The sequence below is a fragment of the Cupressus sempervirens genome, chromosome 3 (genome assembly GCF_028749045.1).
Source record: "Cupressus sempervirens isolate cs-2001-9-10 chromosome 3, ASM2874904v1, whole genome shotgun sequence".
NCBI lineage: Eukaryota > Viridiplantae > Streptophyta > Pinopsida > Cupressales > Cupressaceae > Cupressus > Cupressus sempervirens.
The window spans coordinates 318,229,356-318,301,444 of record NC_143120.1 but is presented as its reverse complement, the minus strand read 5'-3'; positions in this window follow the sequence as shown (position 1 = coordinate 318,301,444).

Here is a 72,089-nt window from a genome sequence, read left to right as displayed (position 1 = left end):
AAAGTTGTAGCTAACAATTTGAAGTCAATTTGGAAAAAAATGATCTCCCATGAACAAAGTGGTTTCACATCAAATCACAATATTATGGATGGGATTATTGTTTCTCAACAAGTAATTCACATGGCCCAAGAAAGACAGGGTGGACAAAGAGTTTTTGCTTTCAGTTTTAAATAAATTTAGTTTTAGTAATGGTTGGGTAAGATGGATTGGTGGAATGATATCTAATTATCATGCCTCAATTTTGATTAATGGAAGACCTTAGGATTATTTTGAAACATTGTGTACTATTTTCCAAGGAGACCCCATCCCCCTCTCTTTATTTATCCTATTAGGAGAAGTTTTGGGAAGATCAATATAAAGGCTCGGATCTACCAATCAATTGAAAGAGATTAGAATATCCCGTGAAGTGGAGACAAAATTTTGCACCCAATTTGCAGACGATACTTTCTTCTTTGGAAGAGAAACAATGGAGGAGGTGAGAATCATGAAAAAAATATTGGATGATTATATTCAAGCCTTGGGCTAGACAATCAATTGACATAAATCAAAATATACTTCTTTAACATAGAAAAAGAAATGCAAAGAATCATTCTGGGTGACTTTGGAGCAAAGATTGGTTCAAACTCTATGCTAAATTTCTCAGTATGCCACTATTTAGAGGTGCATCAAAGAGTGGATTGTGGAAGGAGCTTGAGGACATCTATAATTCAAGACTAGTAGGTTAGAAGGGGTGGTGGTTAACCTTCATAGGCCACTTGCTTTTACTAAAATTTGTTATTTTGACTCTTCCTATTTATTCAGTGTCTTGTTTTAAGCTAATAAGTAGGAGATAATTTCTAGGAGATGATTTATTCAATGTCTTGTTTTAAGCTTCCAAGGAAGGTGATGCATTCTATACAACAAAGCATGTGAAAGTTTATATGGAATGGGAAATAGGAACATAGCAAGTTTTCTCTTATGGCATGGGAGAAAATTTTCAAACTAAAAGGCCAAGGGGGTGTTGGTTTATATAGAACCAGAACTTCCTCAATTTGGGTCTAGGTGCAAACCTTGTGTAGCAAATGTATACCATGTTGAATTGAAGAGATCGGTTAGGATTCTAAGATCCAAATATCTTGAATATTTGGAGGATGACTGAATCTTAACCATTGCTAGCCACCCCCATCCCCTCATGGTTTTCCTATCTAGAACTTTTTAATTGAGTGGAGAGGTTTGATCACAAATCAGCTAATGTGGCAAGTTCTAAATAGTGACAAAGTTAAGTTCTAGCTTGATTCTTGGGAAGGCCACAAGTCACTGATTGAAGATCATACCCCCCTAATATTATTGAAGTGACAAACAAAGTACAGGGGCCCTAAGGTTAGAGATGTCATGAATATGGACTCTAGCATGCATGGTGGAAGAGTCTCATGATGAGACTTGTCTATCTTGGGGCTTCAACCCATGTAATAGGAAATTTTGGAACAAAATATTTAAGGAAAGATCACTAACTAGATTAATGGAACAAGATTCTTTGAAATGGTCTAACTCTAAGAGTGGGAGATATTTTGTGATGTTAGGCTACTCTTTGTTAGTAAATACCATGATCTAATTGAATGAGAATCAAACCTATGTTGGAATATGGACTTCCTTCCCAAGGCTAGAGCTTTTACATGGTTGGTTGGGAACTCTTGCAACTTAACTAGTGAAAGGCTCAAAAGGATTGGATTTTCTGGTCCATTTGGATGTTTCCTTTGTCATCAAGAAGATAAGATTTTGAACCATTTATTTTTGGAGTGTGATTTCTCTAAGAAAGTTTGGGATTTCATTAGGTGGTGGTTGGGTTAATAGGGACCCATGGCAAACAATCTAACAGACTAGCTGAAACTGTGGCCAATCCCAAAAAAGAAATATTGTTTGGCCTTGATTTGGACTACATCTCCTTCCACAACCCTTTGGGAGATCTAGAAAGAGAAAAATAGACATTTTTGTAAGGAGAAGGGAAAGGAATTTACCCAATTTAAAGAAAGATTGGATAAAGAAATTTCTAAAGTTGTCTCTAATGCAAGCTCACACATTGATCATTCTAAAGTGGCTTTCAACCAAATTGATGCGAGAGTTCAGAAAGCATGGCCATTGATTAAATTCAGGCCTATTAATGGGCTTGTGAGAGAAAATTCTTTCATTTTCTTTGTTTGCCCACCATGGATCCCTCTGGATCCTAGTTGGATCAAAGTTTATGTTTTTTGGGGCTTCAAAAGGGAATCCTAGAACCTTGGGTATTGGAGTACTCACCAGAAATGAGGAAGGAAACATTTTGGCATTCAGTACAAAATGAACCATTGGTGACACAAACAATCAAGCAAAATGTTTGGCTGAAATAGAAGCTGCATTGATGGGGATGAAGATTGGTGCGAGGAAATTGCATTTGGATGGTGACTCTATGATTGTGATTAATAGTATTGCCAATAGATTGCTTGAATCATGGCACCTCAAAAAGTTTATCAAGAAAATCCGCATTATTGTAAAGAAGGTGTAAGAATTAAAAGTATCACAAGTTCTCAGAGGTACGAATACTATTCCAGATAGGCTTTCTAATGTAGGTTTTGGTGGTTCCCTTGAGGAGAACTTTGAAATATGGGAGGATCTTACTTAACTCAAAGGTTTAGTCTTAGAGTGTATGTCTCATTACAATTGAATCCTAATTTCAATCCTACATCCGTCAAATGGTATCGATGTAATATCTAATAATGAGGGAGTTAATTGTTTGACATGGGATTGGAGGTCACTTGTCTATGTCATAATTGAACGAACACCTTACTTAGAAGGAGTATTTTGATCTCTATGTTACTCTAAATGGATTTGACAACTAACACTCTATGTGAGCAGGATTGATATCATTCGTAGAAATGAATGCACATTACCGAGGCGTACGTGCCAAGCGGAAAATTCTCAATTCATCTTTCCCTTTAACTAGAGAGGCCGAACTTGGCATTTGCATTTGGATTTCCCGTGGAGAACCTGTGGCTGTTGGGTGCGAAACAACTGAAGGCAACTCCAAGAAATACATTGGCACTTTGAACTCTTGGAGCAACACAATATAACAATGATATCGAAGTTGAATTGATAGATCGCTAGACATTATGCAAACCATTCAAAATTGGCTATTCTGAAATGGCTTCACCACATGAAAAAAGCCTTAATTTCATTTGTATTTGTGCATTTATGGTGTGAAGAGGCAGACTGTTTTGTTTTTTTTTTTTTGGTTTTCTTGATTTTGGAACATACGTTTCGCTAGGATGTCTCTATCTATCAGTAAAGCTAATGGAGTTGATGATGCACATCTAAGAAAATGGGATCTATACTGTTGCTGTGCACATCATCGAGATGAGTAGGTTTCCAAAATAGTTATGATATTCTGTTTAACTTAAAAAGTAGTTATGACGACAAAGAATGCAGTACCGAGTGAAACAGTAATAATGTCGATCTCCTTCTTCAATATTTTACAAAATGGTGAGTTCGTTCTCACTAAAACCCTTTTCAATAGAATACAAGAGGAAAGAGGTTGACGAGAGAGGATGACAACCACCTTTAGGCCGAATCACCTACTTTTAAAAGGCAATGAAGTATGCGAAACACTAAGGAAAAAGAGCTATTATCTATTTGGCTGTTATTTTAGAGTAAATATTAGGTGGCACGATAAGAATAGGATAGTTCCTATATAAATCAAAATGGATGTTATAAGAAGTGATAAAGAATTGAGTAAGGTGTTGGGTTCTATAATAGTTGCTAATGAAGATATCATGGCTTTTCACATTTGATGACTTTCCATCATTAAAACGTTTTACAGTCCGAGATTAGAAAATATTTCAGCTATCACTTATGGATTGGAAGGATTAAGAATAAACTCTCACTATTTTTCTTTTGATGAATTCATGACTCTAAGACTACCAGCACAAAGTCTATCTATCATCAAATTTTTCTATAACAAATATGTGGTCAACGGATGAGAAGGCAGTCGCTGTTTTAGATATTCAAATAAGAAATGCATTTGTAATGCCGTAATTTCAACAATTTATGTTAACATTAGAATTAAAAAAGATAAATAGGTCGGTCAATTCAATCAAAATATATAATTTATACATTGATAAACAAATAATTTCTATTAGTTAGTAGACTTTTATTTTTTGATGAAGTTGAATGATTTTAAACGAGTTCATATGAATAATTACATGAAGATCATTTACCGCCTAAACAAATCAAGTATTAAAAAGAATATAAACATTTAGAAGCAACAAGAACTGAATATAATATAAATCCATTGTAATATAATGCATATAATACTGATATTGATAATCAAATACTTGTTTGTAAGTTTTTTCTTCCTCAATTGATTAACTCTATGACCAAAAATTTCTCTTGCTACATGTGGGGATGAATGTGAAATGAGTTAGATATATCATAGATTTGATATTATATTCATGGATGCGCATTTGAGCATGTTGATAGGGCACTGAAACATCACGTGAGTTCTTATTTATCATCACCCTATGTCTGTTGTTTTAACCTCAAACAAAAAACATCACTCTTTACCCTTTAAGAGCTATAAGCACTAATGGAGATAGGTGAGAGATGTGTCCTTCAGTATCCAAGAGTTTCAATTTTGATGCAATGTTGATTAACTAATGGTTATTAGTAACATTGATATAGACATATATTATCCAAGTAAACATAGTGTAGCTAGCCTAAAATGAATAGACAAGTGGGTAATAGGCATACATAAAAGCAAACAAATACATTTATATAATGTTTTTGAAAAAGACATCAAACTAACCATTGATGTGAGTGCTGCTCCACTATAACATGCAGAATCAAATACTTAATGTTTTAAGGAGAAACACCAAACATTCAATCCTCTCTTGATAGAAGGTCATCTCTCATGATAAACTTGCAAAGTAAGATAGTGAAATGACTTCAAGATTCTCTACTAATCGTGGAGTTCACTCAATTTTATGATGTGATATGTTGGTTATCACAAAGGGACTTATGTTACTTATTTGATGGATATCAACTCTTGCACTTCTAAAGATTTGGCTCTATAATGTGCAATGAAAATATAAGTTCTAATGTGCTAGTTCTCCACTTCAACTCAAACTTATAACCTCTACTTCTACTTCTACTATGAATGCAAGGAATCATAGATAAACTTGGACCCTTATATATGTAATCTTGCCAACCACTCCACTCATCTAGTGCAAGATTCTAAGTAATACACAATAATTTTCACATCAATATCCTCTCTCCAATCCCATCATTTGGATGAAAAGCAAAGATTTTACATCAATTGAAGTTAAGTATTTTCATCACCTCACCATGCAAGGCACTCTTACAATCCATAAGAGGCTAGTGGCCCATATTTATTCAAGTTGTTCAAGTGAACATCCCCAACAACTTCCATCCAACTAAAATACTTCTAATCAACATGAAATAAAATCCTAAACTAAGTGAGGAAATATGGATCACCATCCAATAATACAAACTTAATCACAAAAATTCACCATCTAAGGCACAACAATGAAAAGTAGAGAAATTTAAAATGCAATAGCAACACTTCGCTAAAAAAACCCCATTTACAAATGAGAGAATAAGTCCTTATATAAGGAGCTCAACTACAATGAATGAACAAGATTGATTTGAATAAACAACTAAATTTAATACACATAAACCCTATTTAGGGTTTCATAACCACCCACTATAAGCATTAAATTCTCACTCAATTATATTAAGTACCACCTTGTGGGCCAATGAAAAAAAAAAATTGCCTTCATGGACTAATAAGAAAATAACACTTGTAAACAAAGCCACCTCATCATAGGCCAATAGGAAATTTTGAAGGAAGCCATGTACCAATTGAAAAAAGAACACTATGCCACCTCATCATCTTAACCTACAAGGCAAACCACCATTTGTAAATAATTGCTAAACTCTAAATAATAATTGCAATACAACCTAGAAACTCATCAAAAACTTGCCTCTTAATCTTTAATAAAAATAATTTAATGGAAGTAACAAATTTGATTAGAAAGTATTATTTGATTTCATTTATCATTTATTTTCCATTATTTTAATTTCTCATTTGTTAAAACTGATGTCGTTTGGATAATTTCAATGCAACAATGGATGAAGTAATTTATTCATTTTCAAAATCAATCCATATTTTGCAATCTCAAGGTAAATTTAATCTCTACCCAAATTAAAAACCATTATTTGTAAAGTTGAGGGGAATTTTGATCTTATCTCAATTTAAAACCATTGTTTGCAATTTTTAATTAATTTTCCCTTCGATTTTCATCACTTTCTGCCTCCTCAATAATTTTCCTTTTATTTCCTTTTATATTTTTTGGAATTTGATAACATTTCACAATCTACCAATATATTTTAAAATCTCGAAGAATCTCATTAAACTCAAGAAGAGGTAGGTGGTTTTGAAATTGAGATCTCTTATTAATCATAGAGTGCAAACCACTACACACTTAGGCAAAACCATAAATTTAAAAAGTGGAAACCACTAAGCTCTTGGAAAAACCATCAAACAAAAAGTAGAAACCACTAGGGACTTAGCTAGAGCCATAAAAAATAAGGTGGAAACCACTAGGGGCTTAGGAAAAACCATTGTGTAAATCAAGGGTGACTTAGGCAAGTGCATGTAGCATGTAGAAGTCATAACTTATTTTGGTGAGCACATATATAGTGAAGATCACCATGTACTTAGGCAAGTACGTGTATTGTGGGGAAGTCACCATGCACTTGGGAAAATACATGTATAGTGAAGACTACCATGCACTTAGACAAGTACATGTATTTTTGGCTCAATTTTAATTTTTTATTTAATTTTATATATTTTGCCAAATTTGATCAAAATTCAATTTTTCCACATTCAACTATATTTTTGACACTTAGCCAAAATTTCTCCTATTTTTTCCCTTTTCAAATTGACCCTTGGAAGGTTTGCAATTTTTTTAAATTGTTGCCAAACTTGTTCTACCCATTAGACTAAAAAAAAAAGAGGGGTCCCCATTTGCAATGGGGTGATGGTGTGAAAATATCACAACAATAACAAAAAAGGCTTGCAAATTAACCAAGATAGTGTGCTTTGTTTGGGAGAAGTTAGTAGGAAGGTGTTACTCTTGAAGTAACTATAAAAAATCACATGATATTGAGATCAACACCAAATTGGCAATCAAGGGCAACCTTAGCCCTCTGAAGCATATGAATCTTTTTTACATGTAATTTGATATATATATTTTTTTCAAATACTATCTTTTGATAATATATATAAGTTATTTCCAGCTTTCATTTCCTACGTTTAGAGATAATTTCATTGAAAAGTGAGATTTTTGAATCGAAAGGGGATCTTCATGATTATCACAGTGTTAAGATTTTATTGATGCAATCAACATATTTCATATTACAAACAAGGATATAAATCATGAGAGTTGATTTTCTAGTTATAACCTATTTTTAAGGTGTCAAATGTCAGAGAATAGGCATGATGTGTATCTACTACTTATATGACTTAGTATTGTGGTCATTAATATATCAGTACAAAATAATTAAAGTAGTATTTTTTAATGTAATGAATATTTTTAATTTTTTTTATAAATATTATTGTGGTTTTTATGATATTCATTAAAATATTATAAATTTCTTTTTCTTATTAGACAAAAATGTATGTATTTTAACTATAACAAAAATAAACTACATATCTTTTCCCTTCTATTCTTTCATTACTATTTATCAAATACAAATATTCTAATGTCTAATAATTGAATTCTTTATATGAAAACTAAGTTACATCAAATTAACATCATCTCCCTTTTATTTATGATTTTTTTTCCCTTAATTTTGTAATTTTGTAATTTAGAAATATATTATTTTAAATTTTTCTAGTACTCAACTTTCTTACAAAATTAATTGATTGTAACAACTATTCAAGTATCACTTCTTGATAAATATTTTATATAAAAATATCTTGCAATTGTAATTATCTTCTCACATACATTTATAATTCTATTCTAATTTAAAAATTCATCTTATTCATAACTAAACAATTACATTCATATTAAATTATGCTCAACTTAGATACAATTCAAAAAAATATTATGTGTGATTGAAAATAATTACCTTCTCTATAAGAATATTATTGTTTTTAAACTATTAAACATGAAAAACATAGATTAAACTATACAAAGATTATTTTACTAGACTTCACATAAATGGACCAACAGTCCCATCACTACAACATTCTATTGGATGTCTATTGGGAAAGTAAGATACTAAGAGGGTGGGGGGGGGGGTGAGGGGTGAATCAGGATCTATAAATCAAATGCATTCACCATTAACCTTTCTCATATCAACCTCATGAATCATATAGTGATTAACAAACATAGATTTATCTATCCATCACATGGATAAACATGAAAGTAAATATAAACACATAACTCAAAAGATTTGGTTACCCAAAAACCCTCCAACCTGAAGGTAAAACTAGGGTGGGGATGTATGCCACACACAAATATTCACTATTGTAGTAATAAAGTGTGCCTGTTAAGGCTAAAATGTTTGATCACTTCTAGTGATCTACCATGAGAGGGGTCTTCCATGCTATGAGCCTACAATACTTATTTAGTCTACCTTGATTAAAGGATTTAAACTCAGAACCAAGTAAGAACTCTATTAGGATATTTGAATAGGTCTATTAGAACTACTTTGCTAAGAGATTTAACTTGATTCACTTCCTAGAATGTATTAGTGCCTAATCCTTTGGTTAGCACTCTAATGCTATATTATGGATATCCTCTTTACAATTCAAATTTAATCTCCTTATTTGATAAATTCTATTATTTCCTTCATTGCTAGGTTACTTTGTTTGATCTTTCCTTCTCACTATCAAACATAGCCTTCCTTCACTCATACACTTGACTCTTCAATCTCTCCTCCTTCTCTCACACACACATACTCACACTTTTGATTTAGGTTTTTGACCCTCCTTAAATAAACATCAAGAGAAGGTTTTAGATCATGACCAATGATCCATATTTCTCCCTTTTTCCACTTAGTGCTTCAAATTTTTTGAGTGGGCAATCACCTTGCATAGGGATCAATTATCTCTAAAAAAAATACATAAAAAATCCTTATCTATTTCTACAATCATTAAATAACATGTAGAAGTCAGCCAAAATGGTTTACATAAGTGTTTGTACAATTATAAAGACATATGCCAAAACTAGTTTACTTAGCACTAGAATACCCTGATGCTTGGTCACAACTGATTTGTGGTGTCCCTTAGCTTCTTTATGCTTGAAAATAACTATGTGACTCAACATGAACTAACTCATTTCTAGCTCGATGTCTGCTAGCTTCACTTGGCATAGATTAGCACTCAGTCCATACTAGGGTGCTTGGCAACCCAAGACTTTCTTAGCTTAGACTGAAATATAAAAAAGTCCATAATCATTTGGCCTTCATTGGATGACTCATTCATAGTGATGACTAACCAACTCTTCTTAGGGAATGACCAATTCTTTGACACTAATAGGCAACATGAATTGGAGATCAACAATCTCCACCTTTGACATTAATGGAAAAAACACTTTGTCATGACTCAACATTCCATTTAAAATATCAAAAGAGGACACCCCTTAGACATGTCAAAATCACAAAGCTTCCTATACAAAGAATGAATGACCTCCTCTAAATTATGTACAAGGGTGGAAAGTTCAACCTGTTTAATAAAAATTTCTATTGAAACTTTCTCCAAAACTTTGGTCTCAAATTTCTTCTTGGAGCACCTCGTGAGATTTTCATTTTCCTCAATATCATCATTATTGACCTTCTCAACAATATAAACTAATGAATCTATGATAGGTGTCTTCTCATTAACATTATGAATCTCAATTGAACTAACAAAATATCTTTTATTTCATGCAATACTTTCCTTTGGTGGTGTTCTCTTCTTAGGTCCTCTTCCTTTGTCTTCCTCTTCAATGGGACTTGAAATATTTGCATCTATTCAAATGTTATTGTCTCAGGGTCATACTTAGGAATGATAATAACCTTGTCTAATGTCACAAGATTCCTAGGTGACCTGACTTTCTTCTTCATTTCTTTGAACTTGGCATATTGACACTTAATAATGTAATCTGCAATGGTGTCACTTCAACACTTAGCATAAAAATCTCTTTTCCTAGGGATTCAATCTCCTTTTGAGTAGATACAACTTGATGTAGAGGTTTATCAGTTGATGTTTTAGTTTATGTTGGCACAATACTTGGTAATTACACTAATTCTTGGATTACCTTTTTTTCCTTCAACTACTAAGACTCTTCATTATTTTGTGGCTCAACCTCCTTTTCTCCCTCAATGTAAGGTCCCAAGGAATTAGTTGTAGAGTTATCTTCTTTCTTTATCGCTTCTCTTCTCCTTTTCTGATGACAAGATTGGTTGTGGGTGTTGGATGTAACAATGTAATCATTGCTTTTCATTATTGCTCTAGACTCACATTGTGTTGACCCTTCTCCTTAACTGTGACTATTGATTAATCTAGTAATGAATCCAAAGTTGGTGCATTCTCAATCCTTGGATAATCCCAAATTTGTATCAACACTCAATTGATGCATGGTAAAGGAGTTTTTGAGCTTTCCTTAATAATTATATCATTTTTTAGATCAACCTTAGTCAAGACATTAATATTTTTCTTTGTTTCCTCCCTAGATGTCTTCTATAGTGACAACATCTTGTTGTTCACTCTCCTCTACCTTCCTTCTTATTTTTTCTCAATATTATTTGGTTCATCATAGTCTTCGTTATTTTCTAGTTCCTGTATTTCTACCTCCTTTTCTTCTTCTATTGTTGGAACTAATAATCCAAATGCCTTCTTCCATACTAAGGTGCTCTCTTGTACTATATCTTCTATTATATTTTTCAAAATTTTATAAGCCCTTGTCTTGGGCACAAAATTCAAATCAAAAACCTTTAGGGATATAGACATGTTCGTCTTCCCTAAATCTTGCATGGTTTGAGCTAATTTAAAGCTTCTCTTATTTTACTTCAGTAAGCAATACTCATTTCTACTTTGTGTCCATCTTATTATATAGTTCTTCAAGGATTTCCTTGCCTAACTCTATAGGTTTGTATTTAAACTTTATAATCATGTCTAGCACTTCTTGGTTAACCTTTTCTTTATCACCTTTTTCTAAAGATTAAACTTGTTTGAAACCTAAAATTCCTTCTGAATTTATGATATTGCCACATACCTGATCAATATCTGGAGGAGGTTTCCTATGAAAAATTTGAAACTAGATCAAATCATTAGAATTAGTTATTTCCCCTTCATCATCATTAGGCATAACAATTAGTTTCCTCCTTGGCCTCTTCTATTGACCGTGCTCGGTCACTTTGGTGACTAGTTTCCCCTTTGGTGGGGACTTTCCCTTAACTGGCTCATTTATCTTTGGTACTCCTTTCTTTGGGTTGGTAGCTATAGGAGATGTTTCCTTATATCCTATTCTCAAGACTCTCCTTTATGGTGTAGATGTTGGAGGTGTAACATTTTTCTTTAGATTCCTCTTTACCTTAGGATATACAATCATAATATTCTTTTCTTTTGTTGCCTTAGGCTCAACAACTAGTAACTCTTTTCCTTTTGATTCATCTCTTTCATCATCCTCATCAATTTCATCATCTTCCTCTTTACCTTTCATTATCTGTAGGGGTCCTTCGCCAAGTTTTGCTTCAAGATCTACAATCATTTTCTTCCTTTTCCTATCCATCTTGCGCACTTTGGTTTGCATTAGTATTTATATCTTGGCAGTATCATATGTTTTGAATGGCTCAAGATTCTTATCTATCTCTTCACATAACAAGGTTTCCACTATTGTAGATATCTCATCTATGTCACCTCATATTACATAGGCCTTACCCATGCAACCCTTGGTAGTGCAACTTGTGCATAAGTGTAGTCAGTGTCCACCATGAAAAAAACTATCATCATAATATTTATCAACATTTGACTTAGTGAAATAATATTTATCATCATTATATTCTTCATTCTACCTTTGAAATCATCAAAGTATCCATGTAAAATAGTTACAAAATTTTGTCCCAATTTCTCTATGAAATCATTAATTTTCTCAATTAGTATTTTGGTCCTATCCTAGACAAGTTCTCTAATAGTAGGGAATGAATTTTGCACATAGAAAAATATACACTTTAAGAGTGATCCAAAGTTACATGAAGTATTTTTTTTCTTTCATTATCACTCCAAGATTATTAGCTAGCTAGATCAGTTGTAGCTTGGCAAGGTCATAATTGTGATCCTTCTTCACAATCTTATATCCCAAGTTAATTGCAATGCATGACACACTATTCAATCGACTAGACAAGTACATTTATGTGCAATCAAATTTATTGCAAATTTAATGATAGGATCTATAATGCCATTTATAGAAATTCATTGGCCATTCCATTTGGCCTTTGTCTGATCTTGAATAACATTCCTAGCTTGGAAATGCATAGTTTTCACTCAATCTAGGGTATTGTACCCTATCACTAAATGAATTATTACCTTGTTTATTTTTACTGGCCCATTATCTAGCCACATTTTCATGTCATGTACCCTACTTAGCACAACCTTCATCCACTTAAATTTGAAAAATTAAGGAAAACCTAGGGCATACATAAGTGCTTTCTCAGTAAAAATCTTATTTTTCTCTTCTAGTACCTCATTCTCACAAAGTTTTTCATAGCCATTTCTAAGTTCAAAATGTCCAGTCTTCCCTATCTTGCACATATAACATGAGAAAATTTCATGTACCATGATAACTATGGGAGGGATGTGTTGGGCATTCATTTTGCACGAGGTCAATGGCAGGAATTCATAGTGTTATTCCTCTCTTGAAAAGCAAATCTTTTTAAGGATCTACTCCAAGGTTCAGTGTTTGTCTTGCGACATACCGAAATCTGCTCAGTAGAAGATAAATTTGAATGTTCACAAGGAGGCCTTTGCTGGTTCCAAAAACTTGTTTACCTTGGAATCAAGTAAAATATGTTCATTGTCTCAAAATATCACACCAAAAGAATAATATTTTTCTATTTTCTATTTTTTTCAATGAATGCAACTCTAACAATGCAACTACTATGAGGTCCTATTCTAATAGGGGGTTATCAAAGCAAATAATAAAACTGAAAGCAAATAACATGAAATCAAATAACTTGAAATTGAAATTCCTAAATGGACATAAGCTACAGAACACAACACGTTGTGAGTTAAAATTTTGAAGAAATCGGTAGGAAACCAATGAAAACAAAAGCAATGCTTCCTAGAATCCACTGATGCAATCATCGGTGAGAATATTTAACAAATTGAATGATTTTTCACTCTTCATCAAATCGCAAGGCCATGGAAAGTACACTCATGCGAGACAAAAAGCTATGTAGACACAATCGGGTGATCTCTTCTCAAGCTCATTACGTCAACGGAATTAATATATCTGTAGCAAACACCAGAACTAAAAGATTGCACAACTAGAAACAATGCAATAAACCTTTGGCTCAAACACAATCTCATGAATAAAATCCACAAAACAATGACACATCCAGGCAAGAATAACTACACTATGAATGCAAGCACCAAAATCATATCTTTATTGAATAATATCGACGGCCATTTTTACATTTTACAATGGGGTATTTATAAGAAATTTTCTCCTCAATTTGTGTTGAGAGTGAGAGATATCTTGATGCAATAAAATGCTTTTAAAACATTAAGACAAACTAAATATATACAAACCGATAATCTAACTAGTCCTTCGAGGGACTCCATCCATATTTTATTCATTAATTGGATGCATGAGCCCTTTACATGTCAAAAACAATGAAAGCATGAGAGAGAAAGTAGGAGGAAGCCATTAGTCAAAGTAGAAGTGCATGTAAACACCAAAAATAGATGCTGGCCCTTCACTTGATGTGTGTGAGAGTTAACTTGCCATCAAAATGCATTTCCAGTGCATGGAAAGTGCTATTTTTTGAACTGGCAATCAATTGTCTGTGCACCTCTGAATTGCGGAGTTGTGGATCTATGGACCTGTGGACCTGCAGACCTACATAGCTCAATTTGCCAAAAAATAAAAGTTCTCAATTTTGAAAATGGTTTCTGGGTTTTGCTCAAATGAGGTTTTGGATCACTTTTTGTATATGCTCCATGCCACTTTCTAATGATTTATACCCTCTTTATAGCCAATTAAGTTCATAAACTTGCACTTGCTCTACTTCTTCAATCGAAAATCTCAAGGCACCTACATTGAATCTTGTTCCCAATAGCTGCATAAGATGAGGAACTTGATTTGCTTTATTTTTCCAGCCTCTGTATCTTTTACCTTTGTCTTCTCTCCACCTGTCCAATCCTTCCTGGCGAGAAACCAAGTGATCCAGATTATCCAAGATGATCAAATGTTTGCAAATTTTTCATATTTTTTCACAAAATTTCTAGGCATTTTTAAATGACCTTTTTGGAGGTCTTTTGCTCAAAATATCAAGTCAAAACCTTCATCGGTCCCTAAAATTGGATATCTGAAGGCTCACTGTTTTAGGGACTAAAATTAGATCTTCAATTCTTCTTTCTAATGGTGTAAACGGTTCTGAATTCTGAGGCTCAAGTCAAAAGTTATGACCTCGACAAGTTGAGGATGCCATTTTTACCTACAAAAGATGTAAACATTAGTCTGTAGAGTTAACAATGCATAGTAAAGACACACTAGCCACTCAAACAAAATTGGAGGTGAATCTTGAAATTTTGCTAAGTCTAAAATCTTGAAGCCCTAAAATTTGGCTAAGTCTGGATTCCTGAAGCCCTAAAATTTGGCTACGTCTAGATTTCTAAAGCCCTAAAATTTCCTAAAATGTTTACCTTATCTTCGGGAAGTCTGAAGCCTATCTCAAAATATTTGTTGGATATATTCAAATATATCTTACCTATAAGGAATTAAATATATGTCAACTTATACTTGGTGCACACGAGCCGCAGCGACACGAAGGCGCACGTGTGGCGGAGGTGCGAACCCGTGCATGCAAGCCTCAGTGGTGCAAACGTATGTGCATAAGCCATGGTGGAAAAAAGGTACACGTACACATAGTAGAGGTGTAATTGCAAATGTGCGAGCTGCGGCGGCATGGAGGCATGCGCGAGTGAGTGGCAGTGGTGCGAAGGTGTGCACGTGAGCGAGCTGCGGCGGTGCGAATGCAAGCAACGCAAAGACGCTTGGTGGCGCAAATGTGTGATGCTTTTTCAATTTATTTATTTATTTATTTATTTACTTATTTTAGTGTGTTTTTTGATTTTTTTATTTTTTTGTGTTTTTTGGACTCAATTTTCAAATTTTGACTCTAAAATCCTAAGGTCTAATAAAACTCTTCTTCTCCCAACTCTCAAATTATGAGTCTGGGAGTCAAAAAAATAGGGGGACCCTATTCCTAGTGAGGAATGGGGCATGTGTTGTGGAAACCACAACAAATAGGCTCGAAAAAAGGAAGAAATGACCAAGGCACTTCTTCATTAGCAAACATTCTTCTGACATGTATCAAACACCAACCAAGCTACGAACATCCCAAGCGTCTTTTGGATGACTTCTCAGTCAAAATCTCAAAACTTGAAACCTTCCAGGTTAGTGTGTGCATTATGTATTCATTCCTTTTGATGTGTTAGGCTACAGTCAATCTGAGTTTTTTGACAACTCAAAACAATCTTCCACTCCTCCTAGCTCATTCATTCAGAATCTCCATGAAGGCTCTTTATCAATCAATTGCTTGACCAGATGAGAGAATTAGTTTGAGGGCTCTTGGTGGGATACCACATTCTTTTAATTTCTAGCCTTTTGCATAATTGGTCCATATCGTTTAAAATGTTACTTTTGATGAAGCAATAGTTTGAATTGAAGATACTTTGTTTTAGGAACGTATCTTTTGCCATTTTAGATCTTGGAATCCTTCAGTCTTAACACTGTCTTTTTTTTTGTCTTTATTTTTATTTTTATTTTTTTTCTGTATCCTGACTACGCTTAGACTATGTAGTCAGAACATCAGTGTCGTTTCTTAGATTCGATCTGTTATGAACATCCCTTGCGTCCCTCTTTTAGAACCTTTTAGGAAACTCTCACGCCAAACAATGATCTTAGTAACCTTTCAAGGAAACCCCTCCTATTTGAACTAGTCAGAGTTTGGATCATTTCTCATCATCTTTGACTTGAAATTGAACAACACCTAAAACAATCAAATCTTTAAATTGTCAAAGTGTTGAAATCTTGTTGGTCTAGGCTTCTGATTTCCAAATTGAAAGTCCCCTATTTCCATGAGAAGTGTTGGTTGCTCGGTCGGTATAAGATACACAATCGTCCAAATGTTTTGACAAAGAAATACCTCTTCCTGAAATGGGGACCAAAGAGTGGTTAGTAAAATCTTGAGAAGAATCCCAATTACACCTTACCCCCTAGGACTGACATAAATTTAAAAAAAAGTGAACACACGACTGAAAGAAAACATGCAACACCTAACTAGAAAGACTTAAAAGACTAAGAAAAGCAAAAACAAAAACTTATTTATAGAAAAACTCAAATAATAAAAATGTGGGGTAGTTATTACTAGATTTCTCATTATGTGCAATAGTAATGAACCAACCCATATAGTTCTCAAAAATGTTGACTTGTCTTTGTACTTAGAAAAATAAAGTCTGGACAATCTTGATTCAAATTCGGGGCACAAATCACACAAAATTAGAAGTTGTGGTAACTCTTTATGGCCATGATTAATCCACAAACAAGTTCTCTTACCTTTAGCATCATATTCAAATTGAAAATCATCAAACTGAGAGGGATAATGGAAAGATATCACCTGATCTAGCAAGTTCCCCACCATAGGGGTACACTCACACATTGTAATTTCTCCTTCTGGCGGTCTCATCTCATGGTACACCACTTCACGTGCACATGGAAACACTTTAGGTTTTTCCCTAGGCTCCCTTGGACTAGAAAACTCAATTACCAACCTCCCTTTCAAATTACAAGATTCATTACTATCATCGACCAAGATGTTTTCTGCCTCGTATTCCAAAGAAGCTTGTTCAAAATCATACTTTCCCTCCATTGCGATCTCCCAAGCTAACAAGAAATTGGGGCAACTTTCTTCTAAATGGAACCCAAATGGATGGATTCTACATGACTCAGTTATTGCATGGTTTGATATATATGTAGAATACCCACAAATAGACATTTCCTATGTCAAGCTTGAGACCAAATTGAACACTCTATCCATCTCTTCTAATGACATATCTTTTTTTGAAGGAGGTAGCTTATCTTTATCCAATGGGGAATCAATATCATAGTAGGTAGAACTGGTATCTTCTTCTTGATGACTCTGTGATTCAAAAATCTTACCAACCTTAGGATCTTCTGCATTTCCATCACTTTTTGCAACTTCATGAAGTTTTGAAACTTCAAAATTTCTTGTGTCCTCAAGATTTCTTGGCATATCCACACTTATTGCAACATCAAAACTTGGGAAAATTTCTTCATTGAATGGGAATGCAAACTCCTCTTGACCATCTTCATCATTTAGTCCTCCTGTAGATTCATTGTATGATTCAAACATCATTGCACTAAACTGCAAAGGTTGTTTCTCCATGATTTGGGGAGGCTGAGCTGAAACATCATTGTACCCATACCCATTTTTACTTGGACTCATTCTTGTAATACAATTATTCTCATTGTTGACATTTTTGTAAAGGCCAAAATTTCCACTCTGATTTTCAGAATAATTGTTCTAGGTAGAAAGTTGTCTTGGATGATTGCCTTGATCTCTTGAAGAATTCAACTTTATTCTCACAAGTTCATTGGATAAAAGAGATATCGTCTCCTTCATGGCCTTAAGCTCTCTAGCCATATTATTTTTTGCTTCAATGGATCCAGCTACCTTCTGCTCAAAGAAAGCTGTCTTTTGAGACCCATATCCAGAATATGTAACTGTTGGCATTGGAGTAGCAATAACCTGACTTGTGAATGTAATAGCCTCTTTGAAGACCTTTTCAATGGTATCAATGTCTCTGGGTGGGAGCCTTCTTAGAAAAATAGAAGTTAATGAATCCATTGTCCCAAAATAGATCTGGATGGTAGCCTCTTGTGGTACAGTGTATGGAAACTCCATTCTTTGATACATCCAATATAAGCGATGATTAAACTGTGAAATAGTCTCATGGGGATCCCTTTTAATTGAGATGAACTGATGATATAGAAGAGCTAGATCAACATAGATTTTGAATTGTTCCACAAAATTTCTCTCAAAAAATTTCCAATCCCTTATTGATGCTGGTGGTAGATTGAATTACCAATTGAATGCCATTTCCCCCAAAGTGTAAGGAAAAAGGTAGCATACCACATCTAGATGTTGAATCTAGTTTCAATTACAAATCTCTTTGAAAATTTTGATATGATCTTCTTCTGTTCTTAATTCTCCATAGATGAATCGTGGGCAAAACTTTTCAATATTTTTGGGCAAGTCATGTAATGGTCCAGTCAGGTTCAAAGGTGAACTTTAGGCATTGAAGAAAGACATGGTGCATAATGATGGAATTGTGTGAAGTGGAATGTAAAGCAAACAATGATGATGAAATGTGTAATGTGAATGGTGGAGTTTTTGGAATCCCTTTATCGCTGTGATGCTTGTGAAAGTGACTAAGTTCTAACAACTTGTGTTTATTCTGGAAAAGAGCACCTCTGGAGAAACAAACTTCCTCAAAATAGTGCACCACAAACTTTTGCAGACCTATGGATCTATGGAGCTACGAATCTGTGGACCTGCAGACCTATGGATCTATGGACCTATAGAGCTGTGGACCTGCAGAACTGCAGATTGTCAGAGCTGCAGACCTACAGATCTGTGGAGCTATAGACATGCAGATCTGTTGAGCTGTGGAGTTGCGGACCTGCTCACCTAAATTCCTAAAAAATTCAAAACAAATTCTAAACTTGTGCAAAGTGCAGATTATTGCAAGAGTGTAAAACTTTCAAAACTTTATCAAATCTTTCTTATTTCCAAGAGTAGGTTCTTTGTTTTTAGGCCCTCCTTCTAACACCACTTCTGTTGGGTGTTCCTTTTGCACGAGGTCAATGGCAGGAATCCATAGTGTAATTCCTCTCTTGAAAAGAAAATATTTTTAAGGATCCACTCCAAGGTTTAGTGTTTATCTTGCAAAGTACCAAAATCTTCTGAATAGAAGATAAATGTGAATGTTCACAAGGAGGCCTTTGGTGGTTTCAAAAACTCTTTTACCTTGGACCCAAGTAAAATATGTTTGCCATCTCAAAATATCACACCAGAAGAACAATATTTTTATATTTTCTATTTTTTTCAATGAATGCAACTACTATGAGGTCCTATTTTAACAAGGGGTTAACAAAGCAAATAATGAAACTAAAAGCAAATAACATGAAATAAAATAACTTGAAATAGAAATTCCTAAATGGACATAAGCTACAGAACACAACACGCTGTGAGTTAAACTTTTGAAGAAATCAGTAGGAAACAAATGAAAATAGGAGCAACACTTCCTAGAATCCACTAATGCAATTGTCGATGAGAATCTTTAACAAATTGAATGATGTTTCACTCTTCATCAAATCACAAGGCCACAAAAAGTGCACTCATGCGAGACAAAAAGCTATGTAGACACAATCAGGTGATCTCTTCTCAAGCTCATTACGTCAACAAAATTCATATATATGTAGCAAACACTAGAACTAAAAGATCGCACAACTAGAAACAACACAATAAGCCTTTGGCTCAATCGCAATCTCATGAATAAAATCCACACAAAAATTACCTATCCAGGCAAGAATAACTACACTCTGAATGCAAGCACCAAAAGAATATCTTTATTGCATAATACCAGTGGCCCTTTTTACATTTTACAATGGGGTATTTATAAGAAATTGTCTCCTCAATTTGTGTTTAGAGTGAGAGATATCTTGATGCAATAAAATGCTTTTAAAACATTAAGACAAACTAAATATATACAAACTGATAATCTAACTAGTGCTTAGAGGGACTTCATCTATATTTTATTCATTAATTGGATGCATGAGCCCTTTACATGTCAAAAACAATGAAAGCATGAGAGAGAAAGTAGGAGGAAGCCATCAGTCGAAGTAGAAGTGCATGGAGACACCAAAAATAAAAGCTGACCCTTCATTTGATGTGTGTTGGAGTTAACTTGCCATCAAAATGCATTTCCAATGCATGGAAAGTGCTATTTTTGGAACTGGCAGTCAACTATCGGCGCACCTCTGAATTGTGGAGCTATGGATCTGTAGACCTGCGGAGTTGCAGGCCTACGGAGCTCAAATTGCCAAAAAATCAAAGTTCTCAATTTTGAAAACAGTTTCTAGGTTTTTCTCAAATGAGGTTTTAGATCACTTTTTGTATATGCTCCATGCCCCTTTCTGATGATTTACACCCTATTTATAGCCAATTACTTTCATAAACTTGCACTCCCTCTACTTCTTCAATCGAAAATCTCAAGGCACCTGCATTGAATCTTGTCCACAATAGCTGCATAAGATGAGGAATCTAATTTTCTTTATTTGTCTAGCCTCTGTATCTTTGACCTTTCTCTTCTCTCCACCTGTCCAATCCTTCCAAGTGAGAAACCAAGTGATCCAGATTATCCAAGACAATCAAATATTTGCAACTTTTTCATATTTTTTCACAAATTTTCTAGGCATTTTTAAATGACCTTTTTCGAGGTCTTTTGATCAAAATTTCAAGTTTGAACCTTCATCAGTCCCTAAAATTGGATAGCCAAAGGCTCACTATTTTAGGGATTGAAATTAGATCTTTCATTCTTCTTTACAATGGTTTAAATAGTTCTGAATTCTGAGGCTCGAGTCAAAAGTTATGACCTCGACAAGTTGAGGATGCCATTTTTACCTACAAAAGATTTAAACATTAGTCTGTAGAGTTAACAATGCATAGTAAAGACACACTAGCTACTCAAACAAAATTGGAGGTGAATCTTGAAATCTGGCTAAGTCTAAAATCTTCAAGCCCTAAAATTTAGCTAAGTATGGATTCCTGAAGCCCTGAAATTTGGCTAAGTCTGGATTTATGAAGCCTTGAAATTTCCTAAAATCTTTACCTTATCTCTGGGAGGTCTACAACCTATCTCAAAAGATTCATTGCATATATTCAAATATATCTTAAGTATAAGGAATTAAATATATGTCAACTTATACTTAAATGATATATTTTAAACCCCTCTTATGACTACTCAGACAAAATTGGAGGTTGAAAGGTAGCCTGACTCGCGCGCGGTGACATGAAGGCGTGCGTAGCAAAGGCATGAACATGCACAAGCAAGTCGCGATGGCATGAAGGCGCGTAGTAGAGGCGTGATGGTGCACACGCGAGTCATAGTGGCGTGGAGGTGTGAGTTGCAGTGGTGTGAAGGCGCACATGCATGTGAGCTGCGGTAGCGTGAAGGCGCGTGCATGGCACAATCGCATGGGCAGAACGCGAATGCACATAGCACAAGCCGCAGTGGTGCAATCACGTGCATGCAACACGAGCTAGAGTGGCACAATCACACATAATGCAAATGTGCTTGGTGGTGCAAGTGTGATGCTTTTTCATTTTTTTAAAATTTTTTTAAATTTTTTTTTTTTTTTTGTTTTTTGATTTTTTGATTTTTTTTGTGTCTTTTGGACTCAACTTTTAAATTTTGACTCTAAAATCCTAAGGTCTAATAAAACTCTTCTTCTCCCAACTCTCTAATTGTGAGTCTAGGAGTCAAAAAAATAGGGGGTCCCCATTCCTAGTGAGGAATGGGGCGTGTGTTGTGGACACCACAACATGCTGTATGACAATATGCTTGATGCATCTCCAATCATTGTAACTTCTAGATATTCCTTAAATTTAGGTGAGGGATTTGATTTTTCCTTACAATATGTGCATTACTATATTTCAAATCTTCCTTTCCATCGACGGATGTAGATGATGCCATTTCAAAATAGGGTTTCAAAAAAAATTCAAAAAGTTTAGAAATTAACTAAACTTGGTTTACAAGCTTTACTTACTTCTCTTTGCAATTTATTGACACCACATTGTAAACTCACACAAAATTTCATGCAAGTCTCTATTTTAATCACTCTGTAGGTTCTTTGATCACTTGGTAAATAAAAATTATCTTCACAATTCACTAAATAGATTCAAATGATTTAATTAGTTCTTTAATATATGCTTCATACTCTTGTTGGTGCAATATAGTTGTGTTAGCCTCAACATAAGACTTTGTTCATAATACCTTCCTTCAGTTGGTCATGACCACCACTTAGTTGCTATTACTATTTACATGTTTGGCTTGGTCTACTTATCAACTCATTATGTCTAGGATCCTGGTTCACATACAAATACTTGGTCACTATAGACACTTAAACTGATACTCAATATCAATTGTGCATATGATCTCTTTGTTGAGTTCTTTGCCTCAAATCTATCCTAATATAATATCTTAATTTATATAGATATGGAATCTCAACATATCTTATATTAGGAAATGGTATATAATGTAGCATTCAAATGTACAGTTCCTTACATATATTCTTTCTTAGTTGGAAGTAGTGTGATCACTTGATCCATTGGATTAGGTGACCTCAACTTCACTGGTTCCACTATTGTTTTCTTCTTCCTTCTTTCTCTAGGTTTGAATCATCTCATTCCTTTTTTGTTCTACATCAACTTTTCCTTTCCCTTGTTGTGTTTATTACTAAGTTTTGGTGCTCAAGTCTTGTAGTTCTTGCTCACATGTCCAATCTTGTGACAACAATGACAAATTAAACTTCCATTCATCCAACTCTTAGATTTACCTGTAACATGTGTCCTAATGCAATTTTCTACAATATATCCATACTCACCACAATAATGATATTTATGTAATGTTTTCTAATCCCAATTTTGGAAGTTACCTTGTGCAGGTGTATATATCCTTACTTCTTTAATGCATCACTTCCACTCAAATCACCATTTTCAAGTAGTCCTTCAATGTCTTCTTCATATAGAGTGTCATTTTTTTGGATAGCCAAGTCTTTTCTTTTCTTCAAGGATTTCTTTAATTCTTATCTTGCCACTTCAAGATGTCGGAGTATGATCTGATGTCAAGCATCTAATTCTCAATGATCTTTCCAAACTTATAAGCCTTAATCTCCAAGATCTCAACTCTCAAGCTATTAGACTCCTTCTAAGAGAACAAGGTTATGATACCAATTGTTGGAAATCTATTGGGAAAGTAAGATACTAAGAGGGGTGGGGGTGGTCGAATCATTAAATCAGAATCTATAACACTTTTAACTCTTCAAAAAAAATCAAATGCATTTACCATTAACCCTTCTCATATAAACCTTATGAATCATATAACCATTAATACACATAGATTTATCTATTCATCACTTCCAAAAACATCAAATTAAATGTAAATACATCACACAAAATATTTGGTTACCCAGAAAGCCTCCAAGCTAAAGGTAAAATTGGGGTGGGCATGATGCCCACAAATTTTCACTAATATAGTAATAAAGTGTGTTTGTTAAGGCTACAATGTTTTATCACTTTTGGTGATCTACTCCATGAGGGGTCTACCCAACTAAGAGCTTACAAGAATTATTTAGTCTACCTTGAATGAAGGATTTAAACTCACGACTAAGTAAGCATTCTATTAGGAGATTTGAAAAGGTTTGTTAAACCACTCTATTTAGAGATCTCCCCTAACTCACTTGCTACAATGTATTAGTACCTGGTCGATTGATTAGCACTCTAATGCTAGATTATAGATCTCCTCTTTATGATTTTGATTTGATCTCCTTATGTAATAAAATCTTTTATGTCCTTCAGTGCTAGGTTTTGCTATCTGATCTTTACTTTTGACTATCAAACATAGTCTCCCTTTGCTCATATACTTAACTCTTCAATCTATCATTTGTCTCTCACACACACATACTCATACTTTTTATTTAGGGTTTTGACCCTTCTTATATAAACACCAAGAGAAGGTTCCAGATCATGATCAATGATCCAAATTTCTCCCTTTTTTGCTTAGTCCTTCCAATTTTCTAATTGACTAATCATCTTGAACTCCTTATCTATCTCTATAATCATTAAGTTGGGTGTAGAAGTTGGCCAAAATGGTTTACATAATTTTGTGTGCCATTAAAAATACATATGACAAAACTAGTTTACCTAGCACTAGAATATCTTGACACTTAGTAACAACTAATATTCATGGAGTCCCTCAGCTTTTGTATACTCACCAATAATTGTGTGAATCAACATGAACTAACTCTTTTCTAGGTCAACATCTATTGACTTCATTTAGTACAAACTCGCACTTGGTCGATACCAGGGTGCTCAACACAAATTGAAATATAGACAAGTCCATAATCATTTAAACTTCATTAGATGGCTCAGTTGCAATTTCTGACTAACCAACTCTTCTTGTCAAATGACTAAGTCTTTGACACTAATAGGCAACCTGACTTGGAGATCAACACATTCATCAAGGATATTAGTCTACTAGTCAAAGGCCTAACTAAGACTTAACATACAAAATATAGGAAATTCATAGCATTTACAAATCAAAGTTGCAGAGAAATCAACCCTTTCTCATGTCTTTTACAATGAAACTTCTTTATTTCTTCATTGTCTTACAAGTTATTGTATTTTCAACTTTTTTATGTATATGTGATGTAAGGGGAAAATAAATTATGGGTAACATAACTCTTCATAATATTCCCATGACCAAATGAGCTAGGACATTGTGGTTGATAATAGTGGTGGAAAATCATGATAATATTAATATATTGAAGATTGGGGATGTCAACTTTAGTCTCATCATCTGTGGTGTTTTCTATGCTAGTGCAAAGATTTAAATATTTAAAGAGAATACAATTAGTTTTAGTAAAACTATTTATGTTATCTTTGAATGATATGTGAAGGGAAATGAGAGCACCCTAGATAGCAATTTGAGATTAGTATGCACATCCTGCATCCAAATATTTCTTGAATACCTTCTAATAAGAAAATACAAGTACATACTACTATGCCATAAAAATAGAAAAAAATAGTTGATTTACCATAGTTCAAAATTGAAAGGAAAGTGATTACAATTTATAAATCTAATAAATTTTAGCAACATTAAAATATATAGATTTAATATTTTACAATCATGAAACTAGAAGAATGAGATATAATAGAAAATAAAAATATACGTGGGAAAACCCTTTCCTAGTAAAAACTAAAACCTCCAAAGCTTCAAGATAATTTCTTATTCAAAAAGAAGTTACAATACATTTTTAGTCTTCACATGGAGATTTACATCTTGCTCCATCCTAGAGAAAATCTAGAAACATAACCTCGTGCAAAGAACTTCTCATCTCTCTCTTACATCTATTCAATAACTTATTATATTTATATAGATTTCATACAAAAGGAATTTTTTTTAAAGTATCTACATTCAATGTATTTACAGCTTATTTAGAAACTTCCTTTATGCACAACTCTTGCATAAAAAACAAAGTAAAGAGAACTAAATACAAAAAATAGAATCATTTTCTCTCTCTAAGTTGTCTCATTTAACATCAAAAAATGCATAAATAAAAAAACCAATAAATCATCATAAGGTTGAGTTTCCTTATCCCAATAATGTCTCACTTCATGAAGACCTTAGAAGATTCAAACTAATGAAGCTATATCATCACAACCATCCATGGAACCACATAAATCTTAATATAGGCTCTTGTGCTCCAACTAGACACTTGTTTAAACAACGCAAGCACAACATCTCAGTGGTACAAAAATATTGAAAATACCACCACCACACCACTACTCTCTTTAGATATACAAAAGCATAAAAACATTAACTTCTTAACAAGGTACTTTTAGTGGCTAATTTTTGAATTTTTTGCCTGGTAATTTGGCTAATAAATTAAGATTTAATGCAACCTAAATTGCCATATTTTTATAAATTTTAGCTTTCAACTATTTAAAATCACCAAATAATTTATTTTATTAAAAAAATTATGTTCAAAGATCAGACATAATATTTAATAAATGATTAGATTTGGCTCACCTAAATATTATATATTATTGGAGAAATTAAAATTAATTCACCAATAATTATCATAATTATTAATTACTTAAGGGATATATATCCAATATTTAGTTTTCGCTATTGATTTAAAATGTAATGTAATGATCCTCAAAATAATCTATGAGTTAAAAAAAGTATTTAATTTTCATTTGTAATGTTCTATGGTGATTAATGAAATTTCTATTATTATTGAAATTAGCCAATATTTTCTATACAAAGTTATGATTCCAAAATAGTCACCAATATAAATAATATTTAAAATAATTTTTTTTGAAAGATTCATGAATAAATCTATTTTTTCAAAATAATGAAAGATTTTCCAATATTTTATATCTTTTTTTTGAGAGGGGTTTCTTAAAGATTACCTTACCTAATAGTCACGATTGAGTACTAGGTTGAAAATTTTGGGCCCAATGAGGATAAGGTTGAGGTTTTTGCCAACCTCCATATCAAAGACCTTGGCTATAAAATTATTGAGGTGGTCTAGAAAAATGTTCATTAGAGAACCCTCTAGGTGGAAACTGGCATCGTGGAGCCATATAGTAAATCGGTTCTTTAGTATACTCCATAGGAATCATTCACGTAGGAAGAGATTGTAGTGTTGAAGTCCTTCTAGCTTCCTTAAGGGATGCTACATGAGTCTAATTATAAGGGAAATATTCTAGTCCATGTTTCTTATGACAAGTTGGGAAATATAATGCCAAGGCCTTTTAGCTTCATCTTGTTTCTTGCAAGTGCACAAAGTGTCAATTTTCTTACCCATATGATTTAATAAATTAGTTTTAAGGAGTTACCAATTTCTCACCTGGAGATACCTAATGCATTATCCATGGTGGAAAATTGACTTGAATATCCATGAATAGATCTATGAGATTGCAAATAGTTCCTACATATATCAAAAATATCATCAAATGGCATTTTAGAAATATCCCCTTTACCAATCAAATTTAAGGCATCCATGGTCTCATCATGAATCCTTCTTAGGAAAAGCATTTTGATATTGTCTATAATTAAATCATGGCACCTTGAGTGTTGTAAGGTGAAGGAAAAATGCTCTAAGAAATCTTCAATTGACTCATCTTCTCGTTGAGTCATGCAAAAGATTTTATCCCATACTTCCTTGGTCTTACAATACTCTTGATATTTTACTAGAAAAGAATCTTTCATTTCATCTTATACTCTAATGTCCCTAGGACCCATAAACCATCGTAATGTAGCATCTTTCTATGTAGCTAGAAATAGCTTTAATTTTTGTGCATCACTTTGATAATCGTAGCTATTAAAAAGGACATCAAATTCAAATAGAAACATATCAAAACCCTTACAGGTTGACCCTCTAAATATAGGAAGTGCTAAGTGAGGGATACTTTTCATAGGGGCATTATCCTTAGGAGGCTGAATAGGAAACTCAAAGGTCCTATTGTGTTGAACAATTTCATTATCATTGTTTCCAACATTGTTACCTCTTGTGTTATTTCCAATATTATTAGCCATGATTTCTTCCAAAACTTCAATTGTCCACGATATACATAGTATGTCTTAAAATGTTGTTCTAGAGGATTTGGAGGCTTACTACACCTAGCTTCATATGAATTTTTGAATTGCTGAAAATTTTCAAAAGGTATTGTAGTGGAGTTGGATTGAGAATATGGATGGATGTTGACTTCATTCTTTGGTTTGATTTTGATGGTCAATCTAAATTTTTCTCTTTTTGTGTTTTTTGAATTTTGAACTACCTACTAATTCTTTCTTAATAAACCTGCCTTGACTATTTATAGGTCTATTCATGCACCTAAATGATTTACTATAGTGAAAATCTAAGGTACCAAACTGAATAAGTTCGACACTTGATCAAATACTCCCACACATGCACTGTTCCTATATTGACTTACTATAGTTTCACGCTTTTAATATCTCTCCCCAAAAATAGTGCCAAAATATTGCTTAAAGTTGAGGTCTAACTTGATGAACTATTTATGGATATAATTGAACTCAAATAACCTAAGAGTGTTAATCTGGGGTTTGTAAACTAGTGAGAGATATAATGGCTATTTAATCAAGAGATGAAGATAATAAATCAAGTGGTTTTGAATGCAAGTTATTGCATCCTAAGAAATTAAACTAAGAATATTTTAATCACTCAAATTAGAATCCACACATCTAAGAATGCAACTAAAAATGAATTTGTATGCAATAAATCTTCACATTTAATCTAAAGCATACCTTGACACTAATAAAGTAATAATCATAAGCACACATGTAATAGTTAAACATTAAATACCATGCTTTATGAATATTGTTACTAAAGATTAGTTCAATTAAGATTTAAGATAGACTCCATTTGCTATAGGAATTTTGGTTGCGATAGGAAGTTTATTACAATATTCTATAGTCTAGGTAACAAAGTGTGATAAGAAGTATAATGGGAATAGTGAATGGTGATAGGGAGAATTGCAATGGGAAATATAATGTAATGGATAATGGTTTAAGAGTGGATGGTCTGATTTTTACTGAAAGAGGGGTATGGATATAGAAATAATGATTAGAAAAATAGAAATGATGTCATGTCCCCTTTTCAAATAAATAAATAATAATAATCTTTGCTAAGGCAGGCAGGCCCAAGAAAGTGAAGTTTCAGAAAAAGGGGGTTAATCTTTGGAAACCGTTGGACTAATAAATGAAAATTATTATTAAAATATGTTTCATTAACCTTTCTTGGATGTAAGTTACAGTTATGCCCTCTTTTAAGGGGTTTGGAGGCATTTTGGGCAGATTCCAGAACTTGATTTTTGCTCATTCTTTGTTATTCTTCAGAGGCTGCCAAACCTGTGGAGAAGGAGACCCAAGAACGAGAGTTTGTAAGTTTCCAAGGAGACCCAAGAATGGGAGTTTGCAGGTTTCTATGAAGGCTAAGGGCGGGATTTTGAAGCTATTCCATGTGCATGCTCATACAGAGTTTGCCTTTGTGTTGAACAGTGCAGATTTGTGGGTTTTCAGGTGTGTTTTTGGTATGAGTTTGGTGTTTCCAATTGAGTATTTCATATCAGTTTGGGTTGCTGCTGTATTTCAGACTTTAAGGTGTTAAAATAGAGCTGAATATATGTATTGGGATGTGATTAAACTTCTGAGATAGATTATTAGTTTTTTTGTGGTGTTTCCGGGCATTTTTGTGTTAATTTTGGGAGCCCGATGAGCATAGTTTTTGTCCTACATTTGTGAACTGTTGTGTACAGGCTATACAGATCTGGAAATTTCATTTTTTAGGCTGTTATGATGCTGAAATTTATGTAAAAATGTCCATTTTCAGATTTATTAATAATTTGTGAAGTTGTGAAGCTTTTGGCACTATTTTCAGCATACCCGATTTGGGGTTTTTGGAGAAATTTGGTGGATCTTTGTGATATTAGTTGTTTGATTTTGAAAATCAGATTAGAGGTTTGAAGTACCATATCAAATCAGAAAAGGGGACATTTCAGTGGTATCAGAGCCATGATCTTGCTAGCCTGAGGGTTTGTAGAAGTTGCAGGTCAGTTTTGACAACTACCCAGATCTTGCATTTCAGTTTTTAGAACTACCCAAATCTTGCATGTCATAATTTATAGTTGCATGTCAAAATTTATGGTTGCATGCTACTTCTAATCATTTTCATGTTAGTTTTTGGTGAATTTGGTGGTTGTAGAAGTTTTCATGTCAATTTTGACAACTACCCAGATCTTGCATGTCAGTTTTGACAACTACCCAGATCTTGCATTTTTGACAACTACCCAGATCTTGCATGTCATAATTTGGTGGTTGCATGTTGCTTCTAATTAGTTGCATGTCAAAATCTATGGTTGCATGCTACTTCTAATCATTTTCATGTTAGTTCTTGGTGAATTTGGTGGTTGTAGAAGTTTGCATGTCAGTTTTGACAACTACCCAGATCTTGCATGTCATAATTTGGTGGTTGCATGTTGCTTCTAATTAGTTGCATGTCCAAATCTATGGTTGCATGCTACTTCTAATCATTTGCATGTTAGTTCTTTCTGTTTGAAGAAGTTATATCCTATTGGGGTTACACTCTACTTTATCCAGAATGGACAGGTATAGTACAGAGTCTCAGAGGACACGATCTTGGACAATTGTTAGCCAGAGTCAAAACAGTAGAAAGGATGGTTATTTAGACATTCGAGATAAACTTATGAAAATAAGCCATGACATGTCTAAAAAATTGGTTGAGCACCACCGTATAATGAATGACATGTTATCTGACCCAGCTAAGGTGGATAAGTTGACTGGATTTCTATTTGGCAGATTTTCTCACAGGACAGATGCCACAATTCCCAAGAACTTGCATAAGGAGTTTGAGAAACTAGCTGATAGCCAAGTAGAGGTCTCAGATTCTACTCTGCCACAGGAGGTGGTTGGAAAGGATATTACACAGATTGATAGTAATGGTCAACTTGATACTCAAATTGAGACAATTGTTTACAGGTTGTCAAAGGGTGATGCCACAGGTATTCAGGATGGTATAGTTACAACAGGCAGTTACTACAGTGTAGTGGGTTTAGATGATGATTATGAAGATGTTGTTGTGCAGGATGGTGAGATACCTGGTAGGGATGAGTAGACATTGATCATTCATGAATTTGCTGAGAAAGAGCAACAGGCACAGTTAGATGCTTCATCACATGAGGTTGAGGCTGGTAGTACTTCACATGATTTGTCCAGCCAGCTGAAGGTGAACAAAGATAGTATTGTGACTTCATTATCTCATCATGACAGGTATGTGGAGTTAGTTGGTATTGGTCATATTACTCAGGTGAGGAGTTTGCTTGAGTTACCAGTTGATTCTAGTTTACGGATATGGACTCAAGATTGTTATATTGGCGTTTGGGATTTAGTTGACTGGAGATCTTTAACACTTTTTGGTACCAGTGTTTGTTTGGGTACTATCATGGATTTGATTAGCAGATTACACGGTGTTGCCTTTTCCTATGCCAGTATCTTATCCGATGTTGGTATTAGTTTTTATACACCGATGTTGGGCTTTGTTCATATATCTAGTCGACCATACTTGCTAGAATGTGTTGATGATATTTCATATTTGGCAGTGTGTATAGATGAGTCCCAGGATCATATTGGCATTGATGACATCCAGGAGGATGCAGTGGGTAGTTTTGAAGACTTAGTTTCCTTGGGTATAGAGGAGTTGGACAGCAATGCTAATGTTTTTGATACTCTGTATGTTGATATGAGCTTTAGATTTGATTTACATGATATGGATGGTAATACTCTAGAGACTAGTAACTTTGAGGATACTCCTTTAGACAGTGCATCAGAGGAGGTTGGTAGGAGACAGTCAAGCCAGTGCCATCATGTGTCTAATCAGTTGAGACTTAGTGACCGAGACATTGCTATCACTTGCCAGCATTTCGATGCTGCTCGTTAGTTGTTAGCAATTTATGGATGGGGTTCTCCTACTAGTGATGAGCAGGAAGGCAATTATCTTTCCTTGATAGAGATCCACTCTTTATGGGAGGCTGTTCAAATTTTGAGACAGAATTATATGTAGTTGTTAGCCGACAGAGATTATCTTATGGAGTGGGACAGTACAACATATGATGCATTGTTGGCCAAGGAAGATGAGGTGAGTGAGCTTACTGAGCAGCTTGAGGTGACTTCTGAGATTCTTGAGAGTACACAGTTGGATTTCAAGGAGTCATAGTTTCATTTGGCTAAGGTGACCATGGAGTTAGAGCAACTATAGTCTTTACCTGATTCTATACAGTCATAACTTGTGGTGTTTGGTGATCCGAGGATGTCCATGGCCGAGATTGTCAGAGACAGTGGAGATGGGGATGCATACATCTTTGATACTAACATTGGCATATCAGGTTCATTCCCACTAGAGTTAGGTTTAGTTGACTTGGGTATTGTAGCAGATTATTGTATGCCTGACAGGGTGGTGGCCTCTAGTACTGAAGGCACGGAGACTAGAGATGTATCAAAGATCATGTGTGATGTTGGTGAGTCGGCAGTTGGCATGGTTCCTGCTAGTAATACTACTCCCTTGGTGATATCTTTGGAGGTAGTAGTTATTTTCAACATGGTTAATGATCAATTGTAGTTAGTTTCATCTGGATTATAGTCTGAGCCACTGACTAAGATTGGTGCATTCTATCGGCATTACACTATGAGGTACGCTCATCAATTTACCTTTGATGACCATGTTGATGAGATGATGATACAGATATGTACTTTGGTTCCTAGTGCTTATCATCAGTTATGGGACAGTTTGATGCCTCAAGATGAGAGTTGTGATGGGCATGACATGGTGATAGGTTCTGCAGTTGATAGCTTGATAATATGTGACTTAGAGCAAGAGTTTGGGAATGATGCTTTAGTGGGTGTTGTTATTGATTCTACTCCTTTGGCTATGACATCTCCTAACTTAGCTAGTGATCAGTCACAGTGGGTTGTATCACTTGTTCATGGTGAGTTGTTGACTGAAGTTGGTTTTTTTAATCAACATTATATTGTAGGGTATGTACATCAGTTAGCATTTGATCCTTGTGTTGAGGAGTTGATGGCAGGAAAATTTGGTTTGGGTTCCAATTCTTGCTATTTATCTTGTGATGGCTTTTCACCATCTGGGGTGCATGGTAGTTATGGTTATGAGATAGTGGTCGGTGATCTATAGAGTTGTGTTGACTACAAGCATTGTATAGTGTGTGGATTCTCCATACTTGGTATAGTTTCATTTGGGAGCATTCACCATTGTTGCAAAGTTGGATTGTACATTCCGTATAGGCCAGTGGAATGCATTGATGGTATTTACTGTGTTGGTAGTCCACTTTACTTGGGTTCTGATGTTCTAAGAGTTTGTGCCTCATGGGTTTTTGATTGTGGTAGTGGTGATTTTGGAGTTTGGTTGAGCTATAATTGTCAGTTTGATAATGGATTCCTCTTGGTCATATTGCAGAGGATATTGCAGGAGCCTGTGTTAATTGGTAGTAGTATAGTTCATGACTACATTTGGGATCGAGGTGGATTGATTGGTTTATTGTTCAGCCATTTCTTGAGGACAAGCAATGTTTGGGAGGGGAGGACTTGTCATGTCCCCTTTTCAAATAAATAAATAATAATAATCTTAGCTAAGGCAGGCAGGCCCAAGAAAGTGAAGTTTCAGAAAAAGGGGGTTAATCTTTGGAAATCGTTGGACTAATAAATGAATATTATTATTAAAATATGTTTCATTAACCTCTCTTGGGATGTAAGTTACATTTATGCCCTCTTTTAAGGGGTTTGGAGGCATTTTGGGCAGATTCCAGAACTTGATTTTTGCTCATTCTTTGTTATTCTTCAGAGGCTGCCAAACCTGTGGAGAAGGAGACCCAAGAATGGGAGTTTGCAGGTTTCCAAGGAGACCCAAGAATGGGAGTTTTCAGGTTTCTAGGAAGGCTAAGGACAGGATTTTGAATCCATTCCATGTGCATGCTCATACAGAGTTTGCCTTTGTGCTGAACAGTGCAGATTTGTGGGTTTTCAGGTGTGTTTTTGGTATGAGTTTGGTGTTTCCAATTGAGTATTTCATATCAGTTTGGGTTGCTGATGTATTTCAGACTTTAAGGTGTTAAAATAGAGCTTAATATATGTATTGGGACATGATTAAACTTCTGAGATAGATTATTAGTGTTTTTGTGGTGTTTCCGAGCATTTTTGTGTTAATTTCGGGAGCCCGATGAGCATAGTTTTTGTCCTACATTTGTGAACTATTGTGTACAGGCTATTTGGATCTAGAAATGTCATTTTTTAGGCTGTTATGATGCTGAAATTTCTGTAAAAATGTCCATTTTCAGATTTATTAATAATTTGTGAAGTTGTGAAGCTTTTGGCACTATTTTCAGCATACCTGATTTGGGGTTTCTGGAGAAATTTGGTGGATCTTTGTGATATTAGTTGTTTGATCTTAAAGATCTAATTAGAGGTTGAAAATATCATACAAAATCAGAGAAAGGGACATTTCAAATGACTATGAACCAATAACTCAATAGACAACTATATCTTTGAATAAATAGAATATAATTGAACACATGGCATGAAGTATATAGATTTACATGCACACTCAATTCAATATACAATTAACCCATAATGAGCTTAGATAATATAATTAACAATACATACATCCTCATAATGCAACTAAAAAGATCTCACCAGGTTTCCTGAGAGGCGAGCCTTCCTCCTGTTGATGTCATGTGAGATAACTTAACACCAACTTCTATAGGAATTCCACTTTACTAATGCAATGTACTCAAAAAAAAAAGTTTTAACAGAGCTTTTTCATATATCGACATATTGTATTGTGATTAAATAGTTGTTTATATAAGTTCATAATATCTATCTAACTAATAACTAAGCTATAATGGTTAATGGCCTTCATCCTAAACATAGATAATGCAAAATTTCAATTTGGCTACTAGCCACAAATATTTAATTACAAAACAAACATGGCCAAAATAATGTAAGGGCTCAATCAATCTGTTCAAACATTTTCAAAAATAATTGCCCAAAATAAGATAGCAAGACAACAACTTCCAAGCTACTTATCCATCTAGGTGGCTGGCTCTATGTTCACTCATTCACCTATAGTTCCTATGGCAGAATTAATCAGAATATATCATTTTTCACATAATTGGCAACTTTTAAGAATTATTCTACCATCTTTAAAGAGTACAAAATATTCTATTTCTCTATCAATAATTTGGCCAAAAGGGAGTTTTATGACAAATAGATGAGATATATATGAGGAAAATCACTAATATAAACAAAGCGCTTCCAGGACTTATCATCTTATATTGTAGGTTTTCCTTGAGGAATCATTTAAAAGCTTGGGAGTGAAGATTGGAGTTATTATTATCTTCCCTTTTGTTGTAATAAATTTCCTTGTTATAATAAGTGTGGAAGAGTCTCCCAAATGAATGTATTCTTAAATGCATGTTAGTGTTTGGAAAGAAAATATTGTTTATCCAAAGTAACTTTTATAAAATACTATGTTGTTGTTAAGTATTACATGGATACTCTTCATATTTAAACTTTGAAGTGTAAAAGCTTTGGATAATTTTTGTTCAGAATGGAAAATGGATACTATAATTTATTCAAAATGAAAGTGTTACATCTTTATATGATGCTTAAAATGGAAAAAATGAATACAAGTTCAATAAATTTTGTTTTATGTTGTTGTTAGATATGTAAGAATTTACGTAGTTATTATACGTTTTTTGATAATGGGTTGAGTTATAATGACAAAAGTGTATTGGTTTAAGTTCAAATAAACTATGAGAAAAAATAAAATTCTCTAGGAGCTCTCTATGTTAATTCTCAAAATCTATGCAAATATGATTGTACCATTCACAAATTCCACATTGTATTAGAGACATAATTCTAAGGTTGGGTAATGTGTATGTTTCAAACATGTGCATGTTCAATATATATAGGTATGCATTCACTAGAGACTTAAATAACATTTAGATAGAATATAAGAATAGATTCTTTAGTTAATTAAATAGATTAGATAATAAAAAATATTATGTATAAAAAAAAAATTCTGGGCTACCATTGTGAGGCCAGTGAATATACATTGTTCAATAATCATAAATAAATCAGCTCTTATCAAACTTTCTAAGAATATGACAATAATGGAATGTCAATAGAAATTTTCAATGTTGAGTTGGATCTATGATGTGAAAAATCTCAAGGTATTTAAATTATTTAATTTTCATTCTAGTGAATATCCTGAGTTGTAAAGGTTCTCCAATCTAGTGGGTTTGAATTTATGGTGTAGAGAATTTCCAAAGGTGTTTGGAAAGTCCAAATGGTTTCCCCACCTTCACTTTTTCAAAAAAAATTATTTTTATATATTTGAAGAGTTCCCCAATTTGGAGGTTGGAGTGATGTTATGTCTTGAGGTGTTAGAAATATCGAGCTGTCCCACAAACTACCAAAAAACTAGAAATATTTCGATAGGAAGCCACATCCAAAATGGATCACAAAATGTTTTCCCAAAAAAGAAGAATGTGTTATGATGAATTCTGATAGTTATCCTTTTGGGGAATATCCTATGCACTAGTGAGCATGTGGTATGATTGACATGTTGTATTCATGACTATGTTTGTCACTAATGACAAAATAGAATGGTTTTTGTGAAGACTAAAAAAGTAGTAGACAAGGGTCATGGTCGTATGGATAAAGGTTTTATGTTTAGGTAAGTCATGGTTAAGAAAATGCTCTACATTATTTCCTAATGATAAGGTTAAGTGCACATCAAGTAAATCGAAGATATGAAGAAGATATGTGTGATTTACAAACAGAAGTAAAGAGAAAGAGTTCCTAAAACATAGTTTCTAATGATTGGATTTTATCTCCTAATAGAGATATAATTAAGTTATGCAAAGTTATATAGTGATAAAGGATAGTCTGATCATGACATATGTGAGTGGACAAGTCCCAGAGTCACATATGTGAGAAGTTCTTAAGACTATGAGCTGAAAGTGTCATGTGTTTGCAAAATATTTAATTATATTAATGTGGTCCTATTATAATTAATTGGGAAATCTTGAAGGCTGACTCAATGAATTGTTTTGAGGACCTTGTATAAAGGAAAGTATTTTTCTTTATTGTAGAAGTGTTTGAATGCATGCAAGTGATTAAGAAGTGGGAACAAGAGTAGAGTATTTGGAAAATGCAAGTAAGTGTTTCAAGGCATTATTGGATGTGAAGTTAGTGATATGATATCGAGATTTAAAGAAGATGAAGTCTGATTTAGATGACAAAAGAGGAAGGAAGAAGTATAGTACAATTTTATTATTCTATATAGAGTAATACAATGATCATTTGGATAGTGATTTCATTGGTCTTTCCCTTGAAGAAGTTTGAATAGTGGGTCCATATGCCTTCCACAACTCCTAATAGGGACTAATATGTACTGAAGGTATTTCATAGACTCCTAATAATGTCCATCCTATAATAAGAGATATTTTTATTGGTACATCTTCTTGAGGGTACCATTCTCACCGAGGTTTTCCCTTTGATCTAGGGTTTCCCTAGTTAACATATATGGTTTTATTGTGTATGAGTATCTTGTTAGGGTTGCTAATTATATTGCTCATATGGTTAAGGATTAATAAGGTTGATAATTGTGATAATAGTTGGATAACTGATTCAATTGGTGAACTCTATATTATAACAATTAGAATCAGAGCCTCAAGTCCTTGAAGAGAAACCTTAATAGCTTTGGGAGATCTATGGCAAGTTACTTCAGAAAAGAAAGTCCTAAATCATATAGAGAAAAAATTGACACCCAGAAGATGAAGTTTCTTGGTGAAATATACAAATTGTGTAAAGAACATAGCATAAAATTTCCAAATCCAAAATCCATTTGTTGCATTCAAAAGAATAGAGGCACAAGTAAAGACAAATCCAAATCTGAACAAGAGAAGAATATCAAAGAAGGTATTGATATTCTTATGAAAATAGAGCCAAAAGGTATAAAAAAATTTGTTTGTTGGACATGTAAAGAGTTTGGTCTATTTCTTGTCTGTATGTCTTAAGAGAGTAAGAAAAACTAGAAATAATTTGCTTCCTGAAGAAGCTAAAGAATTTAAAGAAAGTATAGAAAGATTCTTGAATGATTGTTATGATAAGGATAACAAGCTTGAATTAGTTAATAAAGAGGAAGTAAAAGAAGAGATAGCTTTAGTAACTATTATTGATTTAAAGGATAACCATGAGAATGTGGAGGTTTTCTTTGAGGCTAACAATGACATGCATAACAATGTGCAAATTTTTGAGTAAAGAGGTGAATAGAGATCAAAACCAAGAGAAGAGATAAGAGCTAAGATAGTAACTCCTACACCTAACAAGAACTTGATAAAGAATCATCCTACAAAATAGATAATTGAAAGAAAGGAAAAAGGAGTAATGATAAGAAATAATGTAAATGAAGAATTGAGTCTTATTTCTCAAGTTGAAACTAAGAGCATAGATGAGGCATGAAAAGATGACCATTGGATTAAAGAAATGAAGGGACTAGATCAGATTATGAAGAATAAGACATGGGAATTGGTTCCTATACCTAAAGAAAAGAATGTTATAGGAACAAAATGGGTATTCAGAAATAAGACAAATGAACAATGTGAATTATGAGAAACAAAGTTAGACTGTACAAAAAGGTTATTCATAGCAAGAATGACTAGATTATGAGGAAACATATTCCCCTATAGCTAGAATGGAAGCACCGAGAATGTTTTGGCTTATGCAACAAATAAGAAGTTCAAAGTGTATTAGATGGATGTCAAGTCATCCTTTCTGAATGGAGAACTTGAAGAAGAGATTTACATTGAGTAGCCTAAAGGATTTCCTTTGATGGAAGACCAGGATATGGTATGTAGATTCAAGAAATATCTATATGATCTAAAGAAAGCACCTAGAACTTGGTATGAAAGGTTAGACAAATATTTGGAAAAACTTGGATTTTCTAATGGTACACCAGATAATAACTTGCATTTGAAAGAAGTTAAGAATGGTTTTCTTATGGTAATGATATTTGTTGATGGCATACTATTTGGAGGCAATGATGAAGCAAGTGATAAGTTTCTTGAAGAAATAAATAATGATTTTAAATTTAGCATGATTGGTGAGATAAAAAAAATTCTAGGTTTGCAAGTTGTGAAAAATATTGATGGAATTTTCATATCAAAAGATAAGTATTTGAAAGAATTGCTAAAAATATCTGGTTTGGAAATTTGTAAACATGTTGTTGCACCAACGACAAATAGTCACAAGTTATCTAGAAAAGATGAGATACCTATAGTTGAGAAGTAGTACATATCAATGATTAGAGGTTTTTCATGTTTGACTCACACAAAACCATATATGATAAATGCAGTTGGGATTCTATCTCTATTTCAAGCTAATCCTGAGTAGTATAATTATACAATAGTGAAAATTATTAAAAACTAATTGTTTGATATGGAATCTATAATACAAAAATCATTATATTATGAATGATGTCAAACCTACTACCCACTCATGAGATAATTACTTATTTGGTCTGAATGCTATCATTTGTTTGATTGATGAAGAGGATTTGATGGATGGAATAGCAAGAGCACCAAGAGAAAATTTGAGTTATTTAGTGTATAAAAGGAGCACTAAGACTAAGTAAGACATGGATGATATGATACATTGTTTATCTAATTTATGTTGAAGTTGATGGATACACTAGCTAAGTCTAGAAGAACAAAGAAAGAAAAATGATTCTGCTAAGCTTGACTGAGTGATCAATTGGTGCCAAGAAAAGTTAGTTCATGCTGAGTAGAAAATTAGTTAGTGCCAAGAAAAGTAAAATTCTAGTATATATGGAGTGAACTTAGTATATGTCAAGTAAATTTTGGTAAGTACTAAGTGACATTAAAGATAGTATGTGTCGAGTGAAGTTTAGTGGATGTTGAGAAACACAGTATGTGTCAAGCATTAGAAGTTATTTATTGCCAAGTGACAAGAATAAGTGTCTAATTATGGATTCATTGAATCTGGGCCGAAAAAGTTGATTTCTTGGATTTTGTGAAGCATGTGAAAGATAAGCTTGATAAGATGGTTGCGTAGAATACAAGGTAAACCATTTTGAGGTGATTTCAAAGAGGATTCTAGAAGAAGTTTCAAGAGGGAGAAAAATTAAAAGGAGGAGGATTTGATGAATCTGGCCTAACCCTTAAATGGATGATTGTAATTCAATGATACTAGACCTAATTTCTCTTTATAAGAGGATAGAAGGCTTGAAACAATAGTTGACATGTGTAAGAATGCTAAGGAAGAAATGGAGTCAAGGGTATTATTTCATATGGTGGCCAAATAGAAGAGACTATAATTGGCATGCAAAGCAAGAAGGCCTAAGAGGATGAATGCTTGAATGGTGAACAAGCTATCAAATCTGAAGTGAATGAAGCTAAGCAGAATGGAGGACATAAACTAAGACTTGTAATCTATAATCTACAAGGGAATTTTAATTTTTTATCAAATCAAGCCTAATTATTAGTTTCTAATCATTATATTATTTAAGGGTAAATCCTTTGGATTAAGGTTGACCTAAAATTCATTTGTAAATCCTTTAACCAGGTGGGATTCCAATAGAATGACCTAAAGTCCTCTAACAAGGCTCACTCTTAGCAAGGTGAGATGTAAGGCCCCTCTCATAGTACCCTATTATAAATCTTAATAACATGAATATGATTAGATCTAGGAAGAGTAAAGGAGATGAGATGTTATGTTTCTATCTCATGTGAATTATAGATTGTGTAAGAAGGTTTTGGAATCTAAGTATGCTATGATTGACATTTTCCTTATCAATAATGAACATGAGATCTTATTAAGACTAATGTATATTTTAGTTACTATTGTGCTAAGTACCCTATTCAAAATTACATTCGGTTGATAAGATGAGATCCTGTGGAATAAGACTCAAGATGTCATAACTTAGAAACTATGTTGATGGGTTCATGATATTGTATGGCCTATTAGGATTATTGAACTAGATGGTTATTATGGAAAGATGAATCAACTCTCATCCTTATGATATTACTTATATTCATAGATGAAAATTATTTTTAAAATGGGATAAGGTGATAGTCTCAAATTGGTTTTGAAAATTTAGTGTCCACATACTTAATAAATTTCTAAGTTGATGCCAAGTTATAGTATGTGGCGAGAAAGAAATTCAACAAGTACTGAGTTATTTAGATGTCAAGCAGATAGACAATGCCAAGCAAGTTTCAAGTGTTGAGTGATAATTGATGTCTAGCTCATATATGTGCCAAGTAAAGTATAGGAGTTGAGCAAGACAAAATTACTATAGGAGCCATGCAAGATATAATTCTTATATGTGTTGAGCATCAAGAATCAATAAGTGCCAAGTAACACAGAATCAACATAAGAGTTTGTGCCCTCACGAACTCAGATGTAAACCATTTTTGAGCTAACTCAAGATGAATCTCAAAGAATCTAAAATATAAGATCAAATCTATTACATTTCCTATGCAATTAGCATGCAACCAATCAGAAAAATGGAAAGAATTGAGTAGGAAAGATTGGTGAATCTCAATCGTAGATTCATACCTAACCCTAAGTCTTCAAACCTTTTTGAAGAGTTTGAAACCCCACAATTTAGTTATGTATGGATGGTACTAGAATGCAAGGAGAGAATGCTAGTGAAGTTTAAAGGGGTGTAAAGACTTAGAAGAAGGATAGCATTGCAAAATTAGTTGGTTAGAATAGAGTATCAACACTATGAATAGAGTAATATCATATCAAGAAGGATCATATTAGATTGGATAGAACAAGGATCTAAAATTAGCAATTGAAGATTTAAAGTCATCAGGTCAACAAATTCTACAATATTTTCTAGCCATTGTACTAGGAGAAGGAAAATCCTACGAAGATAGGTTGGTTTAATAGCCATATTGCAAATCCTTTAATAGGGTGACATTCCAAGTGAATGTTTGTAAATCCTTTAGATGGGTCAGTTTTAATAGGGTGTTAGAGCCTTTAATAGGGCACACCATTGATGGTGGTAAAACTTTGTAACCTTAACTAGCTACATATTGCTATAGTGATAAGTTGTTGGTGTCATCCCCACCCTAGTCCCCACCCTAGTTTTACCTTCTCATTTTGGAGGGTTTCTGGGTGATCAAATCTTGTGTTATCTATTTTCATGCATGCATTTACTTTCATGTTAATTAGAGATGTTAGATTTATGTATTAATTTTAGTTAAAAGTTTTATAGCTTAAATTTTGGTACTTTTGATTCACCCCCCCTAGAATTATTCTTTCCACTTGTGAATTCCAACAATTAGTATCAGAGCTAAGTTCTCACAAGGATAAGCCTTACAACTTGGAGAAAAAGATCCAGAAATGGAAGTCTACAAACTTGGGAAGATCATAGAGATCCACTAGATTGAGATACATCTCATTCTACATTATCTAGAAGAAGCAAGGGAAGAATTCAAGAAATCCTTAAAGAGAAGAAGAAAGATTGCTATAGTTGAGAATGATACATAGTAAAAGGAGATTGACACCTCAAAAGTTTTTGCAAATGGAGATTCCAAGGAATTTGATGCATCAATAGCAGACCTAGTTGAGAAGAATAGAGCTCAAGAAAAGGAGATCAAAACTCTCAAGATTGAACAAGAATCTCAAGCCATGATGCTTTGTGAAGTGATTGAACGGACGAAGAGAGCCATTGAAGATAAGGCTATGATAGAAGATGTCAAGAGAAACCTTGCCAACAGGCTAGAGGAAAAGTCAATTAAACTTGCAAGAATTTCCAACATGCAACTAGATACCCTAAGCCAAATGATGAATGCACATCATGAACTAAATGTTAAGGACATTGATATCTCCACACTGAAGATGCAAAATGAACAACTACAAAATGACTTGAGAAGAGAAAAAGAGATTGCATAAAGCTTCAACAAACCTAATGAAGCCATTAATTATTTTGAACAGCTACTAAAATCACCAAGATCTAGTAATGACACTTCAGGAACAGGATACACCAGGACTAAAAAAGAAGAATCATCCAAGACTACAGAAGAAAGAAGTAGCAAAGGTAAGAACACTAAACCCACTTGTCATTTCTATGGTAAAAAAGGACATACCTCTAATGTGTGCAGGAGAAAGAATGCTAATCAGCATGACAAACCTAAAAATATGGGTCACTATCATAAGTGCAATAAGCAAGGTCATCAGGCACATGATTGTAGGACTAGAACCATTAGAACACCAAGATGTGAAGGTCATTGCTACAATTACGAGAAGTATGGACATAGAGCCTTTGAATGTAGATCAAAGCCTATGTGGACACTTAACCAACCAACAAAGACCAAAAGTCATGGACATCACTACAATTGGGACTACAATACGAGGCAGAGCTATCACTACTATCAAGATTATGGACACATCCCTAAAAATTGTATAAAAACACATTTTAGTGGAAGCTACAGTAGATAGTTGAGCCAAACTACATGCTTTAGTTGTTTGAAGACTAGACACATCCGCAAAAAATTCCCAACAAGGTCAAAGGCACCTAACTTTGAGTTCAACAAAGGAAAAATTAAGGTGGATGTTGAACACATTAGAGGAGAAATGAATAAAACATGGAAGAAGAAAGATGGAAACAACACATCCAATGGAGGGATCACTTCACCCAAAGGGTCAAGTGGTCACACTTCATCCAACTAAGAAAAATAAGGTGTGTGGGACTAATATTTAAATGCTTTGTCATACATCAGCTCCAAGACTAAGTCAATATTGAAAAGGATAGATTAGCATGAATAAAGATGCAAAGTTAAAACATCAAGTTTTCACAAGTGTTACTAAGGAAAATTGCCTTTAGATGCCAAGTAAAATCCTAGTATATGCCAAGTTGTCTTCCAAAGTCACTAGAAGCTAAGTGATTAGTTGCAGTCAAATTACTAGTAGATGTTGAGTAAAGGGAAATTCTAGTTGAAGCCAAGTAAGTGAAACTCTAGTGTATGCCAAGTGTTGGAAAGACAATGGAAGCCAAGTAAAGTAGAATTTCTTAAGGAATCTAGTGGACAGATGTACAAGCACTAAGCATTAAATGCTATGAAATGAAGGGTATATTGTCACATTTTTTTATCATTTTTCATTATCATGATCACACAACAAAATCAAGAAGAGAGTAGAAAGGATTTCCAAGTAGAGATTCAAGAATTTGAGAAGATTCCAACATAGATTTAGCACCATTTCATCAATTTTAAGGTATTTACACTTGTGCTAAGCTACATAGTTTCATTATTTCTATGTGTTAAAATCCTAGATTGCAAAAATGGCCTCTAGCTCTAGGAAAGCTCAAGAGAAAGAGTTGTTTGAAGTCTAGTTGGTTAGTAATGAAGTTAAACAACTAGACTTTAGATAATCCCTAAGGTTGCATACAAAAACAACCCTACCAGAGCTTTATCCATTATTCCACCTAAATTGGTGATGGTGCAAGATGTAAGAAGATGTTACAATTGCAAGATTGGTGCAATAGGTCATATGGAAATCGGGGAGGCATGTGACAAATTGTGCAAGGATAGAATTTTAAAGGAATAATTTCAAATTGTTGAGAGGAAGGGCTTAACCCATGCCCTAGATTTCCCTATAGTATTCAAAATAGAATGGATTAGAATTGTGTTAAGTCATAAAAATGATGGAAGCCTTTGGTTAGAGGATGGAATTGTTAAAATATTCAAAAGAATTATACATAGGGTGATTGGGAATCCAACCCTCGAACGACCTAAAGCCCTAAGAAGTGACTCAAAAGAAGCTATAGAAAAGAACACTAGGGAAAAATGGAACAAGAGAGGGATGAAAATAGACACAATCAAAGATCCTCTTGTTGAATTTGTAGTTAGAGTCATATCCCACAAATTTTACCAATCAAGCCAACTCAATAGTGTTCCCTATATTGCAGTAGACATTGGTTACAAACTTGTCAAAAAGGATCATACTTATGATCTAGCTGAACTACAACTACAATAGATTATGGGGAATTTGGGAGCTACAAGAAGAACAAAGGGAGCTCAATGTAAATTTGGAGCAATTTTGATATGCACATTTTTTTATGTTTAGAATGAATTCCCCTCTTTTGGAAAGGTAAGTTGGAAGACAAATAGGTCTGTAGTAGTCTAGGTGAATGAATACATAGAAAAAATGGGGAAAATTTTGAGACTATTATGACTAGCTACTTTGAAGACTTCAAGAAGTTAATGAAACAGAGACTAAGGATACCTATTTCTCTTGTTGAGAAACACATAAATGATATATGTTTCTTAGTAGACTTTGACAATACATATATCCAAGCAGTAGTACCAAGGGTCGAATGGCTAGGGCCACTTGGTTATGAAATCAACATAGATGAGGCATCTACAACAATCACTACTCTGCTTGTAGAGGAAGTAGATAAAAGTTCCCAACCCTTTGGAACTTATGATGTTGTAAGATCCAAAGTGGACATGGAATTGAAGACTACCTCAAGCCTCACGAAAAAGGATAGACTAGTGAAGAAACTAAAAGTTAGATTTGGAGAAGGGGCTATAGAAATAGAGGAAGAAGAAGATTAAGAAGAAGAAGAAGAAGAAGAAGAAAAAGAACAAGGCCAAGAGCTACTTGCATTTACCGAAGGCATGGGTGAAGGTGCTGAGGAAGACAAAACCAAGGAAGCACCTAAGGAAGAGGCAAAGAAGAGAAAGGAATAAAGACAACCTACAACTCAGCCTAGAGGAAAGAAAATAGCTAAACCTAGCCCAGTAAAACCCACCATAGGGGTAGACACAAGAGCTACAACCTAGCCCAAAAGAAACAAAGAAGAAAGTATGTGGCACCTCCTGAATTAGATGAGGAGAGAACTGAATCAAATGATAATAGCCAATTTAGAGTGGTAAGTCACACCACTAAATCTAATGTAGAAAATATTTGTGATAATATTAGAGATAATGTAGATTTACTAGGCTTGAAAGGCATTGAATCTAATAAGTTAAGTAGAGAAGAACAAAACATAGTGGAAAAATTAGTGTATACTATGATGACCAAGTTCAAGAATACTCCATTTGAATTAGACAATATAATGCCTAAGGAGTTATATTCAATTATAGAGAATAAATGGCATTATTCCCTGAACATGGAAAAGGAAATAAGAGAGTCAACATTAGCTTGTGTTATACCTGAACTTACAAAAGGACAAATAAGTAAAGAACATAAGAAGCATGGGAGAAAATTTGCACCCAAGTATAGAGCCTTTAGTATACTACAAAATAAAATTGAGGATGTTATGAAGAAGTCCACTCTAATGTGAAAAGTAATTTATTGTCTCACAACTATAAAGGAATGACAAGAAGATCCCTCTGAAGGGAGAAATAATGAAGAAGAAGATGATGAAAATGATAAGGATGAAGAAGGAGAAAAAGATAAGGAAGATTTTACAATGGAGAAAGACACACAAGAGAGTGGAATGGCAATTGTTGAGGAGTAGCAATAGGAATAGAGTGTGCAAGACAAACAAGTTCCACCACCAAGTCCTCCACATATAACTCCCACACCTGCAGATATAGTAATTGTAAAGGATTTTCCTAACACTTCTAGTCACAACATAAACCCACTGAAAACAAAGGACCTTAAAAAGATCCTTCACTAGACTACTCTATAATCACAGTTATGTATTAACCCAATCTTGGTGTGTGTGGAAGAATTGTAGAAAGCTATGGGTAATATCACAAAGGAGAAGGTGAATCCACAAGAACCACCTTCACATATCCAAATAACTACAAGTGGACAACCCCAAGAGCAAACTACACAAGACACACCAGCTAGGGTTGACTCCATAGTTATAGTCACAACAACTGTCGAGGAGCAAGTAAAAGATCAAACATGATAGAAGGATACCTTTGTTCTTGCTACAAAAGGATAAGGTGCACCACCTTAGATCATAATAATTGATCAAGGTAGAATAGAAGAGGAGGAAAGCCCTAAGGAGAAATAACAAGAGGCAATACAAACACTGATAAACTTTCCTACAATAGGGACCCCTAAAAGAACAACATAGAAGCTAAGAACTATTGCTATGCCATTGCAAATATCTACAGCAAGCTCAAGCTCAATAAAGGTTGCCAGGGTACTTCACTATGGAGACCCTACTCTAGATGAAGAGATAGTGATTCCTAAGTATGACTATGCAACCATGAATATAGATCAAATAAATGAAGTGCAAGAGGCACTAGAGAACAAGAAGAAACAAGAGATACTCATAAATGAATACAAGTATAGGCAAGTGTTAACAGAGATAAAATACATCTTTTTAGGTGCATTTAGCTTGCAAGTACCTGATGAAACCAAGCCAATTATGGAACAATTTTCCAATATAGTGGACTAGGTATAGAATGAAGACCTTGATACTAATGCCAAACTATTAGAATGGTCTAAAAAGAAGTTCCAAATGAAGGTAAATGAACAAATATCAAGTGAGATAGAACTATCATAGGTAGAGCTAGAAAAGAAGGTTGAGAAGGTAAAAGCAATACTTGAGAACATATTCTCATTGTACTCCAAACTATGTGATCCATTAGTTTTCACATAAGAGACTAGCCAAAGGATAATGAGCTTGGAGAGGAACTTAAAAATATCAAGCATGAAGCTACCAAAGGATCCATCTCAGAGTGAGAAGCATTTTGCTACTATGCTTTAAACACAAAAGGAATTATCTATGTTAACAGTAGATGAGGCAAACATATAGGAAAAATTGATACAACTACAATCTACTATCAACCCTCACATGGAAGTTTTGTAGAAGGAATTGGCCTATGCTGAGAAAGTTTTGAAGAAAGACCCCAATATTTCTACACTTGAAGGCCTAGTTTAGCTTGCAGTTGAAACAACCATCCAACTTACAGCACTAGAAATTTCACTAGACACGTGGGATGCTACTCTAAAGATTGTTATGGAGGTAAATAAATCCTTTTTGAAAAAGTATTTAGTTAATGTTTAGCACCCTTTGACATAAGTATAAAAATGGGGGAGATTATAAAACATAGGGGGACATAATATTTTGAAGAGATAAAATTTTGGGGGAGATAAATAAAATTTTGAGAAATAATAAAGCCAAAAGGATACAATAGCTACAAGGAAAGATGTGCGAAAGGGGAGGAAAAAAGCAGATAGAACATAATAGATAAGGTAGAATGATAAGGCAAATCATAATCAACATGTGAAGTTTTGGAGACAGAAAAGGCACATCAACTTAGGGAGAGATACAGATTTTAAGGTATCTTCACATAATTTTGAATAGTTTTCAAGTTTTGTACATATGCCAAACAAGATGAATATTATACTCATAGAGATTAGATTCATAATGTTTAGTTAATTTTTTTTGACACTCATGTCAAAGGGGGAGATTGTTAGTCTCAGATTGGTTTTGAAAATTGAGTGTCAACACACTTAAGAAATTTTTAAGTTGATGTTGAGTTATAGTACATGATGAGCTAGAAATTCAATAGGTGCCAAGTTATTCAGATGCCGAGTAGATAGATAGTGTTGAGTAAGTTATGACTACCAAGTGATAATTGATGCCAAGAAAATATATGTTTTGAGTAAAGTATAGGAGTTGAGCAAGACATAATTCCTATATGTGCCAAGCATTAGGAATCAGTAAGTGTGGAGTAACATAGAATCAACATAAGAGTTTGTACCCTCACAAACTCAGTTGTAAACCATTTTTGAGCTAACTCAAGATGAATATCAAAGGATCTAAAAGATAAGATCAAATATATTAAATTCCCTATGTAATTATCATGTAACCAATTAGAAAAATGGAAAGAATTAAATAGGAAAGATGGATGAATCTCAATTGTAGATTCATACCTAACCCTAAGTCTTGAAACCTTTTTAAGGAGGTTGAAACCCTACAATTCAATTATGTATGGATGGTATTGGAATGCAAGGAGAGGATGCTAGCAAATTTTAAAGGGGTGTAAAGACTTAGAAGAAGGATAGCATTGCAGAATCAGTTGGTTAGAATAGAGTATCAACACTATGAATAGAGTAATATCAGATCAAGAAGGATTAGATTAGATTGAACAAAACAAGGATCTAAAATTAGTAATTGAAGATTTTAAGTCATCAGGTCAACACATTCTACAATATTTTCTAGCCGTTATATTAGGAGAATGAAAATTCTATGAAGATAGGTTGGTTTAATAGCCATGTTGTAAATCCTTTAACAGGGTGACATTCGAAGTGAATGCTTTTAAATCATTTAGACAGATCACTTTTAATAGGGTGTTAGAGCCTTTAATAGGGTAGGTCTTTTATAGGGAAAACCATTGATGGTGTTCAAACTTTGTAACCTTAACTAGTTACATATTGCATAGTGATAAGTTGTGGGTGTCATCCCCACCCTAGTTTTATCTTCTCATTTTGGAGGGTTTATGGGTGATCAAATCTTGTGTTATCTATTTTCATGCATGTCTTTACTTTCATGTTAATTAAAGATGTCAGATGCATGTATTAATTCTAGTTAAAAGTTTTATAGGTTAAAGTTTGGTACTTCTGATTCATCCCCCTTCTTAGAAGTATTCTTCGCACTTGTGAATTCCAACATAAGGGTCTACACATTTGAACTCGATATGATGCAATGTAACGAGATAATTATTGTACAAGTAGTATTAGGTGGATATGTTCATATTCACAAGGATAGATTTTATTGCGCAATAAAATGTAATGGATTTATTATATGATTAATTTTTAAAATTGTATGACTATGCAAACATCCTAATTACCTAGCATAAATTTTATTCCTTCAAATACATATTATCTCATAGTGATAATAGTTTACTGTTAGTAATCAAACTATAATGAATTGAATCAAAGGATACTAGTTGTGATGTTTATATTTAGGATATTTGGACCTAAGATATGTATTCTGAACTAATTTTCATGTTGGCTGATTTAACAATATAGACTCAACATTTCATCTATATGATAGGAAACGGATTATTATGTGGTTCCAAATGTTTTTTTGATCATTTGATTAGATATTAATATTGATATGCAGATTCTAACATTTTAATGTTTTAAATGCTTTACATGAAAATGATTAGAAAATAAAAGTTGATTATGACAATTGAGTATGTTAATGTGAATTATTCAATATGAGATTTGTCATGCACCTATATACATGCATTTTATATGATTTTTTATTGGGCTACTGATGTTCAAGTTTAGTGTGTAGGCAATTGAACCATGGAATTTTATTGGGGAACAAGGTCCAAACTTATGTGGACACAGTTAGTCAAGGCGAATCTTTCGAAGATTCAAAGCCTCATTATGATGTGTTTATTTTATAAATGTGAGTTTGAATGTGTGTAATAAATTTAAAATTCATGAGTAAGTAGGGACATGTCATTATGATGTTTAATGTGTTTTAATGTGTCACTTGAAACTTGTAATTATTTATGTGTTGATGACATGTCACATAGGGTTTTGGTCATGGGTACACTTAACCTTAAACTAACTACTTTTCATAAGATTAAGTAAACCCACTTGGAGAAAGGATAGGATGGGTTGTAATGCCCCTCTTGGAGATCCTTGGAACAAGGATATAATACAAGCCAAGATATTTTTTTTACAAGTATGAATGCACATGACAACATCATATAGTGATAACAAAGATCACAACATAAGACTTCACTACCAATCCCGACAAACAATGAATCTCTGAATGCCACTAACAAACTAATACATGCAAACAAAAGCCAACAATGACCATGCACATGATGAGGGCTTGAAGAAATGACCACTCATCAACAAAACACCAAGATGGGGTAAAATGCAGAATCCTAAAATGTGGCTAAGTCTGAATTTTTGAAGCCCTAAAATTTCCCAGAATCTTTATCTTAACTCGAAGAGGTCTGAAACCTATCTCAAAAGATTCATTGCATATATTAAAATATATCTTAATTACAAGGAATTAATATTTAAATGATATATTTTAAACCCTTAAGAAAGACTATTTTGAACTAAAAAGGTGTGAAATCCAATAAGGTGTCAAAAACCAACTTTCAAACTTTCCTCAGCCAAGCCTAACTACCCCCTATTTCTCACACAAGAAAGTGCATTGATCTCAAGTTTTGTATGAGATCTTGCATCACTACATGAAAGAAAGTGCATGGCTTTGCATGAGGATTCGGTGCACATTGCGTGAGGATTTGCATCCCTATGCGAGGAAATACATTCTCGCATGAGGAAGTACATTCTTGCATGAGGAACTACATTTCCACTCAAGAAAACACATTAGTATGACAAAAGAACAAAAATAAAAAGTATAAAAACAAGAAAATCTCCACATCAGGGAGTACTGGATCCACATAAATAGAGGAATGAACATTCGAGTGCATAAACATCAAGAAAGGAGAACATCTATCCCTCTAAACCATAGCAATAAAGAATGTACTGAATGCAACATCATAGTGTATAGAAATAACATCACAATAACTGAACAACCAAACTAAGTACGTGGTTCCTACCAACCATCATTAGCATCATAAGACCATCATGGATCCTAGCCATCCCCCATACATAACATCCCAAGCCACTAGTCAAATCGTCGGTACTATTGTAATAGGGATGTCACTACTAAAACACACTACAATATAAGCATAAGGAAATCTAACATGCTAGTAGTGAAGCATAAGATAATCCTTCAAGTAGATAACATCACCTATCACATGTTGAACATCGTAATAAGTAAATCTAACATGCTAACCAATAAGCAATAGATAATCCAATAAAACAATTTACATCATCTAATCGTATGCTAAACATCATAATATGAGAATGCATCAAATAAACTAACATCATCGAAACATGATATCCAAGCATTCAAATGAAATCATAAATCACAAGAAAGCATACTTTACAACTTGAAGCATCAAGTAAAAACATCTAGCAATGGTCATACTAGGATAAAAGATCATCTCTATACACCGGTCCCTAGCAATGGTATAGGTAGCTACACCTCCCAACCAAATGGCACTCATAGGTCCACACCTGCCATATTGATGGAGATAAAGATCCAACCACAAACACACACAAAATAATCATCCATGGCTAATACTCATGCCAGAAAGTATGATGGCTATGACCAAGAACCTAAGACAATGCAATGAGTACAGGTCTTGGTCAGACACTCAATAGGCTACTAAGTAGGGGCTGACATCATGGAGAGTCGCTTGGCATCGACAAGCCCAAGCTCAAATCACGTGTGGAAACACTCACAAGGAACTCCCTTGGAACCATCACACAAAATTTTATTAAGTTTTATTACCACTCACACATTTTCTTTAGTTATCACTTAATTAAAACTCCCTTTGCCAACCTATGGCACCATGATCATTGGGCTATGAGATAGGAGTCCCCTCCATATGCTACCCTAACCTACCCATGCTCATCTTATGACAAGTCCATGTGGGCATGCAAACTCCCATCCCAACCCCAATGATCATCATTTCTAGAAGTACCACGAAAGATTAGGCCTCGCAAGCCACCCAAAAATGTACACACATGTACTCATGTGTGGCGCACCACCATCACAAAAATCAAAACACAAGGATAGGATGAGAACACAATGCAAAATAAAAAACCCAACCAAAAACAACTTGGGAGGATAGATTCTACATGAATCCTAAAGCCAAATAAAACCATACATGATGAAATCACTCTACCAGCCTCAATCTGAGAGTATGGATTCTACATGAATCCCAATGATGCAAAAAGACCAAACATCGTGAACTCACTCAATCGGCCTCAATCTAGGAGTATGGATTCTGCATGAATGCTAGTGTCCACGAAATAATAACAAAGGTCCAAGAGAAACCATAACAACAGCTATAAAATCACTCAACCAAACGTGACATCGGGAGTATGGATGTGACATGCATCCCAATGCAACATAAAAGTGTAATAGTGGTTTCACTGATATCCAACATATCATCCAAGTCCATGACCCACATTGTGCCAATAAAACTTGAGAAAATAGGGTGGCACACAAATGAGGTAAAAACTCCAAATTTTGGAAAAATTTCAAAATTAAAACCCATTTGGCCTTTGCGTACAAAAACCCCAAAAATCCAAAAATAATCAAGTTAAAACACTGTATGCAAAAATGGCCAGCATAATGGTGCAAAACCCCAAACCCTCATCATGAAAAAATAGGGAAATGTTCATACCCAACAACTGAGCAGAACCAAGACACAAAAATAGAGGAAAACACTAGTTCTCAACCTTTAGGCAACCGACTACTAAAAATAGAAGTAGAAATGGAGCAAAAATAATAAAATAGGAAAGCCCTACCTCACAACCAAAAGAGAAAAATGGGAATCTAAACCATAAAATAAATAGTTCACAGAAGCAGCTAAAAATCATGGCAATCCAAGGTTTTCAAGTGAATAATCGATTAGGGCAAATAACTAGCCAACCCAGTTAAACCCTGAATTGACCCAAACGAAAATAAGCTATTCCTAGAAATAGGAATTCATCTATGGGAAAGCTTCCAGAAATTAAAATAAATCAATTAAAAAGCCCAAAAACCCAAAAACACATAAATTCCTTAACAACTTTCTTGACAATGTGAAACTCTAAATGCAAAGACACACTCATGGTCTAATCACATAATGCAAATGAGTTTGAATTTAATAATCACTGAAAGGTTTAATTAAATAATTAAAAATAAGGATATGTTGACCATACAATGATTACATTGGTAAAATATGAATGGTTGAATCATTAACTCTATGTGCCACTACTAGGGATATAAATCTTGCACACTAAACAACATGATCAAGTGCAATTGTATATAATAACATAGCCGAAACAATAAATGTATTAAATCACCTAATTTAACCATTTATTTAATTATATCAAAATAATCTATTTACATCACTCATGTTCACATAAAGCATAACAATGTAGGAATAAAATAAATAACCATAGCATTAAATCTATCATATACATAATCAGTGATATGCCCAAATACCAAATAACCAGATCTCATCATACAACACACTGTCATCTCAAAATGGCATCATCATGCAAATATGATCAAATGAATAGCATAGCAGTCTAAAATCCATGATACTGAAATCAAAGTATAACATCTGATCGTCAAGCCCTCTCAAATGTAAAACATAACATAAGTAACAAATATCTCTCAGATCAAAATATAACAAGGTAAATGTCCACAACATATAACCAAATAATCCAACATGGACAATCCATTTCTAATCATTTAAGCATTTAATAAATGTTGATTAAAAAACATAAAAGAACATAATCACAAACATGACTAACCATTGCTATAGGAGCCTAGTCCAATGTAGCATGGTAGTAGTACATAGTGCAATATTTGCACACATCTCAAGGTAATCATAGAACAATCTCATGATACCACATTGATCCTATTAAGCACTGGCACAAACCTCAATGAACCATAAATCAAATCATAATATCATAAATCAATCAAAACATAATCAAAGCAATTGAAATAGAAACATAAATCCAATCACCTCAATGGTGTGAACCACACATGGTCACAATCATGATCCCACACAATCAATAGATCAACAAGGTTGCATCCATCAAGATGACTTACAAAATTCAAATGAGAGAGGCACTACATCATCCCCCCAAAAGACTAGGCTTACTCCTGGAAGCCTACAATCCAAGAATAGAAACCAAAACACACAAGAACAAAATCAAAAGAGAGCAATAGGAATGAATTGACAACTCTCTACAAGTCAAACCTGATCACTCCAAAATTCTCAAACCATCACGTCAACCCCCAAATAGGTCAAAAATAGGAGAAAGGTGTCACATTGACATAAGGTCCTCCAACAAGGAGCCTTCTATGTGGTAGGAAAAACCCATCTAACCATAAAGTCCACAATACAAGGTAAGGAACAAGTCACTCTACCTCATCAATAGGTGCCCCAACAAAACATGCACCTACCACATGACCACAACAAGGTCAAAACAAGATAGATTTCCAATAAGAGTTGGAATCATGCAGAATAACCATATCAAAATTCCCAAGATTACTATCATGTCACACATGAGCATTCTAGAATCCTCATAAACTCACCCTTAGAACAAAAAGGATGATAGTTTACAATAGAAGCACACACCAAAGGATACTCACCACCACTGACTACCAAGTGTAGGAGAATAATGCCTCTCCAAGGTGCAAAAGCTTAACTACCATTGGAAACTAGGTTTACACAACCCAACTAGACAAGATATCACCTTTCCACAAGGTTCCAAAGAATTTTTTCAATGGACACAATCATGTAAAATCCTCATACCAACACATAAGATGGTCACATGTGTCCAATGGTATCGTGTCCCTCTAGCACCATATTGGGAATACCACACCCAACCTCTCACTAAACTCAATCTCTAGCCTCAAGTCAATGGTCAATGAGAAAACTTGACTAAGACAATCCTCTTGAAGAAAAAAGTTTAGGGAGAAGGATCTATAGAGTATTAGGACTAAGAGGGAGTCTCTCTCAACCTCTGCACTAAAATAGCCCAAGATTCACTAGAGAATCTCACAATTCCACCAACCATCCAAATACTCATTTGAAAACACTAACTGAGTTAGTGGCATAACCATGCTAGCCCACTCTCTCAAGAGACAAAAGAATACAAAGATGTGCCAAGGTCAACATCCAAAGGGTAGATCTAGACTCATAAAAAGAATGAGTCACTCACAAATGACAAGGCAACATCAACCTTGAGCAAGGAGCTCTCACAATCCACACTTCACCCCACAAGGTTAGGTCAGTGCTATAGGAAACACACAAACCTAAGTACAAACCCCAAAAAGTACCTAGTAGATTATGAAGACTAGATAACTCTTCCATTAAGAATAACATGAAGAGTTAAACTTCTCCAATGGACATAAATGTGATCATTCATGATTGAATTGGCCTCTACTCAATAAAATTGGTACTTGAAACATCGATCAACAACTCCAGAAGTGCAAATGAGATGCTTGTTGTTTCCTAGGAAAAAAATTTCATTGGCATAGTCTCACGCAAAGTTCCTCATCAAACAAGGTGAGAAAATGCAATGAACTAGGTGAAAAAGTGCATGATCTCTAGTTTCTTGCACAAAATTTCAAATCAACACAAAAATTTCCTTCACTCCAGAGGCCATAACTTTCACGTTCAGACTCAAACTGATTCCATTCACAAAGCATTGGAAAGATATCAACGAGGCCTAAAACATGATGAAGCTAGAGAGTCCTAAGATCTAAGAGTTGAGAAAAACTCAAGACAAAACAACATAGGTAAAACAACAGTCTCGATTACCAAGAGAAGAAATAGATGGAACATCCAAAACCACTCAAGAACACACATGCCCAAAACAACATAAGACAAGGAATGAAAGGTAGTTCACACACTAAAACCCATCATTACTTATCTTTCATAATTTCATTACTTAAGCATAACATGAGCACTAATGCACTATGAAATTGAAAGGTTTTCAAAGAAAGGGTTCAAGAGTCACCATAAAACAAGTAGATATTTTCAAATTCTTTTCAAGAATAACATCATGTTTACTTATCTTTTAAACCATCCAATTACTTTAACAACTTTAAATCTATCAAAGACACACTAGCATGTTCTCCATGATATTATCCCTTATACGTACTTTCAGAGGTTCAAGATGAACATGATAGAGTCACAACACACAATAGGATAGTAGTAAAGAACATTCAGAATAGTCATCATGAACCAAAACAAAAGACCCAAATAGGGAATGTCAATTCCAACAGTAAATCACAAAAGAGCTCATTTCAACAATAAGTCAAATGTGACAACTATCACAAAGAGAGTAACAAAGAAAATTTGATGACTACTCCAAGAGAGGAAAATACTAAAAACCAATGCTAGCCCAACAACACAAGGAAAGTACATCTAGCCAAATAAAATAAGGCAATAATTAAATTGCATTACATGTGATGACTGAGAATAGTCACACAAGAGGGATAGATCACCATACAATGCTAGGGAATACATCATCATAGAACTGTTAGAGAACACACTCACACACATCAAGTAGTATACCATCAGTAATCTTAGGCATATGCAGACAACAATAATTTTCTTAATTATTTTTCCATGCAATGAAATATTTAAATATTCATCAATTTAATGCAAATTTTCATAAGCTTAAGATGTAATCAGATTGGGGACTTAAGTCATTAACCCAAAAGATCTTAATACAACACCTATTTAATTGCAATGATTAACAATAAACACTCAATTTTTCAAAGAAAGGAACCATTTCATTACTATAATGATAAAACATAGAATCGCAAGTAAGATTCATCTATTTACTTACAATTAGGAAAAAATAGGGAATCAATACACCTACTCCACAAGGAGAAACAAAAAGAGACAATCAAAGCCAACACATGGACACCAATCAGTGGTTCCATCCAATAGGGTCATACACATGCAATCGACCAACAAGGCACATCAATTCCACTAAAAAAACTTGGAAGACTTGCTTCCTTCTCCACACACTAATCTAGTTGCATCTACTAGACAAGCAAGTCCATCACAAGTAGATACCAAAGCAACAAAGATCACAAGTTCTCACCAAGACACTCGCACTCAACCAACACAACAATAACCATATGGGTAGTATTTACACAAAGATCCTAATGTTTGAACATGGGCTCTCATACTAGATGTAATGCTCCACTTGAAGATCCTTGGAACAAGGATTCAATACAAGCCATGATTTTTTATTTTTTTACAAGTATGAATGCACATGAAAACATCATATAGGGATCACAAAGATCGCAATGGAAGACTTCACTACCAATCTCTGCAACCAATGAATCTTTGAATGCCACTAACAAACTAACACATGCAAACAAAAGCCAACAATGACCATGCACATGATGAGGGCTCAAAGAAATAACCACCAATCAATAAAATACCAAGCTAGGGTAAAATGCAAAATCCTAAAATTTTACTAAGCTTGAGATCCTAAAGCCCTCAAATTTGGCTAAGTTTGAATTTTTGAAGCCCTAAAATTTCCTAGAATCTTTATCTTGACTCGGAGAGGTCTGAAACCTATCTCAAAAGATTCATCGAATATATTAAAATATATCTTAAGTATAAGGAATTAATAGTTAAATGATATATTTTAAACCCCTAAGAATGACTGTTTTGAACTAGAAAGGTGTGAAATCCAATAAGGTGTCCAAAACCAACTTTCAAACCTTCCTCAGCCAAGCCTAGCTACCCCTTGTTTCTCATGCAAGAAAGTACACTGGTCTTGAGTTTTGTGCAAAATCTTTCATCACTATGTGCAAAAAAGTGCATGGCTTCATGCTAGGATTCACTACACACCATGCGAGGATCCGCATCCCTACACGAGGAAATACATTCTTGCATCAAGAAGTACATTTTCATGCAAGGAAGTACATTTGTGCATGAGGAATTGCCTTTCCACATGAGAAAACACATCAGTACAACAAAAGAACAAAAATAAAAAGCATAAAAATAAGAAAACCTCCACACCGGGGACTATCGAATGCATGTAAATTGAGGAATGAATGCTCGAGTTCATAAACATCAAGAAAGGACAACATCTATCAGTCTAAACCATAGTAATAAAGAATATACTAAATGCAACATCGTAGTGTATAGAAATAACATTGCAATAACTAAACAACCAAACTAAGTACACGGTTCCTCCCAACTGTTAATAGCATCATAAGACCATCATGGATCCTAGCCATCCCCCGCACGTAACATCCCAAGCCACCGATCAAATCATTGGTACTATTGTAATAGAGACATCACTACTAAAACATGCTACAATATAAGCATAAAAAAATCTAATATGCTAGTAATAAAGCATAAGATAAACCTTTAAATAGATAACATCACCTATCACATGTTGAACATCGTAATAAGGAAATCTAACATGCTAACCAATAAGCAATAGATAATCCAATACAACAATTTACATCATCTAGTCATATGCTAAAAATCATAATATGAGAATGTGTCAAATAAACTAACATCATCTAAACATGATATCCAAGCATTCCAATGATAGCATAAATCACAAGAAATCATACTTCGAAATCCAAAGCATCAAATGAAAACATCCAACAATGGTTGCACTAGGATAAAAGATCATCTTTGTACACTAGTCCCTAGTAGTGGTATAGGTAGGTATGCCTCCCAACCATGTGGCACCCATAGATCCACACCCATCGTGCTGATGGAGATAAAGATTCAACCACAAACACATACAAAAAAATCATCCATGGCTAACACTCACAACAGATAGTATGATGGTTGTAACCAAGAACCTAAGATAATGCAAGGAGTATAGGTCCTAGTTAGACACTCAATAGGCTACTAAGGAGGGGCTGACATCATGGTGAGTTGCTTGGCATCAACAAGCCCAAGCTCAAATCACGTGTGGAAACTCTCACAAGGTACTCCCTTGGAACCATCACACGAAATTTTATTATCTTAAGTTTTATTACTACTCACACATTTTCTTTAGTTGTCACTTAATTAAAACTCCCTCTGCCAACCCATGGTGAAATGATCACCAAGTTGCAAGATAGGATCCCCCTCCATATGCTACCCTACCCTACCCATGCTCATCCTATGACAAGTGTGCATGGGCATGCAAACTCCCATCCCAACCCCAATGATCATAACTTTCGGAAGTACCACTGAAGATCAGGGCTCGCAAGTCACCTGACAAATGTACATGCACATACTCATGTGTGGTACACCACCATCACAAAGATCAAAACACAAGGACAAGATGAGAAGAAAATGAAAAACAAAACACCCAATCGAAAGAAAATCGAGAGGACAAATTCTACATGAATCCCAAAGCCAAATAAAACCATACATCATGAAATAACTCTACGGGCCTCAATCTGAGAGTATGGATTCTACATGAATCTCAATGATGTAGCAAGACCAAACATCATGAACTCACTCAACTGGCCTCAATTTGAGAGTATGGATTCTACATGAATCTTAGTGTCCATGAAACAATAACATAGGTCTAAGAGAAACCATAACAACAAGTATAAAATAACTCAACCGAATGTGACATTGGAAGTATGGATGTGACACACATCCCAATGCAATATAAAAGTGCAATAGTGGTCTGACTGATATCAAAATGGGTCATCAAAGTCCATGACCCACATTGTGCCAAGAAAACCTAAGAAAATAGGGCAGCACACAAAATGAAGTAAAAAACCTAAATTTTGGAAAAAATTTGAAATTAAAACCCATTTGGCCTTTGGGTACAAAAATCCAAAGATAATCAAGTTTGGATACCATATGCAAAAATGACCAACATAAGGATGCAAAACCCTAAACCCTCATCTCAAAAATAGGAAAATGTTCATACATGACCAACTGGGTAGAACTAGCAAATAGAAATAGAGGGGAACACTAGTTCTCAACCTCCAGCCAAATAGCTACCAAAAACAAAAGCAAAAATGGAGCTGAAACAATAAAACAAGAAAGCCCTACCTCACAACCAAAAGGAAAAAATGTGACAAGAAATTAGAATGTACATTCAGAATTAGTGCCAATGTCTTGTCCCAATTTTATTGCAATACCTTGCTTGTGTGCAACACAACCTAAACTTTTGCTAATAGTTCTATCATGTGGTCTATAATGGAGAAGTTGTTATCATGGATGAGTTTTTTAGTATGTGTAATGTGTTTCTGCAATGCATCCATGTTCAATAGAATCATGCCTTGTATGTCTACTAGTGTAGCTCTTATCTTGGCTTCGTCTCTTAGTAATTTGATCTATATGTCAATTAAGAATTTGATCTTTATATAGTGGGAAGAGCTACAATTCTAGTGAAGTTACAACTAATGTGCACTTACCCTTAGATCTTCTCAATCTTAGACAGTTTGTCTTTAATTTCTTTAATGAAATTTTGAAGTATCATAGAGTTACTGTATAATGAAGTTACATTGTTGCAAAAAGTCTCCAATGAGCATAGAATAGTAGACAAGTCTACTAGATGAATTGCAGTCTTTTGTACAATTAGCTCCAATACCTTATTCTCAAATTTCTTCTTTTCTCTTTGCAACAATTTCTCCTACCCATTCAAATCTTCATTGAATTTTTGGATTACTTCTAACTGAACCAAAATTGGTTGTGAAGTGTTCACTTCTATGTTGAGTGCCTCTACAAGAATATTATTTGCATCTTCAAGCACTTGAAATTCTTTATTCCTTTCTTCTCTAAGCCTCTGCTATTTTGCTTTCTTTTGAAGAAGTTCTCCAATGATGTGCATTTGATCAAGATTAAGATTGGAGATACCCCAATTTGAGATACCTATCTCCTCATCAAGATCAATTTCTCCTTCCTTCTATTTTCCTTTACTCAAAAATCTTGTACTTGGTTGAGGCTTGGTCTCAACTATCCTTGTACTTATTAATTGCATGCTCAAAATGGAAACAATGGTAGGTGCAAGAACTGATTGAGTATTTGTATTTGCAATGTTTGACACAATCAATTCTATAGTAGTTTTCTCTAAGCTTGATGTTTTCAATGCTTCACTTAAAGAATGAGGAAGTGAGGCTATGACCATTGCTACAATATTCTCTAGGTTAGTCTCCTCAATGTTTTGAACTCTAGGTAGATCTTCCTTAGTAGCTTCCTTTTCATGTTCCTCATCATCATTATTTCCTTCTTCTTCCTTGTCATCTTCATCATCATAATCCTTGTAACTAACATGAACCACAAAATCACTCTTGTTATGAAGATTATAAATATTTTTCCATGTGTTGGTAGCATTCTTCACTACATGTTCAATGTCATTGATTAATATCAGACAAGTGTTAAACTTCAAGGTAATTTATTTTTTCATTCTACTTCATGGAATCATTAACTTCTTTATCACTTAATCTCACAATGAGTTGCCTCAGGGTCTGTTCATATATGTCTTTAGTAGTTTTCTTGGCTTGTTCCCATCTTGGCTTAACTTTCTCCATTAATTCACTCAAAATCTATTGAACAAGGTGGTCTGGAGAGTATTTCCATTTTTCCATCTTAGACATAACCATGTCTTCAATTTTCTTCTGCTCCTCTGTAGTTCTTTTCTCATACTTCAGTGATTTAAAATTTTCCATACCAGCTCCAAAGTCAATTTCCTTAAATTTTTCTTGGAATGATGGTGGTGGCCATTTGAAGATTACATCTCCTCCTCATTTCTTCCTAGATGTCCTCCTTGTGAACATTTTAGTAGATTGTTTTGTAGGTTTGGTTATAATAACCTTACCTTTCTTCTTTATAGGTTCTTCTTCCTCTGACTTCTCTTCATCTTCTACTTCATCTTCCTCAATGTCATCACCTTTACCTTTAGTCAAAAGAAGAGTTAGATTTCAATTTTTCAATCCTCTTCTTCCCTTTGTTGACCACCTAAGGGAGTTTTATCTCTAGTCCCATTCATTCTTTTGCTTCATCAAAAGTGCCAAAGTATGCAACTTTTGGGTCAACATGCTCATTCAAAAATGCTTCAATGATATCTTTAGTTTCATCTATATTAATCTCATAACCTAGAGGCTTGACCCATATAATTCTTGGTCTAACTACTTGTATATACACTTTATCATAATCAACCATGAAATAAATATCATCTTTGTAGTCATCAACAAGTTTCTTAGGTATATCAAATCTATTATTCATCTTGTCCTTAAATGAATCAAATTAGTTATCCATTATACTAACATAATTTTATCCCATTTCATCTATATATTCATTTATTTGGTAAAGAAAAAGTACATCCTTTCTCCATACTGATTGTACCTATTAATGGGAAGAACTCTTGCACAAAGAAAGATAGACAGGTTAAGAGTGAACTAAACTTACAAGGATTGTTCTTTGAAGTTGTTATTCTCTCCATATTTTTGTTGAACTAATTCAACATCAACTCAGCAAGGTCAAGTGACATATTATTCCTAACCACTTTGTATGTGAGATCCATAGCTTCACATGATACACTATTGAGTCTACTCAAGCTGTATATTTTATGTGCAATGACATGTATCCCAAACTTCAATTCTATTCCTATAACACAAGTGATCTTCATTCCCTTTCCATCCAACTACATGTATCCCAAACTTCAATTCTATTCCTATAACACAGGTGATCTTCATTCCCTTTCCATCCCATTCAGCTAGGGTTTTCATTTCTAGCTCAACCTCACTTAGGGTTTTTCTCATTTTTTCCTTTGCCAACATTGGACATCTTGAGATCCAATGGATCGTTTTATATGTTATCACAATAGGCTAATCTAACCACAACTAACCATTATGCACCCAACTGAGCATAAATGTTATCCATTTAATTTGAAAGTCTCATGGCATGTTAGGAATATGAGTTAAACCCTTTGCTTCAAGATGTTCATGTTCTAGTTTTAACATGCCATTCACACATTGCTTCTCCAAGGTTTCATCCATTTCCAGGCTCCAATATCTTGAATAGCACATTGAAAATGAAAACAAATATCATTAATCAATAGTACCTTGGATGGAATTTGAGATTGTGCTCTACTTGGATCTAGAGTTTTAGCAACCGCTAAACTCAACTTGAAGTCTGGTGCCTTCCATTCCATGCCTCAAACTAACATCTCTGACCCTTTCTTAGTCTTGCTACTAGAGGATGCCATTTACATGGTAGGGTTTGCAAAGGCATGGAAATTTCCAACAATAATTCTCTTAGATTGCTTAGATGAACTAAAATAGCTCTGCACAAATAGCTTTGGAAAATTTATAGTGAAAAATGAATTTGATTTCACCTTTTTATCAAATTTCACCATTTGATTACCATAAATTCTTGGTATGATCATTCTCTCAAATGATGGACTATCATCCACTTAGCTTGTATTGAATGCTCAGTAGGAACATCCATGACTCGGTTCCCAAATAATAATGAGTTACTCCTAATCTTTCTTGGTAGGGTCTTGCAACCTGACCTCACTTAGTAAGGTCTACAACTTGACCTCACTTGATAATGACTAGCATCATCTTGAATGATCATTAATACCTTCACATCTTGAATGTTGATATGGATCTTTCCTTGTATCTGATTGGAACTAATGTGAGATGTCTTCTCAAAATCTTAGTTCCAAATCTCATTGCGAGAGATCAAGTGGAAATGCTTGAGTCACCCAATTCTTGAGTGACAATTGCTTCATTACTTGGACTTGCATTCTTAAAAGATTTTGGAATCCATTTCTATCTCATCTACTTTCTAATGTTATCAGCCTTGTCTTTCTTTTCATCTTCAATTCTTCTAGTATTCATATAGTTCTTAGCAAGATGACCAAGTTTTGTACAAATAAAAAATCTTCTTGTGGCATCTTTTTTCCTCATGTGATGTTTTACACAATTCATTCCAATGTGTCCAAATTCTCCATAGTAATGACATATGCACCAAGTTTTATAGTCCCAACCAAATATAGCTTTTACAATCTCTTCTGCTAGGTTCAATATCTTAGTTTTTCATTCTGAGGATTTGTGACCATGCTTCTTACATTTGTGACATTTCCCTTCAAACATAGGTTTCATTTTGCATTTATTAGCTCTATGACCATGCTGATTACAATTGTAGCATTTTCCATTGAACTTAGCTCAACATTTGTTTGATATATGACCTATCTTACCATAGTGACTACAAGTAGGTCTTTGATTCTTTTGGGCTCCTTTCTTGGATGATTCACCTTCTTCTATATATCCAATTCTTGCTTTTCCTTTTCATTTGTATTGGATTTGTTCATCTAGTTGATTCATGTCTACTTGAGATTTCATCATTATCTCATTGGTTTTCCTTTTAGTGTTTAGGTCATTTTACAACCTTTCATTTTATGATCTTAGATTCATGATTTCTTCATTTGCATTGGTAAGCTAATTAATAAAGTATTCCTATTGATGGGATAGGTGTTGCATTTCATTGTTATTTCATTCTATCTATTCTTTTTTCTTGTTTTTCTCTTCCATGACTCCACACAATCTTACTGACTAAATTTCTTGCTCCCTTTATAGTTCTTTTACTTCTTCTTGAAGTGTACCTTTCTTTTCCAATAGTACTTTGATTTCCTTATTAAATTTATCTAAATTTCTTTCTGAATGAATGTCTTCAATTATTTATTCAATGTAGAGTGTGTCATTTATTTGGATTGAAAGATTTTTTCTTCTTTTCAAGGATTGAGAGAGTTGCTCCTTTTCTTTCTTGAGTTTTCTAATATCCAATTCCAAATCTAGCCATTCATTGTCAATAGCCTTGTCAATTCTAAATACCGCCATAGCCTTTGATCTTTGCTCAAGTTGTTAAACTTCTTTCTTAGGAACCACAAAGCTATGATACCAATTGTTGGAAATATATATATGATAGGCTAAGTTACTGAGAGGGGAGGGGTGAATCAATAACTAAGAAAACTTAATCCTTGTTGCACCAATTAATCCTTTTGGTTGCATGCATGAAAAATTGAAAGCATTATAACATTTATAACACTTTTAACACACAATTTTGGTGACCTAGAAATCTTCCAAATAGAAAGTAAAACTAGTTTGGGGATGATACCCACAAGCTTTAGTACTACAGTATAAAGTTAGCTTGTTAAGGCTTACAATAATCACTTCGGATGATTTTCCTTGTTCGAAACCATAAGGACTACTAGGTCCACCTTGGAATAGGATTTACAAACATACAATGAAGTATGCACTCATTAAAGAGATTTACAAAAGATTGTTAAGTCTACCTTGTGAAAGGATTTAACTTATCCACTTGTTAGGATGAAACAATAGCTGATCTCTAATCTATAACTTGGTTTGCTAAATTAGATTCCTTTGAGTGTAATGATAACCCTATTATGATAGATAAATCTATGCTACTCCTTAAACTATTGTAGCCTTTTTAATTTGCACTTTTTCCCTTCTCTACTTGTTACATATCACATTATTTTTTTATACCATTGGATGTGATACAATACATTGCATATATACCAATCCAATTTACAAATCAACAAAGTTTGCTACAATATAGGTTTACACAAAATACACAAAGTCGGCTCAACTGCATGAAATCAAGTTTTGAATATTAGCTCAATGAGATTCTAATACTTGACATCCACTCTTAATGCTTAGTATTATCATGCATTAGGTAGATGTAGAAGCTTGCTTCATACTGATCACTTCCAAGTTGTTTGAACTCGGGCTACATAGGTGACTCAGTGAATACTATTAAACTTAGCATATAAATTGAATCGCTTGATTCACACTATATAGCCTAGTCAATGCTATCACAATGAGCTTGGTATAAACTAAATCACTTGGTTAACACTAAGTGGCTCGGTCAACACTAGATTCACATCATTGTAACTACCAACTCTGTAAGCACTACACAACTCAATTTGCATTGAGGAACTTAGTAAACCTTATAAAGCTCAATTTATATTGTTAATCACCATCATGGTAGAAACTACTTAGCACAAACTAAATACTATTCCTTAAACTCTATAGAAACTGTAGAACTTAGTAAGGCCTAATTCTTGGTTAATAAGCTCAATAGACACTTGAAATTTGAATAAGTGTGTGTCACTAATTAAAAACTTAACTATAATTTCAACAACATGTTGATGATGTATAGCTATGGTACAAAAGGCTATGTCATATAAATTTTGATAATTTGGTCAAAATTAATAAGATGGAGAGAGTCAAAGGCTTGTCAAAACTAAAGAATCTAGATAATGTAATGTGTAAACAATGTCAGTTAGGCAAGATGGGAGAGTTATGTTTCAAAGGTAAGACTCATTCATCTAAACAAATTCTAGAACTTGTTCATATTGATTTGTGTGGACCAATCAATGTGGAAAGCTACAAAGGTGAAAAATAAATTATCCTATTTGTTCATGAGTATTATTTTTCTAACATAGAAATATGATGCATTCCAAATGTTTAAGTGGTACTTAGCAAGAGTTTATAAAGAGACTCAAAAGAGTTTTATGATTCTAAGATCTAATAGAGGTGGAGAATTCACATCAAATAAAGTTGAGTTATTCTATAATGATAGAGGAATCAAGATACAAAATTTTGCACCTAGAATCCCTCCAAGGGGTTTTTGAGAGGAGGAATGGATCTGTAATGGATTTTGCAAGAACACTTATGATGGAGAAGAAAATTGCTTTGAAATACTAGAGAGAAGTTGTAAGTACAATTGTCTATACCCTGAACCAATTGCAAATAAAGAAAGGTACAAACTACACATCTTTTAAATTATGATATGGATGCTCACCAAATGTAAAATACTTTAAGGTATTTAGAAGAAAGAGTTATATTCTTAAGGACAATAGAATTGGAAAATTTGATGCTAAAAGTGAAGAAGGTATATTCCTAGGCTATTTTAGAAGAAGTAAAATGTATAAGTGTTTAAATACTAACACTAACAAGGTTATGGGAAGTGAAAATGTGAATTTTGATGAATATACAGAGGCAAATGAAGTTGAACCTATGAAGGAACCTAAAGACTATAGAAAATTTGTATATTTCTATGAAGATATGAGTGGGGATGAAGTAGTGAACCAACCTGCAAATCAACAACATCAAGTTTCGGTGACTACTGAGTCACACCCAATGAATGTTGAGCTACACTTAGGAACCAAGTTGCATTTAAGAATTGACCTACATTTAGGAACTAAGCTATATTCAAGAGATGAGTTGTAGATAGAAGCCAAGTTATATTGTGATAGTGTAGTGTCCATAAAAAAGTTGATGAGATACTTGATAGAGATGCACACATTGATCCTAAAGTTGAAAGACGTAATGTAGAAAAGAGAAGAAAGCCAAGATTGTCAAAGTAATTTAGAAGACATCAACCTACAACATAAATTATTGGAGATAAAGAAGCCAAACCAATGACAAGAAGTAAGTTGAGAAGTGATACATGTTTGGTGAGAATGCATGAGCCTGAGATAGTACAAGATGCATTAGAAAGTGATGACTGGATTCAAGCAATGAGAGAAGAGATTGATCAAATATAGAAGAACAATACTTGGTCACTTGTACCTAGCCTAGAGAACAAGAATTTCATAGGAAAAAAATGGGCATTCGGGAATAAATTAGATGAAAATGGTGAAGTCACAACAAACAAGTCAAGACTAGTTTGCAAGGGGGCATGCCTAAGAAGAAGGAATTAACAATGGTGAAATATTTGCCCCTATAGCTAGACTGGAAGTAGTAAGAACTTTTCTTACTTAGGGATCTACCTAAACTTATTGTCTAGCATCATAGCTCTACATAAAAAGGTTTCAATGTTTACCAAATAGATGTAAAATCTACATTTCTAAATGGTATATTAGAAGAAGAGGTTTATATAGAATAGCCTAAGGGATTTTTTGATTCCAACAACAAGAACATAGTATGTAGACTGCACAAAGCTTTATATGGTTTAAAGAAAGCCCCAAGAGCATGGTATGAAAGGATTCACAACTATCTTCTAAAGATTGAATTTGAAAGAACTGATGACAACAATAATCTATACGTGAAGACTGATGGAGGCAAAGGTATTTTTCTAGCTAAATTTTTTGTAGATGGTTTCATATTTGGAGGAAAAAATGTATTGTGTAAAGCATTTGTTGATGAAATGAAGAAATAATTTGAGATGTCCATGTTTGGAGAGATTAAATTGTTTATTGGCTTGCAAGTGTATCAAATGAAGTATGGTATTTACATCACTCAATCCAAGTATGTGAAGGAAATAGTGAAAATATTTGGTATGGAAGAATTAAAAACTATTAGCAGACCTATTATCACTGGACATAAATTGTCAAAGACTAATGATCCTGCTAAAGTGAACCAAAATTTATACAAATCTATGATTAGAAAATTGCAATATTTTGTTCATAATAGACCTAACATTGCATTCTCTATTGGGATTGTTGCAATATTTTCTGCAAATCCAAAAGAAAATCATTTCATGGCTATAAAGAGAATTATGAGATATCCTACGAGAACAATAGACTTTGGTCTATACTATGAGATAAATGATAAGTTTGAACTAAGAGCCTATAAAGATGCAGATTGGGCCGGAAGTGTTGACAATAGAAAGAGTACTAGTGGAGGAGCATTTTTCTTAGGATAAAGACTAGTCTCATGGACTAGTAAGAAACAAAATTGTATATCTCAATCTACTACTGAAGCTAAATATCTAGCTATTGTAGTAAATTGTACAAATATGGTATGGATCAAATAGTTGTTGAAATGTATGAAGTGGGAAATCACAAAACCATTCAGACTTTATTGTGACAATATAAGTGCTATCAATATATCTAAGAACCCTGATATGCATACAAAGACAAAGCACATTGCAATCAAGTATCATTACTTGAGAGTTAGTTCAAGACAAAGAAGTGAAGATGGAATATGTGAATACAAAAGAATAGATAGCTGACATATTCACAAAACCTTTACCTAAGGATGGTCATGATTATCTAAAAGGTAAACTAAGGGTGATGCACCTATCCAAAGCTAATTAAGAAACAAGAGAAGTGCCCTATATCAACTGAGTTGCATATCATAATTTATAAATTCATGTAGTGGATATTACATTAGGAGTTTCCTAAAGTAATCATAGAGCTAACACAAAAGATCAGTCACAAGGAAGGTTACAGAGGGAGAACCTAAATTGTTAACATCTGGATGTTGAGATGACATATCTTTGGTATTGTTGTTAAAGAGGGAGAGAATACCTAAGAGGGAAAGAATTCCTAAAGAACCTAAAGAAGGAGATATACTTTTGAGGGAGTTATACATTAGAAAGATCAAAGAAAATAAACAAAAATTGTTGAGGGAGATTTGAAAGGAAGTCACAGTAAATGGGCACATACAGAAAGAAAGAGAGATTTCAACACAAAGTATTAAATTTTCTTTTTGGTATTATGTTTGGCATAGGTTTTCCATCAATACCAAAGAGGGAGATTGCTGAAAATTGATTGTTTGATATGGGATCAATAATGCAACAATCATTATATATTGTCAATGATGTCAAACCTATTACCTACTAGTGAGACAATTGCTTATTTGGTCTAAATGTTATCATTTGTTTGATTGATGAAGAGGATTTGATGAGATAGAATAAAAGAGCACCTAGAGAAATTTTGAGTTATTTAGTGTATAAAAGGAGCACTAAGGCCAACTAAGACATGGATGATATAATACATTGTTTATCTAATTTATGCTGAAGTTGTTGGATACACTAGCTAAGTCTAGAAGAATAAAGAAAGAAAAATGATTTTGCTAAGCTTGAGCAAGTGATCAGTTGGTGTCAAGTAAAGTTAGTTCAAGTCAAGAAAAAAGTCACTTAGTGCCAAGCAGAGTACAATTCTAGTGTATGCTGACTGAACTTAGGATGCATTGAGTAAATTTTAGTGACTATCGAGTGATAGTAAAGAGAGTATATGCTGAGTGAAGTTAATGGATGTTGAGCAACATAGTATGTGCCAAGCATCAAAAGTTAGTTATTGGCGAGTGAATAAAAAGTTTTTAATTGTGGATTCATTGAATTTGGGCTAACAAACTTGATTTCTTGGATTTTGTGAAGCATGTGGAAGATAAGCTTGATGAGCTGGTGGCATAGAATACAAGGCACATTTTTTTGAGGTAAATTCAAAGAGGATTCTAGAAGAAGTTTCTAAAGGGAGAAAAATGAAAAGAGGGAGGATTCAATTAATTTGACCTAACGCTAAAATGGATGATTGTAATTGAATGGTAAAAGATCTAATTCCTCTTTATAAGAGGATACAAGGCTTGAAAAAATAGTTGTCATGTGTGAGAACCCTAAGGAAGACAAGGAGTCAAGGGTGTTGTTTCATATGATGGCCGAATAGAAGAGACTGCAATTGGAAAGCAAAGAAAGAAGGCTTAAGAGGATGAATGCTTGAAGAGTGAAAAAGCTATTAGAGCTTAAGTGGATGAAGCCAAGAAGAATGGAGGACTGAAACTAAGATTTGTAATCTGCATGTGAGTTAAAATTTGTTATCAGATCAAGCCTAACTATTGTAGACACCTTAAAACCTTTAGAAAATAAAGTATTTTTATTTTCTGAAAAATTCCTGATGACGTCATCATTTATTAATTAATTATTTATTTAATTAATTAATTAATTTTTATGCCATTAAATCCCTTTATCTTAATTAAAAATATTTAATTAAGGAATCCCTCCCAAAAATGTTTAAATCTTATTTAAACATTATTTCCTTATTTATTAATTATTTAATTAATAAATTGACCAAAAAACCCAAAATAAATAAAAAATTTATTTTTTGCCCAAAACTTGGCCAATTTCCTTAAGACCACTAACCTCTTCCAAAATCTTCTAATCCTTTTTTAATTTTGATTAAAGGCTAATCCCATCATTTCCTACCCCTAATCCCAACTCAAAATATTTAATTAAGATTAAATATTAATCCTCATGTTTATTAAAAAAGTTTTAATAAATATCTCCTCAACCCAAACCCTTGAAATAAATAAAACTTTATTTATTTCCTAAAAATCTAATTTATCCTCATCCTAAGAAGTTCTAGACTCTTCTAGAAAGTCATCATCCTCATCCTAGGAAGCTCTAGACTATTCTAGAAAGTCTTTATCCTCATCCAAAGTCTAGAATCTTCTAGAAGATGTCTTTAAACCTAATCCTAATCCCCTCCTAACCTTGTCACATTCTCTAAACATGGGTTAAGATTTACTAACCCAAGCCAAAGTTAAGAAATATCTCCTCCTTCACCCACCCTCATTAAATGTCATCTACTTGCCTATCCCTAAGCTAATCCTAAACCATCCTAATCCATCCTCTAATCATTTTCACAATCCTAAGCAAGCTTAGAACCTTCCTAATCAAGCCCAAGTCAAAACTCCTCTCATCTCCTTCAAAATATCCCAACCATAAAACTTTATGAAGCCCACTAGGCCATAAATGACTCTTCCAAACCCTATTATTGCTCTTACAAGCCATTATGAGGGTTTTTATGAAGATTTTATCCCTTGAGCCTCCTTTTTTGACTCATGCTTCCTCTTTCCTCCATCCTCTCACCCTATGACATGTGTCACTCCTTGATTGGTTGTAAGGAAGCACAATCCATGTGCTCTCCTCTCATGCAATCTGAGCCCCCCATGAGCTTTTTCTCATCCTTGCATCTTAGCCCTCAA